The sequence below is a fragment of the Misgurnus anguillicaudatus genome, chromosome 7 (assembly GCF_027580225.2).
Source record: "Misgurnus anguillicaudatus chromosome 7, ASM2758022v2, whole genome shotgun sequence".
In the NCBI taxonomy this organism is placed as follows: domain Eukaryota; kingdom Metazoa; phylum Chordata; class Actinopteri; order Cypriniformes; family Cobitidae; genus Misgurnus; species Misgurnus anguillicaudatus.
This window is the reverse complement of record NC_073343.2, coordinates 35,244,909-35,316,997: the sequence shown is the minus strand read 5'-3', so window position 1 is coordinate 35,316,997 and position 72,089 is coordinate 35,244,909. Positions and strand designations below refer to the sequence as shown.

The 72,089-nt window shown below is 36.6% G+C and overlaps 1 protein-coding gene across 2 annotated transcripts; it reads right to left on the bottom strand.

Moving 5' to 3' along the window:
• Positions 1 to 17,327: 17,327 nt before the first annotated feature.
• On the bottom strand, positions 17,328 to 70,699 carry esrrb (estrogen-related receptor beta). 2 transcript variants are annotated; one of them, XM_055172805.2, is made up of 7 exons: positions 70,412 to 70,699; positions 53,583 to 54,004; positions 43,547 to 43,663; positions 33,531 to 33,641; positions 32,784 to 32,945; positions 22,471 to 22,740; positions 17,328 to 19,619 (listed from the first exon to the last, which is right to left on the bottom strand). In XM_055172805.2, the coding sequence occupies exons 2-7, from the start codon at positions 53,989 to 53,991 to the stop codon at positions 19,375 to 19,377; spliced, it is 1,314 nt and encodes a 437-aa protein (XP_055028780.1). In that variant the 5' UTR covers positions 53,992 to 54,004; positions 70,412 to 70,699; the 3' UTR covers positions 17,328 to 19,374. The 2 variants fall into 2 exon arrangements, with proteins under 2 accessions (XP_055028780.1, XP_055028779.1); XM_055172804.2 differs by lacking the exon at positions 70,412 to 70,699 and adding an exon at positions 67,356 to 67,725.
• Positions 70,700 to 72,089: the final 1,390 nt, after the last annotated feature.

Genomic DNA, 72,089 nt, shown 5'->3' with positions numbered 1-72,089 from the left:
AAACTCTGTGTCCTAACCAGATGAAACTGCTACTAGTTTATTTCTCAGTCTGCACTAAAACTGAAAATGCAACATCAGCATCTGTTATATATATTTTACTGTTCAGGGCTTCCTAGAACAATGCAACAGATCAAATAAAAACTAATAAATAATTTTTAAAAGCACTTTACCTTGAATCCATCTTAATCTCCAAATGCCTCTAAAAGTTTTGAAATGGTAAATATTTTAACAATAAACAAACAATATTTGTTTACAAAATAATTAGAATATTTAATAAACATTTTTATCATAAGAACTCTTCTTTAATGTAAATGTATGTAGAAAAGTTATTTTTATGTAAACAGTGATATAATTAACACCTTCATTACCATTTCTTTATGATATGACGCAGTGTTTTGTAAGGGGTTTGTGATGTGATCTTCAGATGTTTTTCATACAACACAACTGAAGTTTTATTTGAACTCACATATGAATGTAATGCTGTAATATTTTCCCCACTGATCTGATGTCAGTCATTATTATTGTAGTGAATTTGTTTGTTTAAATCATTTTTTTCAGCTGGATGTGACTAAGAGCAGATAATGTTACTGACTCTTTCCATACACAAGAGTTCATTCATGTTTATTTGTCTTGTGACATTATCAGTCAAATGATCATAATCTTTAAGTATAAGGTGTGTGGATGTCTTGCCATACAAACAGAAGAAAATACCTCATGTGCTGTTGTTTAATTGTCTGCTATGAGAAAAGATAGTAGTGGTTAGTTTAAAATGCAAAGAGTGACATTATCTGAGATTCAGGAGCATCCATCACGCTATGCTAATGGAGCAACTGTTTAAGATATCAGCCCGACTGAAGATGAACCCAAATTAACACAACACAACAGGTCAACTGATAGAAACACACACATGCACGCACACTGTAAAAAGTGATTTGTTGTCTCAACAACTGTGACATATTATGATTAGAAGCTTTTAAATAAAAACATACATATTTACAATATATTTTTTACATTTCTTAAAATACATTATTTATGCAACACAAAAAATAAACAACAAGATAAACTTAAAGGTATGCATAATGTGAATTGAAAAATGTGTGTTGTTTCAACTACAATTAAAATGAAATGAACATAACATTGTAATGAATTTCAAATGATCATAGAGTCGTGAAGTTTTTTAATATTCTTTCTTATATAATATGCATTGGTATCCTACATGAACACAAAGTTAATTGAATATAACAAGCCTTCATTAGCATTATAAGTTAAGTGAACAGATTTTCTATGATAAATAAGCACAAATAATTGTGTCAAAATAATTAATAATTGTGTTGTTCTTTTTATTTTGACTTTCCTCAAGTTGAATTTAAAGAAACAGTATGTAAGAAATTTATATCAATTAATCATAAAATGGCCCTGAAATGTCACTAGACATTAAGAAATCTTTTTCATTTCAAATACTTATATAACTGACAACAGTGGTCTGGCCAGGATCTGGTTATTTAAAAAGTAGAGTTTCAACCCCTTACCTGATGTTAATGTTGTCATGTTGTGTATTGGCCACCAGTTTTGTGATTGCAGTACCAGTTTTGGCCACAATCCTACATACTGTTCCTTTAATTAAAAAGCATTTGCAAAAATGGTGCATAATTTTTTACAGTGCAGCGTTTTATTAACAGTCTTTGAAAACTGAAAAATCTAAATCAGCTGTATACCAACCCTGTATCACGAAATGATGTACCTAGAGTCAATTTATTTTTATACAGCGCTTTTCACAATTGTTAACTGTTGCAAAGCAGCTTTACATGAGTAGATGTAGAGGAGAACACAGAAAATCAATAGATAATAGAAGAAGTAGAATATAGCGGCTACGGTTAAACTGTGCGAGCGTAGTAATAATGTAACGTATACAGTAAAGTGCTAAGTTAAGCCAAAGTTGGCTGACTCTCCCTAGGACGCAAAAAACCCCTAGGAGAAAACCCGGTGGGAAAAACTCCTAGAAGGACAAAAACCCTTGGGAGAAATTAATATATATTTATATATATAGATACGGTAGGGATAGGAGGCGGGTAAGCAGATTAAACTGGTTTAGCCGGTGGTTGTTGGTCGGGCATTGGCTGGGCATCACGTTGAAGGACAGCCAGTAGATCAGTGGTGCGATGACCTTCACAGCAACAGGAACTGGGTCTGTTTGTCTCATTGTCCTCGGGGTCGAGGACGAGACAGGGAGACAAAAACCGAGTTCTATTAGCGTAGGGGCCGTTCGCATGCAATGCAAGTGTCATACATTATAGTGGTTTAAGTCAGCTCGGTTCCAGACAGGCTAACTATTGCGGCAATAGTATATTACCCAATATGAGGTATGTGAGTGCTTTGTTCTAGACAAAATAACTACTGCGGGAAATGTACATTTACTGGACATTTTATGTGAATGCTTTTTTAAAGAAGAATGTCTTAAGTTTAGATTTAAATTGATCGACTGTGTCTGATACTCGAACATTATTTGGTAAATCATTCCAGAGCTTAGGGGCTAAGTAGGAAAAGGAGCTACCACCTTTAGACACTTTTGATATTCTAGGGATAATTAAGTGACCAGAATTTTGTGATCGCAGTTTACGTGGTGGATTGTATTCTGATAGTAGTTCTTTAATATACGAGGGTGCTAGGCCATTTAAGGCTTTGTAGGTGATTAGTAATATTTTAAATTGTATGCGATATTTAACTAGTAGCCAGTGTAAAGATGGCAGAATTGGACTAATGTAGTCACTTCATTTTGTGAGTCTTTTCCGTGTCACTGACATGTTTTTCTGCCTTTTTGTGTGAACATGTCACGCATTTCTGTTTAAAAGTCACTGTCACGAATTTGTTACTCAATTGTTTTGTCCTATTTTCAAACTGGTAGAAGAGCATCAGTGTTCAATATTTCTGTGTTTGTGTCACATCATGTCTACTAAAGGCAACATATAGATACATCCATCACCGTCTGTGATATCCCACAATTCTGTGTGGCACTTAGTGAATGACATAGTAAAAAAAGAGTCCATTACTTCATTGCGTGGATCTACTTCTGTTGTCTAATAAGAAATCAAGATTGTAGTCCTGAAATGTTTTCTTTAAAGATTTCACGATCATTAGATCAGAATTAGGGAGCTTCAGTGATCTTCATATGAAAACCCTGTGTGAGATCTCATGTTCTTCAGCGTTCATCTCTTACAACACATTGTTATGATTAAGCTGTGACTTTTATTTGAATTTGCTCATGTGAGCTTCAAGGTCCGATGTTATTATGGTTATATTAATGTGACATTAATTGCTTGAAGTTTTTCACTTCATTTACTGTGCTGTACCTCTGAGGGAGTCAGGACAGATGGTTTATCACTCCAGCGATGTTACTATAACACCATTAACAGACTATAAAACCATTCTGCCAAACTGGTGAAAATGTTCACACGGCTAATTGAAAAGTAAATGTGCAGGTAGAGCTCAGAATATCACCCTGATGTATTATGAACATATATTCACCTCTTATATCTTAGATATTCTCATGTGTAATTCATGTAGGTTAAGTGTTTGCTAAATGAGTAAATGTAATCGGTCTTGTGTTAATTGTTTAAAACTGTGGGTGCACTGTCAAAAATAAAGGTACAAAAGCTGTCACTGGGGCAGTGCCCTTTAAAAAGATCCTAATATACCATTTAGGTGCAAATATGTTTTTTTGAACTGCCAATATGTACATTTGAAGTACTAATATGCCCTAATAAGTACTGTCCCACAACTTTGTACTGTCCCACTGTGACAACTTTTGTACATTTCTTTCTGAGAGTTTGGATACTGGACCATGACAAACAAACAAACAAACAAACAAACAAACAAACCAAGACCTTATTTGAGTCTCTTATGTGCTATTTTAACTTTTTCCACTTCATTCCAACACGTAATATCTTCATATGGGTTTTAGGGCTATCATTTCTGATAGATAAATCAAGTCCTGCTTTACATTTACATAAAATGTGGGCATACGGACACAGAAAGCTCACAGGAGCGAACAAAGAAAAAACGAGGTATTGCGAGACAGACGGCATGCCATGCACACCAGTGCCATCTTGATGTTTAAGTTTCATGTTGAAATCAAAATATTCACATTTGTTGAAATATAAATGGCATTAGATGATGTAGTGTAATTCTTGACTTAAGACAAATTTGATGACCATTAGCATCATTTACCGATAAAAAACAGTTGGTTTGATGTTTAGTCTGGATGTATATGAAATCTATGTATGATTTTAATGTGTTCTGGTATAAAACATCAGCTGTTAGAATGATTGAATTGCCTACAGTAATGTCTCATCTTCTTTCATTAATATTGAGTGTTATGTGCGGGACAGAACATTAAAATGCTCAAGAGTTTAAACTGCATTGTAAAATATCATTAATTAAGCAATTAATCAACCAACCACAAATAACCCTTTTATAGCACTGAGTTATCTAGATTACTAACTAAATGACTCAGTTAATTTAGTGCAGCTTATGTCCTATAATCAGGATTCAAACTTTATTTACTGAACATGAATATTATATCGAAAATATATCAGGACAGGACACAAACTTATTATCTCTATTCACTGACTGATATGTAGAATACATGAAGCATGACATCATATGAAATATTTATTATTTCTCTATAACAGTGAAGTCATGCAGCCGGAGATCAACCAAACACACACCTAAAAACATCATCAACTACAGACAGATTTTAATTGGATAAATGTTACAACCCTCTGCGTTAGAGTAGATTAATATCATCACACTAACTAACTGACATCTAATTCACTTTTACAACATTATTTTCCGATAGTGATATATTGAAGAATTTTAAAACTTGATTAATGAATGAATATTTTTAATGATTAATATTCATCATTCATATTGACTGACATCATGTGCTCCTTCACTATGGTAAATGAAGTTTAGCTTATTAATAATGATGTATATGAAGAGTTACGAGATAAATCCATTTTTTAACATTTTTGTCAAAACATGTTTATTATTATGTTATCATGTTATTATTTTGTTTTATGGTGCTACTTAGCTGTATTTTTAGGTTATGAAGGTTTAAATAAAAAAAACCAACTGCAGTTGAATTGAAATTAATTGGAATGCACAACCAAAAAATGAGATTTCTGAACAATTAAAAAAACGTATTTATCTCGTTTTGCAACGAAACTCTTCATATGTTAAATAAGACATTTGAGGCATTCTATATTACTGTTCATCTTCTGCTAGTTTTATCATGTACAGATGCAAACAGTGTTTCATGTTGACTCGGTTCTCACTGCTACAATCTGATAAAAGTTTCTATGATGGTTCAGTAGAAATACCACAGTATAGACACAGTAATCTTTGAAGTACCTTGCTATATAAAAGTATCATAAGTGTACAGTATAGAGAGGATGACTTATTTCAACATGTGGTCTATAGATGGAGCTCTTCTCATTAAAACATATGAAGATTGTGTCAGTAACTGCAGGAGTCTGTCAGCATTTAACCGATCTCTGTTCTCTAGCAGGTCAAGTTAACTTCAGTAAATACTCATCTGTTACTGTTAACTCAACAGACATGTACGCGTTTGGCGGATATGCTTTCATCCAAAGCAACTTACGGTGCATTACAAGGTATACGTGTGTGTGTTCCCTGGATTCAAACCCACGACTCTTTGTGCTGCTAATGCAATGCTTTACCACTGAGCTATACAAGAGCAACAGACAATGATAGCGGTGCTGTTGTAAATAGTTGTCATTTCTTCTTTACTTAACAGCCTGCACTGCCCCATGTGTGTCACTGAGAAAAGTACAACTGTCTGACAACAGTCCCCCCAAGCAAAATAACTTCATTTAGTTCTTCGTGAAAATCTAATTACAATAATAAAGAAAGATCATTCAGTGTCCTGACCGACTGCTTCACTGTTTCACAGCCCTAACACACACGCACACACACACACACACACACGCACGCACGCACACACATTTTAATATTTTATTTGTGTTCACATTTTACAATAAATTTCATTGAACACAAACAATCTTAGATACAAGCATTGTAATCCAATAATCATTGCCTCTGGTCTCAGTTTATGGGTACAAATAGCAACGCCTTCTCCATATGTGCCGACTACCAATTATTGCTGAAATTGAACAAAATTTTGCAAGAGCTTTTGCTCTTGGCTTAGGGAGACCAGCAATTTGCAGACCTCTGACCACTTGTCTGTGGACATTACCTAAGCTTCCAAATATATATACCAAAAACTTACATTTGTACCCCAGCTGCGCAACAATGTCTTTAAGTGGCTGGTATTTTAAGAGCTTAGTAAGGTAGGCTTCTTCCAGACTGTAATCAAATGTACAACCTACTTCAAGAATGGTCACTTCTCTGCTGTTCTCATCAACAACAACAACATCTGGTTTTTTTGCAGTAACATTTGAAAACACATTATTTACACTATTACAGAGTTTGAACATGCAAGGTGAGACACATACATTCTTATAGATTTTTGTAGACTGTGAAACACATGGAATTATATTTTCAACCAGTAAGTCAACGATTCTGTCATGTCTGGCAACATACATTCCCTTATATGCATAACATCCATTCAAAACATGAGACAGGGATTCAATGATTAACTGGTTATCATGGTGCAAACAGTGTGAAGAGAATGAATTAGGGTACCAAAGGGAAAGATTGAGTCTAGTTGGAAGGACTTGCAATCTGGCTTTGATTGCAAAAGTCATTATGTCTTCATCAACCACAGAGTTTCTGAGTATTGAGTGAGAAACAGAATGGTCTGCAGTAAGAATACAAGCAATCTTTCCCTGTAGTTTAAGACCAATCCAGTGTTGCTGCTGTCGTTGTTGTTGTAGCCTTACAAGGTACCTTCGTGCATTGTCTGGTGATAGGTGAAATCCTGTATCCACAACAATAGCCCTTGCTGAGGTTAAACGATCGGTTATAAGATCTTCAGAAACAATTATGGTGTCTATATCAGGTTTCACCCAGTCCAGGGATACTCCAAGTTTTACACAAAGGTCATTAAGGTCAGGCCAATCTGACCAGACCCCGAAACCAGCACTGTGTGTCTCCATCTTACAATTAGATTTTCTCTTAAAACCCAGAAAGCTTGACTCTCCCTCTCCTGCCAAAGGGACTTTGCGTCTTTTCATGTCCAGAAGCAGAGAGGATCTAGCAAGCTCTCTGACAGTATTGTCATCATTGTTTAACATTTTAATAAGATGTGACAATCTTGTTGCATTGTATATCCACTCCACATTTGGAACACCAAGACCACCGTCTTGTTTAGACTGGAAAATTATGTCTCTAGTAGTATGAGTGTTCAATCCAAACCACTTTCTTACTAAAGAAACCGTTTTATCATTCAATTGACTCAGGGTCTTACTCATAAGGTGGACATTGGCAAAGAGATGTTGTATTCTAGACAGGGCAATCTGTCTAATGGCCTCCAGCTTCATGAGCAAAGGAAGTGGTGAGGCATCAATTAAGTCCATCCTGGAAATATACTCAGTAACAATGTACTCAACCTGCTCCTTCCACTCCCCTGCTATATTAAATTTATGACCCAAATAGGTGTACGTCTCATGCAGGTCATACACACGAATCGGTTCTGTGTTGATAGTAAACTCAGGTATTCGATCAGCTTTGGATTTGTACCAACGGTTTCCCCCGCTTCGTCTCTGGTAGAAAACAGCACATTTTGAATGCTTAATTTGCAGACCTGACCAGTTCGTAAATAAGTCTGTTCTGACAAGCATGTTCTTAATAACACTCTCTTCCCGAGAGGCCAATTGGATGTCATCAGCATAGGCTTGTACAGGGTTAGGGGAAAACACGTTGGGTGGAGCACAATCACACAACCACTTAATCCACCCATTAGTGGCGAGTACAAAATTCACAGCACTCCATGGGCAGCCTGTTTTTATGCCGACTTGGAGAGGTATTGGATCTGTTAGCTGTTTTCCACAGATAACCTGTATAAAGGATGAACTATATACATCCTTTACTATTTCAGTGAACACCTGAGGTAGTTGGATTTCCTCAAGAGCCTTAGTCATAACATTGTGATTTAAAGTTCCAAAAGCATCACGAAAATCCAAAAAGACAGAATAAAATTTACAAGATTCATGTTTAAAATCGTCTATTCCAGTTTTAAGACAAAATACATGTTCATTCATTCCTTGTCTATTAATATAGGCTTTCTGTTTTGGTGACAAGATGCTATTATTAACCAGCCAGGGAAGCACGCGAGACAGGACACACTTCATGAACACTTTATAGATTGTAGGTAAGAGAGAAATATCCCTCCATGTTGATGGATCCTTAGGTATATTGTCTTTTTTTGGAATACGATAAATCATTGCTCCTTTCCAGGACTCAGGCACTCTCCTATTTTCCAGGCAGACATTAAAAATGGATGTTAACGTGTTACAAATTTGTGCAGTTTTTAGGTTTTCATATGTAACTCCATCTATACCACATGCCTTGTTGTTTGGTAAACTATGCAAAACAGTCTCTACTTCAGTTGTTGAAAAGTACATTGAGTTTGGAAAGTCAGTGGGACTTACATATTGCAAACTATTATTCCAAGGTGGAGATGGAAGAGGGTCGTTGCTTGATGTTTGCCTTAAACATTTATTTTTATAGTAACTCGTTATCAATGTAGTATCACAAGGACAGGTGAGTGGCTCAATATACTCACTACTATTCAGGATGATCTGAATCGCCTTTGATTTCCTATGCTGCCACAAATAAGCAAGCTTATTTCTACTCACTCGTTTCTGACGTTTATGGGCTGTGATGGGTCCTAGCTGTGGTTGAATCACATCGCGGATAAAACGCAGTTGCGTCTCAATCCAGTCTGCGATGGTAGACGTTGTCAAGGTTTCCAACGTTTGTTGTTCAAGGGGAAACTTTTTTAAAATCCGCGTCACATATTTCAGCAGCGGAAATCCAAGTTGCTTTTCTCCACGAGTCACAGTTTGGAAAATGCCGTTCCTAAAAAACACTCCAATTAGCAGCTTTATTAAACGTATCCATTCTTTTGGATCTCCAGAGGTAGTAAAGCGTCTCTTTTCTGGTCTGGTGTTCAGCCTCGCTCTGAAGGCCCTCTCACTATCCTGGAAGTCTATCCATTGTTGTTGTGACAAGGGATGTTGATACTCAGCAAAATCCGTATCCGATGTTAACTTCTCCGGTAGATGTTCTAATACTGGAGCGGCATTTTGCTCTTTAACGCAATAAACTCTCCCACTTAGCAACGCCTCTTTAAAAGCGAGCCTCAGTGCGGCGACCAGGCACATAATCCATATAAGTTTTCCAAACAATGCTTGCATCTTCTACATTAACGATGGCAGTTACAACGGGTGTGTGCCGTGCGGTAGGATGTTTAAATAGAGAAATATATGGATTTAGATGTATAAATGTTAGCACCAAAAGCACCACCAAACAATTTCCATGTGCGACTTTTCGCGCAGCCGCACACACACACGCACGCACACACACACACACACACATTCTGGTTTCCATGTTTTGTGGGGACATTCCATAGACGTAATGCATACAAACTGTATATTCTATTCCCCTTACCTACCCCATTCTCTAACCCCAACCATCACAAAAACCCTTCTACTACTTCACATTTTCAATAAACATCATTCTGTTTGATTTATAAGCTTGTTTCCTCATGGGGACATCAAAATGTCCCCACAAGGTCACAAAAGCACTGGTATTCCTATCTTTGTGGTCCCCACAATGTGATAATTACCAGGTACACACACACACACACACACACACACACGCACGCACGCACGAACACACACACAGAGAGAAACACAATAAAGGTTTGTATTTGAGTTCATAGGCCTGTAAAGTTTCTATCAGATAGATTTTGTGATGCTTTAGGTGTCAGATGAATTCAGACATCAGTCAACAACACATTTTTACACACATTTATATTATTTAAGGGTCAATTCATCTATAAAAAGTCAATTGTTGTCATTATTTACTCTCATGTTGTTGGTCTGCACCTGTATGACTTTCGTCTGTGTAACACAAAGGACTGAATGCTTTTAATGCTAACAGACTCAGTCACTTTTGTTTTGTTGTTTAAAGAGTGATTATGATGAATAAATGATGACAACATTATGAAGTATTTCACTTTAGCTAACAATATAGAGCATCTATAGTTATTTTACTGGATTTCACACACCTGTGTAGCGTTGTGATTTTTTGCCTGCACTTTCACGGTCTCTGTTGTCTCACAACACGAGCAGAGCGTCAACCTGATGATCCCTCAACCGCAGCGACTTCATGAAAATGCATTGGATTCACTTTGTTGGTCTAATTGATATTTTTGTAAGAAATCTATGCTCCAGAAATTCTCAATTAGCCATGTGGTGACAGTGCTAATTCTCTTGAAAAGCGTCCCAAAATGCCTGCCAATACGTGAGCCTCAACAACCTCAATTCATTACAGGCATGCAGCGGCCGTAAGCAGGCGATATTGATCAGCGTGTAAATGCGAGCGAGCTTTTCTTTGTGTCTTTGTATTGTGCTGTGGCAGACTGATATGGTGAAAGACACTTTACTGCATTACACCCTTTACAGCGTAAAACACCTCACCTTTTCTTGGCTATTGTAAAAGTGAGCTGACAGATGCACCGGACTTCACAACCTTGACTGAACTCTTTGTGTTCCTCCAGATAATAAAGAGAAGAATTGCCTGATATTAATAGGACTGTTTTGTTTAAGTGAAAGCATGCTATTGAAGCATCCGTTTCTTTTAAAAATAAAGAAATAAAAATACAATTACTGTCATTGTCTCAGTGGAATCTCTGAAGAATCTTCACGCAGCTCTTTTTCAAACAACTGCTGTTCATTGTGAAACAAATCCCCAAAACATCGCTCTAAAAGACCTTCTGTTAGTTATGTTTCTTAAGTCAATTATGTTCTTAAATGCAATTAAATGTTCCAGTTTTATTTGATGTTTATGTGGTTAACAGTAATAATATAACAAGGGTATAATACAAAAAGTTTCTTTCACAAACTCAGACAACAAAGAACATATAAAAGAAAACCAATCAATGTTTGCATGCTTTTATTTCCAGTACATTCAATTTATTACAACAACCAAGTCACATCAACATCTTATCCTAATTCAATGCCAAGTTTACAAGCCAAGTACTAAGAAGAAAACTTAGATTTAGAGATTGTTATAGTATTATAAATCTACATTTATGTATATAAGTGTAAGTTCAATGTTTAAAGTTTGCATATACATAAATAAAATTAAATAGCTCAATATTTTCTGTGTTGCTCTTCACTAAAAAAATGAAATGTTGGGTTTAATAAAAAATATGATGTCAACAGGTTCCATGCAATTTGTTTAAGTTATCTCAACAAACAATAATTTAGTTCATTTTACAAAAGAAGTTTAAGCTTAAACTTAAACTAAACAAACCTTAGGAGAGTCAACAAATAAAAATTAAGTTAACTGTACATGAAAAATATAATTAATGATGACAAAAAAATTGAATAATGCCATTTTATAAACGCCAACCCTTTTAATTTGAATTTAAGTCCAATTCTTTTTTATTACAGTTTAAACATATCACAAACATATTTGAAATGCAATGTAACATTCCAAACCTTTTGTTTGTTTGGTTGTTTGTTTACTCACGTCCTATCTAATGATGCTAAACTTCTGCAAGAGGATGCCAGAACAACAATTACCCATAATACACTGCAAAATCCTCAGCCAATGAGATGCAAGTCTGTATTGGTTTTATTAATCTGTTACTTTTATGCAACTATGTTATGTTGGCTGAACACATCCTTTTTAAGTAAAGCTGATAAGACACACTTTTTTGTTGAATGAACCAGATTAAATTAAGTTCATTTTGTTAAATAGATTTTTTAAGTTATCACAACATGAATTAATTAATTAAAATTGGCAAACGTGAAAGTTCATTTTTTTGAGTGTTGGTGCTCCACCTGAGAGGAGGAGCGATGTGTTGTGTTTACAAACATTAACTATTGCTGCTTTAAATAACTGCGTGTCTCATGTATCCACATCAGAGAGAGAGAGAGAGAGAGAGAGAGAGAGCAGAAATGATATTTGAGCGTTTCAGTTGAGTAAAAATATATCAGTGAAAATCATCTAAAATGTCCGTCTGGTTGGGAGATTTTTAGTGCATACAAAAATGTTTATTAAGAAAGTGTCTTTGTGCCAATAAAATTATAACAACAGACTGACTTTTGACAGAAAAAGTGAATGAATAACGAATACATTTAATTTTAGATGATTGCATTAACATTGACATTGTGCTAAATGTTTTTACAGATGGATTTATCTTCTTTGTTCCTCTGAATCAGGTGATGTGATGGAGAAGAATATGTACGTCCTGTCCTCAGCTGCAAGGTCATTTCAGACAGATAACACTGAATACTCAAGGCTGTGATCTTCTACAGACGACCGTATTGAAACGAAAGACCGGGCCGCACGCTGCATGTGGCTTCGTTTCAGTTTTCTCTTCCTGAATGACTGATGTATCCGTATGCACTCACACAGAATGGGTTAAATTGTGGCACGTGTGGGGAAGGAGATTGGCTCTCAGGCCCGTTTATTTATTTACAGCGTGTTTTGTGCTCATCTCATAACACTGTAAATTACCGTCTGGTCAAGGTTCCTTTCTCACGCGTGCAGTGAGGACGGCTGGTGAGTGAACACATAAAGTATATGATCGAGAAGACATTTAATCCTGGAATCACATATGATCTGTCAATTTCCATATATCAAGCTTAAAGGTCAGATTTTAAATACAAAATCACTGCAATATCACTCTGTGAATTATGACTGCTAATCTAGATGATAGTGCGTTAAGAAAACTGTTTGATGTCTTATATTAGAAAAATTAATGCATCACTGTTATCACCTCTTACCTAAAGTAATTATGAGATGTATATATCGAGATTACATGCATAATTTTAAACAATATAAGACTAAGATTAGCACAATTACCTCAAAGTCATTACTTATGAAAGAGTTTTGTTTTTGGTGTAAGGATGTTGTGTCTGTGATCTGTGTGTATATCTTTTGTGTTTTGTTTTAGCTCACGGCTCTTGGTCTTTATTTGCCATGTGTCATGAGTCTTGGCCACACCCATTTGTTTCTGTAATAATAATTGAATTATTAGTTTCTGCTTATTTCCTTCCCTGTCGTCTTGTGTGTTTACTGTCTTGCTGCCAGTTCATTTCTTTCCTATAGCTTCCTACAGTAACTAGTCTAGTTTGGAGTTGGATGTCTAGGTAATCTTTCTTTTTGTTATATAATGGTGAGCATCTCACTGGGCCAGTGGACGTTTATCTGGGTCTTATTGTTTCTGCTCAGTCTCATGTTATGTGTCTATTAAAAAATAGTTTTGTTTTAAAAGCTGTTAAAGCTTAAAATGTCTGGCAATACTGTTCATTTCACATACAGATTTTTAAACAATTTTGTAGGAAAGTTTTATAAACTATAATGCACAAAATGTCCATACTGTGTATGCGTTTCTTTATAAGTTTGTGTTCATATAAATGTAAAATATTTTCTTTGAGAGAGAGAGAGAGAGAGAGAGAGAGAGTGATGTTGTATGTTCTCTTGAGACTGTCTGTCTGCTTGCCGTTATGAGAAAGATCTTCACTGTAATGGCAAACGAGTGCATTTCTTTAAAGGCCAGTGGAGATTTCTAACCTTTGGCTGGCATGAAGAAAAGGTCGACTCCATCTCATGTTACTCTGAACCATTTCCTCCAGACATACGACACATGAACCTTACATACACATCAACATCTCAACCCAGTCTGAATTCCTCTGCTTCCATGTTATCCTGATCCATCTGGACTCTTTAGGATCAGCATCCGATATCCCAATAAGCAAAAACAATTCATCTTATTGCTTCAATATCGATCTTTAACAATCAAACATTCTGCTGAGGGCAGCGGTGAGATATTTTACACTAATGTGTCCAGATTAAACAAACATCTTTTAATGAGGAGGATATATCTAATAATGTTCATGTGTATTGTAGCTATCACGTCTCAATCAGTATCCTGTTTTCTGTTTTTGATCTCTATTTGGTCTATGACACACAAACTGTATGCAATAGTGTAACACTGCCTGTAAATGTTGTTTAATTTTAGCATTCCTTGTTGTGTTCAAATATCAAAAGTCTGGACATCCTCACTATGTACTGTAAATACCACCTGTATTAGGCTGATGTCCAATGACAAATATGTTAAAAAAACCCATTACAAGCACTTTACACGAACACTCAGAAACACTGAATGGAAATCTATGAGACAGCAGCAGCAGAAGCTCACAGGACAGCAGATGGATTTTTATAAGAGGAAGTCGTTCGTTTGATTTTTGTGCCAGCAGCTCTCGTGGGATTTCTGCATTCTCTCTTTTCAGTCTTAAGTGTAATTTTAGCTCTTGCTGTATGTAAAGTGTATACTGCAGCTCTGGTCTAACACAATCACTCACAATGACACACAATGACTTACATCAGCACTGAGAGTAATACTGAGAGACCTTCAATACATACTGCGCTTATTAGTATTTTACAACAATTCTGATCATCTTTAAAGTTCAGATTTATTCATGTGCAGACTCTGTGTCACTATTGAGATACGGTGGACAGCATACAACTCTCTGCAGGACTGTCAGTCAGTGGCCATGGGCGGGGCTTTATCAGTGTGACATCACATTAACTAAAGAATCATGGAAGAATGGTTGTGTTCACACACTGCTAACACATATTTATGTCCCTGTTAATGTGGATTTTGGTAACATTTTGGTGTCCTTTAAATATAATTTCATTAAAAAAGTATTTTTCACATTCAGACAAACTGGTTATTGAGTCAAATATTTTCATTTTTTCATTTTCAACTAAACTTATCTTAAATCTTTTTTCTGAATGATGCTTTCTTAATTTAACAATTAATATATTACAATCTAACTATAATCATATAGACAATTATTTTTACAGTTAGTAACACTAATGTCAATTTTATGAAACATCTACTATAATACCATTTATTTAATAATAATAGCATGTAATCTTACATTTTCCAGTTTTATATTATTTTATTTCCATAGGAAAAGACGGTTTCATCTGATGCACGTGTGCTGACGTGATACACGTCTAGATCTGAACTTTACTTCTGGTTTTTAATGGTCTGACTATTTGCTAAACGGATCTCTTGAACAAATGCCTCGTCGAAAATAACAAATGTTTTGGTTTTCTAGGTAATCTATGTGTTGTTATTTTGCTTGTTATATAAATACGTTTAAAGAACTTTGTTGTTTTTATTCTTAGCAGAGTTTACCAGAAGTTAACTGCGGACCACGACAGCTGCTTGTTTATGTTGTTACTGCTGAAACCATCTAGTCTTTTTCTGTATACTTTTTGGTCTTTTATATAGAAATAATTCTTGATTTATAAGACCTTAATTATATCTCTTCACACAATATTCATCATTTCACATCATAAACTTTAACATGTTTTTTTTGTGTGTGTAGATTAAGAGCTTACTTTAGTGAAATAAAGAAAAAATCCAGCAATACTTCAGATTTTCTTTGTTACTTTATCTTTTTGGACATTATAAAAGAATTTGACACAGGTCTTGTTAAATGAACAATATGAGATATTATTATACAGCGTGGCCATATACACAATGAATATCTTTACAAGAAACTTAAAAGTCTTCATCATTTTGACATATGAACATCGTGGGACCAATTCTGACCCGGTCATGTTGAATTCAAAGTGTTTATAAGCAAATAAATAACTAACAAAATATACAGATAAGCATTATTTCTTTCCAAACATCGAGTGTTCAGTATGAAGAGAGATGCATAAACGAATATTTAACACAGATTTGTAGTTTCAGTAAAATGAATGTAGATAAAGCACCTGAAACATGTTAAGAAAGTGATGTGTATAAGTAACCTAGTTATCAACAGTACTAGTAGAGATTGTGTTACAAACCTAACCCTATTACATCCGAACGTCACGCTTACAGCAGACTGAGTATTGAAGTCTTTACGGTCTCGTACTTGGCGAGGGAGAAATGAAGTATTTGACATGCGATGTAAAGGAGCGCTACTCTGGCATGATTTTGGTCAGAATTGATCCCTAAAGTTAATCCACATGGTTGCACTGCATATAAAAGTGAATCCCTGTATCATATTATGGTTCTGCTCCAAACACGACCACTGTGATGGGTTCAAGTTTAATGGGAAGAAGTCTGACCCTCTTCCATTAGGAAGTCATTGAATGAGCAGAATAATATAAAAGTGACCTCCATCACACAGACACACACATCACATTAAGTGTGTAAGTCACCTCACCCATCCACTCCATCTCCTACTGCTGGACAACTGAATGAACAACATCATCTCATGCAAAACAAATGAAATGAAAAGACATTACTGTGATTATCAAAGCAAATGCTGCAATACGTTCAAAGTCAGACGTACGATATGGGACGCCTCGGTATCTCAAGAAACCAAACTATAATGACAGCATTTGTTTTGCGGATTAAAAACACATCAACAGATCATTTATTACACCATGTTTTACATGCCTGTCTCCGTTATTGTGTAATGTAGAAACATATTATTGCATTTGTTTGGCTTAAAGGTGAGTCCAGCATGAAACATCATTCACGTGTATGACAAAAGACAGGAACATTTCTGCACAAGCTGGATATCTGACTATACATCTATTGCACATTTCCATGGAGAAGGTTGGGATTTTAGACTTTTCAGGGTGAATGGAAAACAACAAAACTGGATACAGATGGAATGTGGTGGTTCTCACAGCCAGGACCTTCAGTGGAGATTTAGGGCCTTTTGACACCTGGTCACTTTTTTTCTGGTTGATAGCTATCTGAGGCTACGTTTATATGGAAACGATCTGAAGAGAAAACGCAAAAGTGGCGTTTCATTATCACTTTATGGTGACGCAAAAGTGTGTGATATTCGATGTATTATGCACTCCAGGTGGCTAGGTGGCGATGTGAAGCACTGCTACCCAGTCTCACAAGGTTTCGCGATATAGTCACATTTTTTTTTATTCTTTTTTCATGATAGTATCACAAACTTTCGCGTTTTTTTTGCGACCGTACAACGAATTCCTGTCCTCGTGTGACCACCACGCATTGGTTACTCAACTGCCCCTTGCCACTTTTAAACCATTGTCGGGTTAGATTTAGTGGTTAGATTTGGTGCTTGCATTAGAATGTCACTTTATATATTGGTTTATACTACTTTTTCTGATTTATATTTTATATGTCGCCTGGCGTTAGGGCTAGAGTTGGGTTTGGGTAGGGATTAATTTTTTTGTAAATCTAACCCTAAACCGCTGCAAAAATGGTAAGAAAATAGGAAAAAGCAGTTGAGTAACCAATACCCGACAACCACACGAAAACAGGAACTCGCCATACGATCGCAAAAAAATGCAGAAATACGTGATAATATCACGAAAAAAGAATTAAAAAATAATGTGACTATATAACAAAACTTCGCGAGACTGGGCTGAGCACTGACACACAACAACACCAAGTCCACATGCCTGCGTACAACCTTCTTCCTTGTTCTCCCAGGTCTCGTCCAGGTTTGCCTCCGACAAACTGGCGCATCAACAATTTGATAGAGGTAATTAATGCACCTTCTCTGATTAACTAGCTGTGAATATTTCGTACAACTGTTGGAAAGCAGACTTTTGCGTTTTTACCCTTTAGACAGGAGAGCGTTTTTAAGATTTCCACTCTGGAGGATGGTTTCACTTTTTTGCATTTTTAAGCCCCAAAAATGCCCTCACCGTGTAAACGGAAGGCACATCCGATAAAATATTTTTACGTTTTCACCCTTGAGCATTCTCGTGTAAACAGGGCCTGATTTATTAAAACCGTTCCATTTACATTCGGCCACATAAATGCATCTTGGTTATCGGATATCAATCTGCCATATGTTGCTTCCTCAACCATATGTATTTACACTTGTCCAGTTTCGTCTGAAATGCATCCTGAACAATCGGATTTAAATCCATCTGAGAAACGTTTCGGGGCATTTACACTTGGTCTTTTTACGATCTGATAGCTATCCGATCAGAGAATACACATGAAGTGAGCAGGTGTAAAAAGGCTCTAAGATGGACATCTACTGTACTTCAGAGGCCATTTCAGTAGGAGGTGCAGTAATGCTATTGTGTCAAAAACCTTTCCCGATCTAAAAATAAAGCTGGTGATAAAGACCTGCACCTGTCATCCACCTTCATTTGGGTACATGGCTATAAAAGTCCTGGCAGCTTCTGAAAGGTTCCGAGCGGATGATGGGCGACTCGTTTCCTCTCCGTACGGCTCGGCTCTGCCCGTGTGGCTTAATGAGCCTAAAATAGAGCGTTTGACATACGTGCGGTCTGATCGACTGTCGTCACTTATTGTAAATCCTTTGAAACCTAACGCCACTTTACCCAACAGGACCTCCCTCAACTCTCACCTTTGCCAAATTGAGTCACCCGGGCTGAGGCCCACGAGCCAAAATTAGACCACAACAATAACAAGTGCATTAAAAGTAGAGTGCAACACGGGCAGTGGCGCTCCTCTCGCCCATCTGCAGATAAACAAATGAGTTTGATTTATTGCTGATTTTATAAAGACTTTGACCGAAGTCCTGACTATAGACGATCGGATGAACACGTTACAGATGTTGTCCAGGATGATGCCGCGGTCCGGGATCAGCGTTCGGAAGAGGTATATTCAAACACGTCAACAAGTTCACATTCAGGGAAGAACCGGGCGAGACAAATGCCTGCAATCCGGCCAGCGTTTCACCGATCCTGGTGAATATTTACAAGTCCCGGTGATGTCTGAAGAGTTTAACTACTGTATGATGTGAGGTTCTACAGAGGATTGAATTGTTAAAAAAGTGGAACAAAAATGAGCATCTAAGTGAGACTATCCACGTCTTCCATCATATATAATCACATATCATGACCAAAAAAAGCATTACTGTACAAGAACATAGCTTTTGTTATAGATATTTAAATTCTTTTTTCATTTATAATTATACTTTGAACCAATTTACTCATTTAATTTTCATTTTCAGGTCTTTAAAAACGTCTGGCATCTCAGCGAGACGAGCGGAAAGTCTTCATCCTTGTGTGTCCGTCAGAGGACCGATCTGTCCTCCGCAGTCGGAGCGTCTCTGCCACACCTCATTCGCTGATGCTTCGATGATGTCACCTGACAACAGTGCGGCCGGCCAATCAGACCTTGGCCTCCAGCATCTCCAGGAAGAGTTTGTGCATGGGCACCTTGCCCTGCATTTTAATGCTGTAGAAGTGCTGAATGGCCTTGGTGGCCGTCTGTCGCAGGAGAGGCAGCGTCATGAGAAGCTTTCCAGCGCGTCGAGGATCCTCTGCGTGTTGACAGCTCTCGTAATCCTGCAGGGCTTCGTGAAGAGCGTCCTGGAGCTTCTGAACGGACTCGACGTCCTCTATGTGCATCGAGTCTGTCGGAAGGACAAAACAAGACACTTTGTACTGAGGACAAAACAGTGATAACTTCATCTGAATTATACAAAGATGCTTTTCTCAAACCATTTGTAATCCTCTAATTCTGTCATTCAGAAAGTTGATTTGAACTGGAAAATGTTTCGTTGTCTATAGAGTATGTAACTTACAATAACAGAATAAGAACATAAGTGAATGATGTCATAATAAAGAAGTGTTGTGTGTTCCTTGGTGTCACCATTTTCTGTTGTGACACAGCAAAATCAGCAAATGTACACTGCTGGTGTTTATATGAGTAACACCAGACCTGATGGTCCCCATATATACACCAGCAGTGTTCATTTAACACTGCTGATTTTGCTGTGCAGTGACTAAAATAAGTCTTTTACCACAGTAAAGTCGCTTTTACTTATGTAACTTATGTTACTAAACCTGTTATTCTCCAAATTGTGTTCTTGCAGCCCAGTCTCACGAAGTTTCGTTATGTAGTCACGTGATTTTCTGATTCTTTTTTAGTGATATTATCACAAATTTCCGCGTTTTTTCGTGATCGTATAACAAATTCCTGTTTTACGTGTGATTGTCACGTATTGGTTGATCAACATTTTTTTCCTATTTTCTAACCCTAACGTCAGGCGACATATAAAAAATAAATCAGAAAAAATAGTATAAACCAATGTACATTCTAATGCAAGCACAAAATCTAACCCTAAACCGAAGCGACAATGGATTAAAAATAGAAAAAAACAGTTGAGTAACAAGTACGTAATAATCACACAAATTCGTTATACAATCACGAAAAAACATGGAAATTTGTGATAATTTCACGAAAAAAGAATCAAAAAATTACGTGACTATATCACGAAACCTTGAGACTGGGTAGCGAAAATCACAGCGATCAGCTGACTTCAGATAACCATGACGTTTTGGTACAGACAAGCTATGAAAGAATGAGTTTTGAAAAAGGCTTTCATACAGTATAGAAACCTATAATTGGCTAAATTTGACCAAGAGTGAAATATTATTTTTATGTCATGACATCAAAGTGATGCTGTAACTGAAAGTCTCATGAATCACTCCACAAACTTATCAAATTAAATCAATTACATTTCCATCAAGATGTGCTATTTATTGATCTATGTAGATGTGTAATAAGAGCTTCTAATGATCCTGTCAGGAGTATTTCTTCATGACTGACTGTACAACATCCTTATTTACATCATATACAAAAACATGTTTTATTGTAGTAACTTTATTTGGTGTATAGATTACCAGGGTTTTACTGCAGTAAAAATGGTTTAACTAGGCCCTATAGGATGTTTTTTGTTTTCAACTGTAAACATAGTTAATTTTTCATGGTTGTATTATTCAATATTTATTATTTGATTATTACACTATTGTTTGATGTTGTATGTATTTTACATTGTACTACACAATATGTTTAATGGCAGTCCTCCTGACTAGTCATGAATTAAACAGACGTGCACGCGCGCGTGTGGTGAAGACAGATTTTTGGTGTAATCCATCAGAAACACACAGGCTGTCGATGTCATTGATAAAGCGCTCATTATAAAATCAATAGCGATGAATTCTCACTGCTGTCACACAGAGGCGCTCCCACGAGACACATCAAACTGACGCGACGCGCCTGACGCGCGACAAACGCCTCCATCAGCACTTTCATTTCACAACCGGACAGAAAGAGAGAGAGAGAGAGAGAGATTCTGAATGAGACGTGAGCGGGTGGCGCAAGCATCATTGATCCGGATGTCGATACAGACGCGGGCGTGCGCGCGCTCTTATACTCTTAACACATTTGATTGACAGCTCTGCTACTGCTAATGAAACGCTACATTTATCTCGTGTGCTGTCGCTGTAGCGATCAATGAACATTATTCATGATTTAAAAATGATTTAATACTTTTAAGTTACTGTGTTTATATGGACTTATTTATAGATTCTTATATAGGCTACTTTATATTTTTAACATATTTTGTGTGCATAAGTTTACAGTAATGTTCTTGTGCTTTGGTAATGTAAAGATTTTTTCATCATCCTAATATACCATGCTCTACCACTGAGCTATACATGAGTGTTATACTTTCAATTTTTTCTAGTTTTTTAGTACAAATATCTAAAAATTCTTAAATTAAGATGCATGCAAAATAACCTAAAAATAAGTTTAAAAAAATACAATTTAAGTGTATTTGTGCATAAAACAAAAAAAATCTGCCAATTGGTTAAGTGTCTTTTTTTCTTAGATACTTAATTCAAGAAAACTTTTCTCACCCTGTTGGCAATTTTTTTTGCTTGTTTCAAGCACAAATTCACTTAAATTGTATATTGTTTGTCTATAAACTAGACTTATTTTCTTTTTTCATTTTGTTAATCAAGAACATGCTTCTTAATTTAAGATTTTTTTGATATTTGTACTGAAAAAAGACAAAAATACAAAGAAAATAAATTCATTTTTTTTGCAATGCACCTCTCCACGCACCAACAGGCACGTGTATGTTGTGATAAAATCAACTTATACACAGTCACTTACTATCATAAAAACGGATAAATAATGAACACATGACAGAAAGCACAAGTATTCGCTAATGACAATTTATACTGAAATAAATCTCAGTATTGTTTAAGATGGTAGATAAACAATAGATGATAAAAAGAGGATGATCATCATTAAAATGTGATGTCTTAATAAAAATAAACAAAATGTTGTTTAGGATAAACTGATTTCATGAGTTTTTGTTGTGTACACAGATACAGACAGAAATACTTGAGACAGATGTGTCTGCTGTTGTTCTGCTTAAATTGACCGACACATTATAAAGTGGAGGTATATACCTGAGTTGGCGAGCGCGATGGCCTTCAGCGTGACAAACTCCTCTTTCTCCACCTTCAGTTTCTTATACTTGCGCACGAGCTGCAGGATTGACACGTAGAGATCCAGCAGACCGGTGAGACGCGAGTGTTCCTCATCCATCACATAATCCTCAGCGTACACCAGCTCATCCTCGTACGGCATCGAGCGGAAGACGATGCTCAGGATCAGGATCTCCATCCACGCGCTCTGCAGTAAACTCATCTGATCTCCAAGAGACAAACTGGAGAAACCTGAGCAAAGAACCAGACATTCAGTTTCATAGTGAGCTCATCTGAATGTAATCGGAGAAAACTAACATTTCAAAAATATTAAATATAGAATTTATCAACTTTGTCATAAAATAAAACAAAAATCTAATGTTTACACAAATAAAACAACACATTTTGTGTGTATAACATTTGCTCACATTCATTTTATTATTAAATGATTTTAACATAGAAGATCATAATAGTTTATAAAGCAAAATCTTAAAAATCAAAAAACATTCCTCTAACTACAATAAAGCGCAGTACAGTGTACAGATTTTACTGTGATATTACTGTATTTTTATCAAAGTAAATACCACGGTACAGCACTGTTTTTTAAACAGGGTAACACGTCACGCATGTGCTCAGTATTCATCTTCTGACAGCTGTCGATAAACTCTCCACGACTGCCTCTCCTCATCTGTTTGCCACCATTTGCACATCATACGAGACGTCATCAACGCACCGCCATGATTAAAATCATTGCTTTACAAGTCCAGTAAAGCAGCGCTATCTGTCCCACTCGCCATTAAAGAGCTGATAGATTACAGTATTGATCAGCTCACCCCACACCACACCTGACCCCAAACTTTCCCCTCTTCATATGAAAGGCCTCATTGATGAGCAGGCGATGTCTATCAGCCGACGGGTGACACTTTGGAGTGTTTGTGGGACGAGAGACAGAAAGAGTGAAAGGAAAATAAGAAAGCAGGAAAAAGGGGAAGCTGAGTGTTTAATTTCTCTTATCAGGCGGGCGAACAGCGTCCGGGCGTACTGGAGGATACATTAATTAACAGATTGTGATCAGGACCACAGGGCACCTGACAATGTGAAAGGAGATCAATAAGGGCCGGAATGGAGGTGACGGGATGAACAGGTGCAGCTGGAGAACAGGACTGAGCCGCATACTTACACACACATCACTTCATTTTCAACACAACAGAAATTATATAACTGTAAAAAATATATTTACAGACCTGAGCAGTGAAAAGATTCATATGCACACTGTATTAGCACATGAATATGGTTTAAATTATTTCATTTGGTATTAAAGGCGGTGTAGAAAGTAAACTGTGTTTACCTATGCATAGATGAATAATAAAAGATCTGTAGATGGTAATGAAATATCATGAGCCTCAAACACGATTGTTTCCTCCTTCTTATGTAAACCTCTTGCGTGCAAAAAAAATGTTGGAAAACAGACCAATCTTAACATAACACCAACTGTGACGTTACAGTCGAGATGAATGCCCCAACTTTAAATTAATTACAATGTTGTTACGATGCTAAAAACAAAGTTGTCACTGTTGAGTTAGCGTTATATGCTAGTTAATGCTATATGCTAGCGTTTAGGTTGAAGTTCTACTATTGACGTTACAGTTACTTTTGCAGGTCCATACTGAAAAAAACACAAACTAACCACTCAGAAACGTCCATAACAATCTCAAAACAATTGATAATTCCTCAAAATCTTCATCTGATACAGACTCAAACATAAGATCTGTTTACACACACACAGAGCTACTGAAGGAGAAACAGCTAATCAGAGCAGAGTTCAACATTATTATTCATGACCTTTCCAAATAAGGTAATAATAGACCATTTCATTCTAAAGACAAATCCTAGGGTTGTAAATGGACATGAAAAACTGACTCTGGATCATTTGTGCACTTAATAAAGACACAAACCTTCTATCAGAGAACAATTTAACAGATTATTACAATGCTTTCTTTGGCACGTTTAATAATACTAATTCCTCTGCCAAGCAGTAAAGCTCATTAGTAAAGCAATGAACCGTAGCATTCATATATAATGTATGGCTATATTGTAAACTTTTCTGAAAATCATTCTCCATATGTCACTTACACAACACTTTCTGTTTTACACTTTAGAAATGAAACTTTAAAAACCAACCAGCAAGTAACAAATATCTTGGTTCTCTCTCAGAAGAAAAACAACTGTGATCTAAGCACTAGTAAAAAATGTCATCAGATTTGAGCTTGTTTTTATGCAGTCTAATAAAGTTCATTGCTGGAAACATATTGTGTGAGAAAGATGAGCTCAGCCATCTCTCTCTCTCTCTCTGTTATATTTCAAAACCCCTAAATCAAAGACGGCAATTCTCAAAATAGACAACAGTCAAACCTTTCCAAAAAGGCTTTTTATGACAGAAGTTTACCAACAAAATAGCCATAAAACATCACACACTTTATCTGCATGCATTTACAGTACATGCTTATGAACATTTATTTCTGACACTTTATGGCCTCCTTACTTGACAGTCTGTAGTTTGAGTCAAATGTCAATCAACAATCACTGTGATGGGAAATAAATCTGATGTGACAGAAGAAACAGACTTTATTCTCAAACCCTGACGATTGGTGCGGCTTTTAAGACGGCTGTAATGAGCTTGTCATCTGTCATATTATACACAAGAGGTACCTGACACAAAACCCTAAAGAGACAATGCAACATCTACTGAGGGAAACAACTGAAAAACTCTCACATATACAGCAAACAAACACACAAGTAACAGTTTTATCTCCTTTTATAAAACAAAGAGTTCAGACTCGAAATTCTGATGGGAAGCTAAAATAAAATGTCCCTGGATGATGATCGCTTAATAGTCGCGTTATATACATAATAAAAGTGTATTTTTATTTACTTAACTTCTGTCCACAACAAGTGTGTAGCATTTAATTATTTAATTACTGTTCAACATTCTTTTTTTTTCTTCTAGGGGGTTATTCAACCTGGGGAGGCAGCCATCTTTGGCTTAACTAAGCACCCTCTTCTATACGTTACATTAGTAATACCCTTGCTTATAATGTTGATTCATAGCCGCAACAAATTTAGCTGCTTAAGCTATCGTGCATTATGTTATGCTATCTGTCGATTTTCTGTGCTTTTCACTGCTTCTTTTAATGTAAAGCTGCTTTGAAACAATTACCAATTGTGAAAAGCGTTATGTAAAAAAAATTGAATTGAATTGAATTAATTTACATCTTTAAACAAATAAACACTTATCCTACTGAAAAATCCAACAAAGACCAGCATAAGCTGGTAGCTGGTTTTAGCTGGTTTAAGGTGGCAGTAACTGGTCTAAGTTGGTCCTTCCAGCCTGACAAGCTAAGTCCATTTAGACCACCTTAAAAAGTAACCAAAACACAGCTAGACCAGCTTGCTACATCAGCAATACCAGTTAAAGCCAAGCTGGGAGACCAGCTAAAACCAGCTTATGCTAGTCTTAGCTGGATTTTTCAGTAGGGTAATGTGACTTTTCCAGCAAATCTCACACTAACAGAAATATATAACAGTACACATCTCCTCAAGAAATCAAATGCCGTTTTATTTAATCAGCTTCAAACACAGCTGAAACAATCCCAGAATTCATTCTGCTGAATTTATACAATTTTATCCATTGACATGATATGCTTAAAGGATTATTCCACTTTCATAAAAAGAAATCCCAAAAATGTACTTACTCCCATGTCATTCAAGACGTTTATGTCTTTGTTCAGTTGAGAAGAAATTAAGTTTTTTTGAGGAAAACATTCCAGGATTTTTCTCCATATAGTGGACTTTAGTGGACCTCAACATCTTACAGTTTCAATTAAGTTTCAAAGGACTCTAAACGATCCCAACCAAGGCATAAGGTTTTTATTTAGTGAAACCATCGTCATTTTCGACAATAAAAATTAAAATATGCAATTTTAAACCACAACTTCTTTATGATGTTGTATGTGGAATGATACTAATTAATGTTTTTGTGTCAGTTTATTGTTTAAAATGGTCCGCGAGGGTGAGTTTCACATATGTAACGCGTGACCTTTCCACGTGATTACGCAACATGTAAGGTCACGCTGGTGCATCACACGGCTAGTTCAAGACAAAAAGTTGTGGTTTAAAAATGCATATTTTTTTAATTGATTTTTTGACAAAAATGGTGATGGTTTTGCTAGATAAGACCCTTATGCCTCGTATGGGATTGTTTAGAGCCGTTTGAAGCTGTGTTAAACTGCATTTTAACGGTAAACTGTTGTGGTCCAATAAAGTCCATTAAATTAAGAAAAATCCTGGAATGTTTTCCTGAAAAAACTTAAGTGCTTCTTTACTAAACAAATAAAGACATAAACATTTTGGATGACATGGGGGTTAGGGTTAAATTATCAGGATTTTATTTTTATGAAAGTGGAGTAATCCTTTAACTAACCTCTTATAGCTTTATCAAGAACTGGGATCATTTGTAAGTTAAGTCTTGTGATTGTTATTTGTGTGATGGTGTAGATCTCAGGTCATGGATCTCACAGCAGAGCGCTTGGTTCTGAAGCAACCTTGAAATGAAGATCTATCTGTACTTTATTGCTGATATGAGTCCAGCACAGAGCTGAAGATCATTTAGTCAATGAAGTGTGAACAATATGACATGAAGTAATGTTAAATACTGTAATCCCCTGTCTGAATCTGCTTATCCTGACCTCCTGACCGGAGCGCATCACTGCCTACTCCTCTCGTGAGACACCGCTGGGCGTTACATGAGCTGTTTAACTCAATGACAAGCCAGAAGTGAAGTTTAATCAGTCACGTAATTACACATCATTTAATTCCACCGCTAAACACATCTTTCAGTTAACGAGTAGTCGTGTAGTATTGATGGAACTGACCCTGGAAAACAGCATCCTTCAGGAATAACTCGCTCGCTTTTTATTCAGGAGTTTTTGACGGTGAATATTACTGGGATGATGTCAACAAACTCAAACCTAAAGCAAATCGACATGAATGTGATAATAAATGAATGAAGGAGCGTCATGTGTTTCTAAAGCTCATGATACACAACCTATGTGAGATCTTCTGAATCTGCATGCTTTGATCATCTTATTGAAGTCTCTATTAAAGCAGAGCTGGAGGAGTCAGAAACAGTGAAAGTGATGTGTACTTTATCACTTACATACAGTACAGTGAGCTGTAAGTATATTTCTTCATGGACTAGTAAACTACTGTAGTAAATATAACTAGTCCTGACACAAAACACTAAGCATGAAGATTTTTGTCCCATCGGTCGCCCGCTGCCCTGCCGATGCCCTTGAGAATCTCACGCATGAGTAGCACATGAATTGCTCCATCCATCATGATGTGTGACCCACCATCAGTGCTTCAATTCAATATACTGATGCCTGTTGCTTAGTGTCTATAGTTAATAAAGTCTGCTGATGAATTGAAGTTTATCAGCGACAGTACTCTCACACATGCTATTACACCATACAGCGATTTCAGCCTGACACAGAGACATATCCATCATCAGGATTCCAGCAAATGTCACATGACACCTGATGTGTGTAGTTTATCTTTATAACCAACTGCAAAACTACAAGCACTAATCAAAAACACTGATTCACAAAACACTAACTAAAGTGACATGTTCCCTATCCAGGGAAGTGATTTGATTTCTTAAAAATAATCTGCCTCTTATCTCAATGAACAGCATCACTTGAGAGATCATTCATGTTCATAACACAATAGTTTAAGTTTAAGAGTTTAAAAAGCGTAAATGCTTCAATTATGTAAAACATTGTAAACACCAGATCTACTAACTGATTGCCTCTGTGTTTTTTTTTTTAAGTTTATAAGCTTAAAGACTGTTGGTTTTAATAGCTAATTTCTTTGAATAACAATAAATAAATAAGTAATTCACTTAGATCAGGAAAATATTTACTTTTTTTGTGTATTTATTACAACTGAAAATTGAAGTTTTGACAACTTTGAATAGTTCAGAGTACTTTTGTGGAAACTGATTACATAAAAAGATTTAAGTAAACCAACTCAGAATTTAAAGTATTAATATTTACAAATTAAAATTAACCCAAACTTAAAAGTTTATATTTCATATTTATGTACACTATACTTAAAACTACTGTTTTACCTCAAGTAGTGTTTATTTTGTGCTCACAGAAATAGTCAATCTGATTGTAATGTATGTAAGTGTGAAGAGACTGAACTCAGCGCTGGCATTGTTTATATAATATAATAAAACCACATCAAATATCACTTCATTTCAAACAATCCTCTCGTAATGCAGGCTTATGCAAAGCATGCTGGGAACTGGAAATCCTCCTCAACCAATCGTGTTGATTTAACTTTAAACTGAAGTAAATTTGTATTGCCAGAATCTTTCTTAGCTTAACTGGCAGATTGAACCAGTCATCACAACAACCAAAAGTTTGTAATTATTTTCGGTGTTTGTTCAAATGAGGCTGTTGTATTGAAATAACTCTGGTTGAAAGTTATAAATACAATGTTTGAGTTAAGTTCTTTGACTCATTTTATTTGAGTTTGTGTAACTCAAAGCAGCAAAATTTTTAAACACACAATTTTTTTTAAGTTGAATAAACTTTTCCCACTGGTTTAAGTACAGTTCACTCATTTTAAATGAGTATATAGTAGTGTTCGGGTTAGAGTCAACACATTAAAACATTTCGCTGTTTGTTTGAGCAGAATGACACACAAACTTCCACCTCAACCAGTGGTGCTTATAAAGCTGAGCTCAGAGAACTGAACAATTGTGTTGCAAATGAATCTTGTACGCCTATTGGCACAGACATACATCTCAAAGTTAAAGTAGACTTTTCTAAGTCTGTAAAAGTGTTTTGTTTATTAGCACAGCAGTGTAAGTGAGCGAGCAGGGGAACTCCAGCACTTAGACACAATGAAATGTGATCTGACCAACAACAAGAAGCCTGTGCATATATGTCAAAGGTTTATCACACATAAAAAACCAATCTGTCAACATGTGGCCCACATCAGAGAAAGCGAGAGAGAGAGATAAAGAGAGAGAGAGAGAGAGAGAGAGAGATAAAGAGAGAGAGAGAGAGAGAGAGAGGGGGGGGGGGTATTTAACGCTGGGATTATTAATCAATTAATCAACAGAACAGCCCATATGAGAAGACTGAACACTGCCAACTGAGCTCAGAGTCTGTGCACGCTGTTCTAATGTGATGTTAAACTCACACAGATATATGACTGGACTGAAGAGCACAGACTTCAGATATAATACATGATGTTCCTGAACTTACAGTGAAAGACTCATTGGTTCTGATTATTACAGACTAAAAATATTTTTTATAAAATAAATATTATCATCACCCTTCACGTGTCAATCAGAGAAAGCTGTTACTATTCTTCCTTACAACACTACACACATTTTTAATGTCTGGAATAACATACACTGATGAATCATAAACAATAAGACAATTAACATATAATCAGTGATGCCACAGTTACTTTAAAAAAGTAATCTGATTACTTATTACTCCTTTAAAAAGTAACTAAGTTACTTTACAGATTACTTGATTTTAAAAGTAACTAAGTTAGATTACAAGTTACTTTGTTAGTTACATTCCAGTAGCTGCCAACACCCCCACTGCCTCAACATTAAAAATGACAACCGGTTTTGCCAACACTCACTTTATTGGAAGTGCATTTTTAACAGTAACGTCAACAATGTATCTCCTGACATTTTAAGTTGAACTGTTGTGTTTTAAAAAACTAAATGATATATATATATATATATATATGAGTCTTTCTTGACTTCACTTAACATAAATAGGGGTGAGCAGGGGCCATTTTCAGAAAAACTTAATTTTAAAAGTTAATGTTTTAGACAGAGATATATTTTTGTTGTGGTCAATAACTCACAAGTGTGGTCTATCCAAACCAGCTGGAATTTTGAACAAATGTAAAACGACTTCTGTATAATTTCACTTTAAACAAGAGTAGTGAATTGTTACTTTTGACCTTGACAGCAGGGACGAAAGTAACACACAGGTGGGTCAAAAGTAACACAACAAAACATGATAGATTTTTGTGTTACACTTGTTTTTATTAAATATATATTACTATGACCTCTTTAATATGTAACTGCAAACTTATTTTGTCATTTATCTTTGTAAAAAATAATTAAATTACATTTTTATTTTAAATTTCAGTTTTATCAAATGTTTCAAAAGCAACCAACAGTACAAACTTAAATTGCTGAGACAAAAAAAAAATTCAATAGTTTGAACACTATGAAAATAAAATTAAATCAAATTAGAATAATATAAAATTTTTACCATATTATACACAGTATTAGCAGCGGGACAAAACTAACAAGTGTTACTTTTGACCCGACAGGATCTACTTACTCTATAAACTCGACTTACTTTTATTTTGAAAAACTGAGAAGTCTTTAGGATGTTATATACTAAATACCTTGTAGATTTATCAGTATTGTAACACATGAAAAAGAAAAAAAGACCGCTTTTGGAATGTACTTATCATGGTTGAAAACACAGTTCTGGATCTACACGTGGAAATCGGTGAGTAAATAACGCGATATTTGTCAACTCTTTCAGAGGTTATGTGCTAATATGCTGTCATAGTGAGATTTAGATGTTATCAGGACTCGGAGAAAATCGCTTTGTTACTTTCGTTCTTCAACTCTCCCACACTTACTGGTTTTGCACTGAAGTCCAGCTTTTGTTGTTTGGGTAGTGGATGAACTCCTGCTCACTGCTTTGCATCACCGGGTGGGACTTGCTCTTAGTTTGACTGTCTGCGCCGTGCCGCGACTCCAAATGTTTTTTTTTTTTAAATTGACGTAGTGTTTTTGTAGCTGCATCTCTCTTCTCTCTCCATTGTACGTTGTTTACGTTTGTGTCGCTTACACGTGACCTGAATTGTCCTCGTGCTGAAAACGTGACTTGTCGCACACCTGACTTCACTTCCCAAGACGCAAGAAGAAATATACAAGAAAATATATATTTTACTAAGGAAATTTTCAAAAATAGTAACGCACAGTGACTTGGATAAGTAACTTTAATCTGATTACTGGTTTGGAAATATTAACGCGTTAGATTACTCGTTACTAAAAAAAGTGGTAAAATTAGAGTAACGCGTTACTAAGTAACGCGTTACCGGCATCACTGCATATAATATAACGTCTTTGACATCACCACAATCTTCTTCTCAATGTGCATAAAACTGTAATAAAATACTCTAATACAGTATAACATCAACATCAGCTCACTCCTGTATGTGCTGTTTACAGACAGACAAACTATTACATGTACACTATTGTCATATACAGTGTGTTTAAATAAAGATCCTTACTGTACATGTTCCTGTATAGCTCAATGCATTAGCAGCACGGGTTTGAACACACACTGATAAAACATCTATACCTTGTAATGCACTGCGATTTGGATAAAAGCATCGGCTAAATGTGTAAAGTTGAAATGATTTCTCCATAACTGCATGTTTCTTCTGTCTGCACTGTCTGTGTTTTCTCTAAAGTTGCTTTTGCTATAATGCAAAATTGTGAAAAGTGCCTTGAAAATAAGATGAGATTTAAACTGAATGTGTCACTATTTATCATTGACCATTAAAGTTCTTAACAGTGTTTGAGAATAAAATAAGACATGAAAACCTGTGTGTGTGTGTGTGTGTGTGTGTGTATTATATAATTGTGTGCATATGTGTGCTTATATGTGTGTGTATGTGTATGAGTGTTTTGGGTCACTAGTGATGCAGAGATCTGTAAGCTCTTAATGCCTTCTGTGCTGATGCAGCACTGCTGTGTGTGTGTGTGTGTGTGTGTGTGTGTGTGTGTGTGTGTGTGTGTGTGTGTGTGTGTGCGCGCGCGTGTGTGTGCGTGTGATTAAGAGGGTCAATGTTCTCCTAATCTCCTAACTAGATAACATTTTACCCATCTAATGATTACTATCAACCCTAAAAACACAGCACAGTCACACAGATGCCCTGAGACAAGATGTACACACTAAACCACCAGCACAAATTATAATGTGTGTATATGTTTATATATGTTTGTGTATAATGAGTCTCTAAAAACCTTTTGAGAAAGGTAGCATTTTATATCATTTTATTTCTTTATAAATATTAATTCAAGCTCTGTAGATGATGTTTTCATTGACTCAAAACAAATCAAACTTATGAGATATTTAAGCTCACGGTCATGAATGTCATGGACTGACCTGGGATGTGTTTGGCCCATCCGATGATGACCACCAGCTCGCGATCAGCCAGGTCACAGAGCGTCGTCAGGGCTTTAATGTCACTCTCAGGCATCGTTGGGTCCGGCATGGCATAAATCTTCTCCGGTTCTGCCACCAGCAGATGGGACACGATCTTCGTCACTGAAGATGAGAAGAGTCACAGATTGAGTTGAAACAATAATCACATTCATTACTCCTCAACAATCTGTTGACATTTCTCTTATTATTTAAATCAGTATAAATTATTTATTATGCATGACAGAATATAAAAGTGTTTGTTCATTTAAATTGTGTTGAAATTAAATGCCCACGTTAGCATCACAAAATAACTAAATATAATTATATCAACGTTTTAATTCAATAAAAATTTGAGTAAACACTTTCATCAGATGATAAAGTACAGTACAGTAAGTTTTCATCTAGACAAATCATCTATGTTAGATGTAGTTTTACAGAAAATCTTTATTTATAGTGAGCTAAATGTTATACTATAAACATGGAAAGTTCTTCATAAATTTTCATTTTTAAACGTTTTTTAAATATAAAAATGTTGTGTTTGGAAATTAATAAAATTAACATAAATATAAAAAAATGAAAATATAAAACTGCAGACATGAAAGGAATGTTTGCATGGATGTAGAAATGTAAACGTATGTGTGTGTGTTTGAATGTGTTTCTGTGTGTTTGTTTGTTTGTTTGTGTGTGTGTTTGTTTGTGTATTCTCACAGGGTTTTTTGGCTGGTGGTGGGATTGTGAGCCCCAGGTACGCTGAGTTTTCTGCATCCATTCGTCGTTTGTATTTCTGTCTGCCTCCTCGTACTCGATCAAGACGAACACCTGAACGAATACAAATACATATTATACACACAAACAGAACAATACACACACTACAATACTCAAACAATAATGTGTTTTATTTATTTAAAAGTGTTTAGACTTGATTTGATACTTTGTGCAAATCTGCAAATCTATGGTGATGCATTTACTGCATAATTTTTCTTTTGTGCTACAGTATACACACATGCATGCATGCATATAGTGTAAATTAACAATTTCTCCTTTAAGAAAATGTACACGTAGTAAAGTGCCAACAGCACAAAGATGTGTAGTGAGTGAGTGTTCATGTGCAGTATCAGTATCAGTGTGATGTTTGTTGTTGTTTGGCCGTTGCAGTTTCATCTCTCAGTGTGTGATGAAGGTGTCAGGACTCCATATGTGAAGAGTGTGACTGTACACCGCTGTGATACTACACACCTGACCTGACACACATCTAAACAGATGAATATTTAACACAATCAACTCACACACACCCATCTTCACATTAATTCACTTTTCTGTCCAGTTGGAGAGCGTTAACATCAGAAATAACACACTGGTTATGACACACATCTACAGTTAGTCGTTAGTGATGCATTTACAATGCACGCCCTTTAAATGCATTACAGCACTTTATCAATGTCTTCATATTATAATAAGAGCCAACATGGGGTATTACATTTTCATTTATTTGTTATGTAAAATAAAATATGAAAATGACAAGAAAAATGTGACAAACATGAAGGTTTAGTACAGGACATGTATGAAGTATTTGGAAATGCACACAATGATGAATCCTACAGATGTGTTATAAGCAGCTCTAGTGTAGTTGTATTAAACGTGTATCAGTCCGAGATAACATTCACTCAATAAACCTGCGCTGCCTTTATACAACAACATCTGTTATTTATGAGCCAATTATATGATAAGAATGCTTGTACATTACTACATCAATCCTCTTATAATGTTTGTCATGTTTATTCATTCACAGTCAATGTAAATATGAGTTTGCCAGAGAGAAAATGATTTGTGTTTCATTTAAATGATTTCAGACAGACGGTGGGCTGGATATACCCAGAGACGAACGCTTCAAATCACAAACTCTAAACAATGACCATCATAGACACATACTCAAGTTATTTCATCATTCCACAGATCAACTAACCAGTTTAACTTCTCAACTAGTTAAATGACGTCATCACTATCACAGAGACCATGTGCCACTACGACAAATTACAAGCATATAATTCTGCTTACCTGTACTGTAAAAAGATTGAAATTACAACAGAGAGAAGAAGAAAAGAAGAAGAGAGGAAAAAATGTTCATCTATAACCCACAGATAAAAGAGAACGGTCATGTATACTCAACCGCAACAAAAACTTTTCTGTAAAGTACAACTTATAAAACTGCAAACTGCATTTCATTTAACTTATAAAGTCTATGTTATTAAATATGAGAGCACAAAGCACAACAAAGAGAAGCGACAACAAACTGCATTATCTTTTTTAGAAGCCGAATCAGGAGATTTCTTCTTCTTATACAAATTATTTGATTCCCTAGAAACAGGAATCTGATTAGGATTGTCTTTCAATTTCCTGACACTGACAACCCACTAACCTAATTACCCGCGGGTCCCTGTGGTCCTTCTCTTCCTCACAAACTCCAGGAGATCATTTGATGGTTGCTAAGTCGCAGTAAAATCTCATTTCTCTCCAACTACACTTTGAATATTTTTTATTGATAATCAGAGACAGTGAAGAGAAAGAGAGAAAGAGAGAGAGAGAGAGAGAGAGAGAGAGAGAGAGAGAGAGAGAGAGAGAGAGAGAGAGAGAGAAAACGATTCTGAATTACGTTAAAAATCACATTCACTAAATGCATCTTAAATACAAGTTATCTACATTGGCCCAGATTGTCTGAATGAACAATGCTATCATTACAGCAATGTAAACAAGCTCCGTCCTAAATAAACACTGTAGTCTCATTCTTTCTTAAGGGATTTTCACACTGCACTTAACCTCAGGTTATCTTTGTTTTAAACCTTGCTGTTAACCCTGATTAAGGAGCGTTTCATACTTGTAATTTAGAAGCGGGTTATCCCTGTATTTAACCGAGGGTTATGAGTCCCTGCTCCGAAGCAGAGTTAACCCCGCACTGTCAAACGCATGCAGTGTGAAATGAAGCGGGGTTAGTATGTTATGACTCGATGATTAGCAACCAGAAACTGAAAAAATATGAACGTAGTGTCGGTGACGTCGCCCATAGGTTTGTGAAGAGCTTTTTTAAAGCTAATAGTAGGCGAAGCCTGCCGATGCCATCTTGGCATTGTGTCAACGTACATCACTGGTGAATAACCTGAAAATGGGTAAAGAGGCGGGACGTTGCTGAAACCACACCCACCTAACTTCAATCCAGTAACAGAAGTAGCAGTTCACCCGTCACTCAAGTGGCCACGCAATTATGCAAAACATTAAGTTACAAGGAATAATTGACGACAGGCTGTTGAATTATTCAAAAATAATGCACACCCAAGGTGATAATGCATCACGACCCGAAGCGGAGTTACACCACGGGTGTGCATTATTTTCAAATAATTCAAAGGACCGGAGTCAGTTATTCCTCTTATACCACAATTTCCAGAGACATTGCTCTGGTGGTTATATTAAAACATTTGACAAGTTAGGTGTGCATTTTACAGAAAAATAATTAACACCCATTGTACATTTATCAACCAAATTGGAATAAAGCATTCAACAGACCCGTGGTATAAGGCTTAATATAATTTAAATGGATGACACCGCAAATATGCTAACAAAAACATTAACCTGGGGTTTAGGAATGCACAGTGTCTGATTATGAATACCCAGGGTTATCTCTTAACCCCTGGTTAAGTATCATAAGGATTCACCTGGGGTTAGGATAGCTGTGGTTAACTCTTTCAAGTGTGAAAAGTCCTTTACTGGATTATTTTGATATTCTGGCATTAATCTGAAATATAACCCTAAAAACTTCATAATGTTCCTACTAAAAAAATCTGTATAAACCAGTCAATGTGTTCTGCTGGTCTGAGCTGGTTCACCCGTTTCCTATCAGAGCCGGCACCAGACCATAACTAACAGGGGGGCACTCGGCTTCCAACAGGGGGGCACGCAATAGCAACAATATCTTGCAAAAACAACTGTCAGCTCATTTCCCGTATAAAGTGCAAAAGACCACAAACTATGCGCAAAACTATTGAACTTCGACCGCGGCGTGAGCGCAACAACAAACCTGCCTCGCGAGGTGCAAGCCATTGAAATGAATGCGTTTCATAGCGCAGCACACACCGCGTCCTAGCTTTAAAAAAGCCGCTTTACCATAATCACGTCGCTTTACCATAATCACGTCGTAATGCTGTTAACGGTCTATAGCCACACTTCACATTTAAGCTTACGTAATTTAAAACAATGCTAACTTACCTTTAAAATAGCTGAAGACGGCGTGTAAGAACATTAAACTTCCTTAAAACAGTGTCCTGTAGATTTGTAAATTCCACCTCGACCTCTAATTTCTGAGTTTGAGCCAGTCTGTGTTTGCATGAAGATGAAGCAGGCGGTGCTGGTTCGTTCTAAATGTTCTAATATTCATATTTTACACGATCCATAAAATACCGCGAAAAAACACGTTGCTAGTATCAAGTCACAAATATGCTAAAGACGTAAGACGGGTGAGATGCGGCAATACATCCAATCAGAGAAAGTGGTCTATTTTAATTAAAGAAAACATATATCAACTATATTTTCCTCATTTGATTACATTACAAGTCATGAAACATTCAAGGGCGGTTTCACGAACAGGAATTAGACTAGTCCTAGACTTAAACACTTAAAAGAGCTCTCCAAACTGAAAACAACTTGCACTTACAAATCTTAAAATACATCAGTGCCCCTTGTTTTACCTCAAAATGCACACAGGTAATGTTTTTAGTAAGGCATGTTTGTAAAAACTAGTTATATTCCATAATTAAACTAAGGCCTAGTCCTGGATTAAGCTAATCCTGGTCCGGGAAACCGCCCCTCAATGTTTAATTTATTTTAATTTTTCTTGATATATATTAAAGTAATAAAAAACACAACAACCTGTTCGGGGGGGGGGCACTGCCCGCGAATGCCCCCCCTTGACGCCGGCCCTGTTTCCTATCATCCTGACCAGTAGAAGACCAGTACACGATGAAGATGAAGGTAATATGTTCACAATCTGTTGCGTTCAGATTTTACTGAAGCTCTCATTCACTGTGGGATTTGGGCTTAAGAAACACCAGATGATTTGATCCATGTCACATGCCATTGTCAAGCATCAGAGAGTCAGTGTGAGGATTCAGAGCTACATAGGTGTCAGTTTTAATTAGAGCAGTAACTACCATAATTAAACAGATGCTGACAGGAATTAAAGCTTGGCACTATCTAATCTCTCTCACACCCGGGGTCAGGACGAGAGAAGAAGAGCCAACCAAAGACAGATTCCTTTAGTATAACTTTACATCACTGCTAAACCACATGGAGCACTTTGACAATCCAATAAATTCTCAAAAATAAAAAGCAAGTCCTGCCCCAACATTTTTTTACCTATATATCATGTTAAACATGGAAAGACTCTCTGCCAAAACACCAATAAACTGAGAACCAGGTTTTTTTGGAGATGGTTTAGATTTCAAGGGCGGCTTATACAAGACAAGTGTCTGAATGTGAAACATCTTTAAAGAAACCCAACAGTGGTCAACAAACTCAAAAGCGAGCGTTTCTGACAGCGGTTCACAACCATTAGATCTCCAATGTCATTTGTTCAAAGCGAGCCCGGCGGTGCGGGCGAAAGAGAGCTTAGGTCCAGCGCGGACGGCATTTAAACGTGGATTAGCCCTCGGACCCGTGACCGCATGGGGGTCAACTGAGTTCGCTCTCCTTTATCTCTCTCAAAACAATAATCTCCTCTCGAGCAGCGCGCTCTTGTCGGTAGTTCATTTGTGGGTCGCTGGACTTGGCAGGGATCTTTATTTTTGGTGCTCTCACCTGTTATGAGTGCCTGTCATCTGGGTGAGGGGAAAGTGTCAGCGTGGCTGGAATGGTTGGCAGTGCCTAAGGGGGCTTAAGCCGACCCGTTTTTAGCTAGGAAATTCACAGGGCCACGGTGAACTCGGCCTTTCGCGGCTGCCGATGACCCCTTCTGAAACGCTCTCCCGTCGGCGTTATTTCAAAGAGTCTCCGTTTGGCAGCTCTCGGGTGCGTGGCATTTTTCCTCACGAGCGGTGACGAGGGAACCCGGGGTACAGGGATGGCGAGGGGTCCGCAAAGCAAACACCTAACCCAAAAACACCTGCCAGGGCTTCTTCAAGCGTGGCCAGACCCTATATGACACTCTCTGAAAGATGTGCCAACAGCAGAGAAAAATCTCACGGCACAATTCTGCCAAACGCTTTCGTGACAACGTACTATAATACTGTCTACCTTTATTTTACTCATTTCTAATAAATGTTCATGGTCCTATTAATTTGCATTTTTTAAATCTTTGTCTTCATAATCACAAGCTTGTCAAAGTCAATTTCAATTGAACTGGGTGTGTGAAAAGTCACTTTAGCATGTAAACTGTGATCGGTCAGTCGCTCTGTGTCCCCGTAGAGATGATTTACAATGTGTCATCTTCATACAGAAGTGATCTCGCTGTCCTTTCTGCTGGAAAACACATGTTCACACCCGCTGTAATCCTCTCACCTGTTCAGCCCGGACCTCCAGAGAAACAGTCGACAGAAACACAGATCACAAACACACTGTCGTCTATCTTAAAGGAAAAATCACATCCTCATATCTAAACCTGTGACTTCTTTATAAATTAAAACACATAATGATATGACTAATAAAAGTGGATGATGTTAGACTTTAAAAAGGACAAAAATGCAAAACAAAAAAAATCATAAAAGTGTCTGAAAAGCTGTAGAATATATACACACCACATAATAAAGTTATACTATATTGCACAACTTTAAAAAAGTTTGAATCAGTTTTTCGTCAAGATTAAATGTACTATAAGCTTTTTGATGTCTGTAACCGTAACATTTTTCTAGATAAAGTAATAGCACAGATGTTGCTTTTGATATATTATTTAATCGGGTATATTATTGTTTTATTAGACAAAAACAAATTCTACAAATGTATAAGCAATTTAATATGCTTATTAAAAGGCCTATGTCTTCAGTGTATAAATTAAATACACTGATTTTTATAAAGTAAATCAGTTCTTCAGTCATGAGCAGAAAGTGATTTTATTGAGAGATGAATTAGGTTACTGTAGCTTTAAGACGTGAGAGAGATCTTTGCTCTATACTCGTGCTGCATGACAGGTGGTGTCTCTGTCTGTGCTTTTGTTGTATGCCTCGCAGACAAGAGCAGCTGCAAGTAAAATGAAAGTTTAAACTGTCAAGACTTTTAAATGCATAAAAATAACTAACTTTCAGCATGAAGATGCAATGTCGGCGATATATATATACAGTATATGTTATATACGCTGTTCAATGGGGATGTGAAGATGCAACGTGCTGCATGTTAGGACTTAAGCCCGATTTATAGTCGTAGCTACGGCGTAGGCTATCCGTAGCCTGTGCGTAGCTCTGCATAGCCTTACGTGCACCTCGCAAAAATTTTAACAGCGCGTCAGTTCTACGCGGACTGCAAGCACTGTGATTGGTCCACTAGAACCCCTCCCGTCAGGTAAAAAAACAGCATCATAGGTATTTCCGTTTGCGACGGTGAAAACAAAGATGAGCCAAGTTGAGTAGTGATTCAACTCAAACTGAAACAAAAGTCACTGTTTATTTACTTCCATCATTGCTGGTCTTCTCAAATCATACACAAAAAGTTGCTGTTTCTTCTTCGTTTGTGGGTTAACTTGCCAAGCTTCTTCTTCTCTGACGGTCGCGCTGCTACTGTGGTTACACGGGTGGGCGCGGTTTGCACGTGTGTTTGCACGTCGACATGGAGGACGACACAAAAGTATAAACGAAAACCGACGCGGAATCTACGCCGTTGCAGCTACGCCGTAGGACCTACGCACGACTATAACGAGCCCTTTAATCGCGCCCTTATAGAAAATGCACAGATCTCTGTTAAGGCAAAGAGAGAAATCCACATTTGCAGGTCAAACATGAGCAAGGGTTGTAAAATGCTCATACTGCGTAAAAATGGTCTCAAATTGAACCCACATTTAGGAGCCATATGATGACAAAAAATCGGTTCCTGAAATCTGCAAATTTAGCGAGTACCGATCGAGTCATTTCAAGCGATCAATCAAAGCATCTCTATTTTTAATATTTTATTGCTTTTTATCCTGTTTGGTGCTTGACAGCATAAAACACATCCTTTGATTTCTGAAGATGATCAGCTCTATATATTTTACATACAGGATAAGATCACTATCAGACAAATAATGCACCATGTTGTGGCTTGCATTTAATGAGAACTGAACGATGTCCAAGAGATGAAAGATACGATCACAGATGTAAAAGTATAATGCGAGTATAAACGACAGGAATGGTTGGATTACGTCAGTGTAATCTCTCAACAGTATCTGTTCCTTTCTTCCCAGCTCTGATTCACTTCCATTGATCACAGGAGAAAACCTGAAGTCCCTGACATTTGAATCTTTTTATCGATCACTTCCTGTTGTGAGGGAATGAAGCAGATCCAGAATCCTGCAGGACATCACACGACACAAACATACTGACATCATCTCTACAATCCTGTCACACACTGAAATCATTCGGTTTCTCAAAAAGTAATAATTGCCAAAGTTTAATTTGAAATATTAAAATAGCAAATAATGATGAAATAAGAAATTATTCTTCTGTCTTTCAAGCTTAAAGTCTTTTTCTGCCACAAATAGGTGATAAACTCACGTGTGTATTTCTGAACTTTGATCAGGAATAAAAACTTCAGGATTCGGGATTAACGTCAAATTGATCAGATAAACAAAGTTTATTAAACACTTAATAATGGATCTTTATTTCTCAGGTTTATGGTCTGTGATGAGAATAGAAAGTTCTTGTTTGCTCTTTCCTGTAAAGGTCTAATCAGGTTTGGCTGGAGTGGATCATGTGACCTTTACTCTGCTCTCTCATTGGCTCTGATGAAGTGTCACGTGAACAGATGTGACCCCCGTGTGTCATTTTCTTGTCTCCTTGAAAAACCTGATTGATTTGGCGCTCACGTAGAGTTAGCAAGCAGACAGACGGCGACCTTGCATTGAGGAGGGACACAAAACGGGCAACGGGATGTCTTGTCACGCCGGCAATATTCATTTTAGAAATGTATGAACTCTTTGAGGGTGTTGGATGCGCTGGTTAATATCAAACAGAAGATCTTAGGAATAAAGTAATTTGACATGACGATGTTAGAGTACTGTTATATTATATACTGTATATTATTATATTATAATCGTAGAAGATTTACAATATCAATTTTAATAATAAAATTAATTATAGCTATAGTTGCTATGATACTTTTGTTTTGATTATCAGTCATTGTACGATGCACCATTTAGTTGGTGCTGTATTTGTCCCGCCCCTTCTCCACTATGATTGGACAACTAAGTAAAAATGTTTTAAAAGCGAGGTGTTTCCATGTGAAAATTGCGTCAGAAAAGACGCTTCAGTGGACACAGGGCATAAACCAAGATTCAGCTGTTTAACAGCTTCTTATTTTACTGTATGAGCTCTAGTTTGAGGGTGAATATCATTCACATCTTTCAGATTGTTATCATGTAAGTTTGTGTAATGAACAAATGTAGTAAGAATGAAGATCTGAGACACGCTGATGTCACTGCAATTCAATCCATTGCTTAAGCCGGGCACAGGTGATTCATTTATGACAATCTCCCACTATTTTCTGGGCTCTTATTCCTCCAGATAATATATTTGCATTAATTTTTCATCAGCTAGTAACGTGATTCATTCTCTCTGAGCTGAGAGATTCTGTTACAGAGTCAAGAGCTTTGAGATGTACAGATGTATTGTACTGTAGGTCAACTACAAACCAGTACTATTCACATTCACACATGATCTTACTACTACATAAAAGATCTCATGTTATTCCCCGTTTATATTAAAATACTACAGAACGACCATATAAACATAGCATATAAATATAGAAACAGAAAGAAAGAAATAACAAAAACAAAGAAATTAAGAAAAGGAAAGAAAGAAGGAAAAAGAAAGAAAAAGAATAAGAAAAAATAATGAAAAAAGAAAGAGAAAAAAGAACGAATAAAAGAAAGAAGGAAAAAGAAAGAAAAAGAAAAAAGAAAGAAAGAATGGATTTGTCAGTGTGTTTAATAGTTGCTGATTTCCCAAATGGCAGGATGTTGAAAAAGCATCACAGGAAGAGAGGCGAGATGTTCGGAAAACCTTTATGGGATCAATAGTGTACGTCGGAGAGAGCTGAGCTTTGGGAGCGAGAGCTGTGGGACAGAAGCCTTTCCAGTTGGAATACTGTTACACTTCTATTAGTCAGACGCACGGATCGACCTATTCAGCATATTTCTGTCTCTCTGCCCAACAGACGCAATTATTTACAGCCGGGAGGATCGCGGGGTCCTGCCAACATCCACGGGTCAGCCAGAGACATTTATGAGTCCAACATCACTCTTGTGTCTTTATCTGGCACCATTACACACCATACTGGAGATCAACTCTACAGATCAATGGATTCATCTCTACACACACACACACACGCAGACAACTGATGAAGAACTGTACAAACCTGATGTAATGCCAAATCCCAAAACATATTTTATGTCAGTATGTGAACTCAGATTCTCTCTGTGTTAAGATGATGTGATTTCAGGGATGATATAGACGACACAGTCAGTGTTCACAGGTGTGTTTACTGTATGATGATCATCTCACCTTCCTTTAACATGCCCACTTTAAGACACTTCATGAAGCGACACGCTTGACAGGATTTGCGTCTTCGTTTGGTGATCTCACACTCGTTGGTGGCCGGACAGCTGTACTCAATATTACCTGATGAGAGAAAGAAGATTTTACATTAGGGGAGAGTAGGGGCGAAAGTAGAATTTTTCTGAAAAACGTCATATTAAATAAAAGCTGATATATTTTTGTTGTGGTCAATAACTCACAAGTGTGATCTATCAATACAAGGTGCAGTTTTAAACAAATGTAAGACGACGTCAGTATAATTTCACTTTGAACATAAGTAGCACATTGTTACTCTTGACCCTGACAAAAGTAACACAACAGAACAAGGTTGATTTTTGTGTTACACTTGGTTTTAGTAAATATACATGACCTTGTTAATATGTAACTGCAATCATATTTTGTTGTTTATCTTTGCAAAAAAATATTGAAATTACATTTTCATTTTAAATTTCATCAAATGTCTCAAAAGCAACCTAACAGTACAAACTTAAATTGTTTAGAATAAAACATTTCAACAATATGAACACTATAAAATGAAATGTAATCAAAATTAGATCATATAAATATAACTAATAAAATAATATAAATGTTCAACATAATGCAACAGTATTAGCAGCTGGACAAAAGTGTTACCCGACAGGAACTCCTGACATTTAAACTTAATTTACTTTTATTTTGAAAAACTCTGAGAAGTCAAACTTCAGGATGTGTTAGGTCACTAAATAACCTGTAGATAGATCAGTACTGTAACACATGAAACCAGAAACACAACGCGTTATTAGAAAAAAGTGACCGCTTTAGGAATTGACTTATCATGGTTGAAAATAGCTTTCTGGACCTACACGCGCAAAATGGTAACAAAATGATGCGATATATTGTCAGCTCTGTCAAAGATTGTGTGCTAAAGATGCTGTCATGGTTGGAAATGCAGATGTAGTCAGAGCTCAGAGTAAATCACTTTGTTACTTTCATCCCGGTTCTCATCTGCTTTGCTAAAATAAAAATAGCTAAATGAAAACCAAATCTCCGTTCTTCAGATAGACATTTACAGCACAGCACTAAATCCAAGTTATCAAAGCAATGCTCTATAAATCATTTTTTTAATAAAATCAGTTTGATCAATTGTTTTTAATTATAAGAAACTACAAAACAGGACAAGCAATAAACTGAGAAGAGACATCGATGATGCCACTCTTTGAATACTGTTGTTCGCATCGCACCTTGTAAAATTAGATTCACAAATTGGGAGCGTGTTCGCACCGGATCGGCTGACCCGGCGGAGGACTCGCTGCTTTACATAACACACCGACAGAAGCACTCATACATTCAGTATTTACATTGAGAATATTCAGCTACTGATACATTATTCAAGCAGAGCGCTTCAGCTTCATCGCTGATTTATAAAAGCGGCGTTTCACCGCATTGTGAGAGTAACAAAAGACCGAGTACTTGATATACTCCTTCATTCTACTTGTGTCCATGTACATTTAACTGCAGTGAGGGATTTCAATTAGGACATGTATGGATAATGGCAGGAGCAATGCGTAAATGCAGAATGACAGCGGACAGACGGCGCTCATAGTGTGTGGTCTGAATGTCTATATGATCGCTGAATTTATTCAGGCTTTTCTGAGGACAGGAGAGCAGGATCATATACACTACCATATATCCAAGCAAGCAATTTCACGTTTAAAAGACGTCTAATAGTCACCCAGATGTCTATAGGCTAAAACAAGACAAAAATTGGACTGTCAGTTAAAATTTTTTATATATCTATAACTATAAATAAATAAATAAATGAATGAAAGCAACCAGCATGTAATCAATGTTGACTTGGCTTACATGATGAAATATCAGACATCTCACAAGTTATTTTGGCAAAAACAACATTTAACCAAAAGCTTATTTTGGCTAGATGTGGGTTACTCATAACCGGACTATATCAGGTCTATAGTTAACCTAAACGGTGAAATGACGGCTTTTGCTTAATGGGATTTATCAACATTGTTCAACTGCTTTCAAACAGCAATGACCTATATGACAAAGTTACCCCAAACACGAAGCATCGCGTTCCTCGCTCTAGATTACTCACGCATTTAACTTCATGTCATGCTAATTTTTTGCTCGAGTTTAATATTTTCAACTTGCGCGAAGATGTGGTTGAAGTGAATAGCGTTTGTTTTCGTGGCCCGCGAAAGTTGCATTGACTTTGTATGTAATCTACTCATGCAAATTGTTGAATTCACATTTGGTGTGTACGCCCTATTATATCTCAAATGTAACACTGGATAATCAGATTAATTCAGGTGTATTTGTTAATTTTAATGGTCTGCTTTAAAAATGCTGTAAAGCTGCTGTTTATAGTTATTAACTCAGTTTTATTCATTAATTCTTTCTAGATTGAATGTATTCAGTGTAATGTATTTGTTTAGCGTTGTCACACACTGAAATGATCCCATGAATTTGTGCAAGACAGATACAGCTGTGATAAAAAGATTATGTTTAGAAAATATTTATAATGATACTGCCCCTTTTATGTAGCTTCTATGCACTTTCTCATATGTCCTCTTTTCACACAGACATCACAGAAAATACACGGAAAATGTGTCCAGGATTTGTCCGGGATCATTCGATTTTTGGTTCATTCACACTGCAAATGATTTTCCAGAATCTGTGCGTGCATTCACACACATACCGTAAAGATCCCTTAATGACACGTGACGTATTTAAAAATGTCAAACATTTACGGGATGTGTTTGTGTTCACACAGAAGACCAAAGTGCAGTTTGCTAACTTTGACAGGATAAATTTGATTTATGATATGAATTTCGCAAAGATACATTGTATAAAATACATAATATATCAAATAATATATAAAATATCTTCATCACCACTGTTGTAAACTATACACTCTTAAAACAGTTGTGTTAAAACAACACAAAACAACATGTCTAGTTAGGAACAACACATTTAACTAGACAAATCAAATTTTGTGTTGTTTTAACACATCTTCTGTTGTCCCTTGTATTTATTTAAAAAATTAATTTTGCGTTAAATAGCATAACACAAAACAATGTGTTAAAACGCACACATCCTTTCATAGTGTGTAGAAAGATACATTTTTGCTGTCAGTTTAATGTGTTTATAATCATGTAAATGAGTAAATATACACATGGGTTATTTTCAGCATCTGGTCAAAAAGAAACAAATCCAGCCATTGGTTTGAAATATATTCAGCAAACGCTTCCATCCCCCCATTCCCAACTTATGCAATTATGTTAACATTATTTCACAGATCCAGTGGAGGGTCCCAAGATATATTCAATAATTAGAAATTCTGCCTTTTATCTGGGTTATACAAATCAGTATGCAAATGTAGTCGATCTCTTTGGGTCGGGGTAAATAAAGGTGTGAAAATGGATGTGATAAAGTCTGATTGCTTGCCTTCCTGTTTTCCCATTTGTTGTCATGAGGAACTAAACATCTTTAATCAAACATGTTTCCTATGTGTTTCCAGATAACAGAGACTCATTCACATTCATGCCTCACTCTTTTCATTCATATTCATATATTTATATACACACTGAACTGTCCTATTCTGGGATGTCTAATGTTTGGTCATGTCAGGATACTACACTGTTGATACTATACGACGTGTATCTGGGCCGTCTGATTGGCTGACGCTCAGTGTTAACCTGATTTTACAGGAAGAGATTGAAGAGTCTGATTGACATGTTAAGCCACCAATCACAAGGTGTTTCTTTCTAAAATGTGCTTCATGTAGTCAGATGAACATCTATATAAACTGATGTACTGTACTGTAGATGTAACAGAAGTTAGTGTGGATGTGATGATGATGATGAAGGAGTGATGGACAGGTCTATGTACAGTCAATGTGAATCCGTCTGTGTGACTAACACATAAGTGAAGTCAAGCACATAGATTCACCGAGAGTAAGATCACTCCTAAGTGCTGTGGTTTACCGAAGCATGAGCTAAATATGAAGTCGTCCGGCACGGCATGTCAGAGGTACTGAAGCTATACTGAGTACTTTAAAGAGCACCTACAGTATGGTCCGATGCATGATTTTACATTTCCTTTGGTGTGTAAGTGTGTATAAGTACACGTTTACGATATGCAATGCAAAAGGTATAAACCCCAAAGTAAACGATGACGCGAGTTATCATCTCCAACGTAAATCTCTTTTCTTGGACTACAACAAACACATGGATTGTATGCAACATTTTAGTTCCTGGGAATGGTGTCTTTCAAACATGGTAAAAAGCTTCACATTTCCGGCTGACATCAGAGGTATTCAGGCCAATCACAACGTACAGATTAGCTGGCCAATCAGGGACACAGAGCTTTTCATATCAATGAGTTTCAAAAAAACAAGAGAGTGAAATCTAGAGCTACAAAAATGTACGGTATGTGAAAAATAATGTGTTTTTAACCATAACCATGCAAACACATTACAAATACACAAAATAACATTGCTTTTTTAGCAATGAAATAGGTGCACTTTAACAAATAACATGGTACATCTTTGTGCTTTTCTTTCAGTACAGTAGCCAAAGGAAAAAGATTTGATTTTAAAATTCAGTATGTTTTTATTCTGGGTGTAAAAATACATCGATATGGATCGATACATCAATTAAAATTCTAACAATATGATGCATCAATGCCACACATAAAAAATCTATATGAGGTACCTTAACTTTGACTTTTCTCCATGTCCTCATTCTTTGATGTAAAATGTCCATCGACACATTTCCACCAAAGCGCACATCTTCGTTTTTTTTATCTGATAGTGTTTTTTTAACTACCTCAGTGATTGTCACTATCGCACATTTTGGCACAAAATACTGAAAGACTTTGAATGTTGCCATCATATGGTTTTATGTTACATTTTTATTTAAATAAAGTGTATTTTTGTTTGTTTGTTGTAAATGTTGCAATTGAGACAGAGATTGTGCCATTTTCAAAGAGTTTATATTTTGGTTGCATTTGTAAGTTATTAAAAATTTAACAGCTTAACTAGGCACATGATAGAAATATATCTATAAATGAATCAAATTGTAATTGCATCGAAGAAGTGTTTGATGTATCTGCAAATATTGCATCGCTGGCGGAGAAATACGATATTGCATCGTATCATAATGAACCGTCTGATTTCCAACGCTAGTTTTTAGGTCACATGTAAATTTGCAAATAAAAGCAACACTTACTGTAGAAATGATTAAATATAAAAATCAATCAGGCAATCACTCTGTGTATGATTTTAGTTTGTGTTCTTATAAAAGTAAATGTTTTTAATAAAATTGTTGGGATTACAGAAGATGCATGAGGATTTTTCCCGCTGTAATTTCTTTGATGGTTTTTCAGGACTGCTGCCAGGCCATGGTTCAGGGAGAGACTCGGGTCAAGTAAGTAAATTACGGTACAATGGAAGGTCTTCCTCATCGAAATCTAAAGGGACTTTTACAGGTTTACTGTCAGGCTGTATTACTTCATATCAGAACGAGAGGCCGGAGGTTTCTATCGCTTCACAGCTGTGTTGAAAATGACCAGCGGATGAAGCTCGAAGGGACCACGGAGGATCACGGAGGTCCGGATCACAGATGACATTCATTAAAACCACATCTGACTTATACAACATCTATATGTGTTGCTTTTTCGCCGGAGTAAATGGTGAACTAAGATATTTGGTAAAGGGTCAAAATAAAGAGATGACTTTGAACGGATGCTAAAAATAAGAGAGTTGTTCTTTGTGTCGAATGTAAAATATGGGTCTTAACCCTCTGAGGTCTAAGGGGTTTTTAGGACCCTGGGGAAGTTTTGACATGAACTGACATTTGTGCTTTTTTCAGTTGCTTAAAAACATATTAATGGCAAAAGTCTCATAACACTGTGTTCAGCACAAACTGGGCTACAATATTATATAATCAACATGTATGTACATGTTTGTATTTTTGAGAGAAAAATGTTTATGCGTGGTTTTTGAAAAAGCTAAATTTTTAAGTCACTGATATAAGTCCACAAAACTAATTCTAAACATGTTTTCCCAAGACTTTTCAAAATATGATCTAGTAGTCTAGAGTTTTTTCTTCAAAATGATGTGAAAATCAGTCGGCCTACTCATTCACATAAAACAATATATTGATTAAAAATGAACACACAGGATTAGTGCTTGGTAGGCCAGCAAGAGGTTTACTTTTGTGCAGTAAAAAGCTCAAAAGAAGAACTGCCTATCGTTGTATGGACTCTTATTTGTGTTTTTGTAATCATTATAGTATAAAAACAACAAGGGACAAGCGTGATAAACTTATCAATGTTTGTTTACATCCGCCGCCATTACCTCACGTGTTGATCATGAAAGCAGTGAATGTGTGCACACGCGAGTGATCCTGTGTTTAATAAACTTGCTGTGCGGAGATGCGCTTAGATGCAACTAAATAAGGATTGTACTGTTTGCAATCGCGTATTTTATAAGAATACCAAAAACCGCGTCGAATTTCCTGACTCGCGTGTTTGTGTATGTGCGTTCCAATCGGGTGATATGTTTGGCGGAATAACAAAGATAACAGTCGGGTCTGTAGATACTGACACACATACGCTAGTAAATAAGGATTCAGATGTCGTGTTTGGTGCATTCGGATGAAACAACAAGGAATAGAGCGACTGGATTGTATATTGGGTATCCATTGACTGCAGGAGGCACGAGTTATACATATGGATGTTTCTGCTCGTTCACTTCAATGGCGCGGGGGTGTGGCGATCTCATCTCATTACAGATAAACAGGTAACAAGAGAGAGACGGTACTTCTCCTCCTTCTCATACAGTTTACACCGAATGACAATATCTGTTTTCGATCTCACTTACATCATTTAAAAGCTGACATTCCAAGCATTATATAGACATTTATCTTTTGTTTCTATGACAAGTATTCGTAAAGTTACAGGTAATTTTTCTGACGCATTTCAGAAAGGACTTCACTGAGCGAGAGAGAACAAAACGCGCATCATGTTTATTTTCCTAATTTTGCGAAATGCACAACATTCTGTTTTTATTGGGAGTGGACAGAAAAAAATAGACACTTTAACGTTTTAAATGATGTATAAATCATATCTGTATGTCCAAAATCAGCAGAGTAATTTAAGTCTCTTTGCGGAGTGATTGAAAAATAAAGAGTTTGCGGCGCCCGCAGTCGACCCCAGAGTGTTAAAGGTGAACTTGTAGACTGTTCAACAGCTAGTTTTAAGCTTCTCTTTTACCATGAAAGACATATAAAACTAAAATCCTGTTTAAATTAAACTATTAAAGCATCAATTTGATGTGTTTTTTTCTAAATGTAGTCAAATCAGACTGTTTTTTTATCTGATCTCTCATAGCTCATTTCTTTATCTTCTCTCAAAAGCTCATTGTCTGTCTGTTGTCATTATCCCGCTCGCTCTCTCTCTCTCTCTCTTTTATGTTTTCGGCTAAATTCTTCCCTCGTTCGTCCGGAGACTCGCGACTGCTTATTATGCCATTAGTCCCTCTCTTTGAAAAGAAAAGAGGGTCCCTGTTTAATCTAAAAAAGTCCTCATTTTTTTCCCTCATTTCATCCCTTCTTCCTTGCCTCGGTCGAAATTACCCGGCGACGCGTGCCTGCGTTTCTAATTGTGGCGGTGGTCCCCGGAGACAAGCCCCTCCCCCTGGCCTAATGAAAAGGCTCGGCCTTAATTACTCCAGCTGAACGCTGATTGTTATTGACAAAACTCCTGTGGCTCGGACAAACGCTTCGAGATTAGCTCCATTACAGGCAGCGCTCCAAGAGGAAGAGCCGAGCGATAGAGGGAGAAATTACCATCTGACAATACAAAGTGACGAGGAGGGAACGGAGTCTACCATGATCTTTCTTTCTTTCTTTCGTGTAACTCTTCTACTATTAATCGTTCAGACCGTCGTTCTGTTCAAGAGCGCTGGCTTGATCAAGCGTCTTTTATCTTGTGTGTTGTTGTGCGTCTGTTGTGTTTTAAAGCTGAACTATGTCCTGTGACTCACTGCTGTTTGTTTGTCAACAACATCAAAGCAGAAATAATGGGTTTGTTACTCTGTCATCATTGATGAAACAATGTAAACGGCATTACTCTCTTCACTCAATCTCAACTGTCATAACTTACACTCATATTCATGTCTATAAATATTATTTAAAGGTGCCAAAGAATGCATTGTAATAATTGTTTTCTGATATCTACATAGAAGGTCTGTGGCTTTATTAAGTGCAAAAATGAGTCAGTTTTTCATGTCCATTTACAACCCTAGGATTTGCCTTTAGAATGAAATTGTCTATTATTATCTTATTTGAAAGGGTCATGAATAATAATGTTGATCTCTGATCTGATTGGCTGTTTCTCCTTCAGTAGCTCTGTGTGTGTGTAAACAGATCTTATGTTTGAGTCTGTATCAGATTTCGAGTAATAATCAATAGTTTGGAGATTGTTAATGGACGTTTTTTGAGTGGCAAGTTTGTGTTTTTTTTCAGTATGGACCTGCAAAACATAACTGTAACGTCAACTTCAGCCTAAACGCTAGCATATAGCATTAACTAACATATAACACTAACTCGGCAGTCACAACTTTGTTTTTAGCATTGCAACAACATTGTAATTAATTTAAAGTTGGGGTGTACTGCTAGACTGTAACGTCACAGTTGGTGTTATGTTGAGATTGGTTTGTTTTCCAGAGGTCTTTTGCATGCAGGAGGTTTTCATAAGAAGGAGAAAACAATTGTGTTTGAGGCTCATGATACACAACTTTTATTATTCATCTATGCCTATAAATACGGTTTTACTTTCTACGGCACCTTTAATTCATGCAAGTATTTTTATTTGCTAGATCCATTCAATAATAATAAACAGATTTTAACTTAAATGACATGCACATACACTTGCTCCTAAGTCTGAATTTTACGTATAATAATTTACAGAGCTATCAATAAAACTAGGGATGCGCTGAGATTCGATTACTTATATCTACTGATACCAATAAGATGCAAACCATTCATGCAAAGCATTCTGGAAACCAGAAATCCTAATTAACCTTTCCCAGAATGCTTTGCATGATTTTGGTTTATTTTGTAAAGATAAAGACTTGTTAATGTTGATTTAACTTTAAACAAACTGTTGCCAGTAAATAAGATAAATCTACAGTAAGTTACTGGTAAACAGCTGACAGTAATACTGTAATATATTGCATCCAAAACTCAAAAGCCCTTTCTCAATCTGGCAAGCTCTAATCTGATTGGCTGATCATACACTTTACTTTAGGAAGCAAGGATCCATCTGGACCCGGTTGATAGACTGAGTGCTTTTGAGGAAGAACTTAATGTTATTCAGTTGAGTTTGAGACATATTGCATATTTTTCGTTGTTTTGAGATATATTTGTGAAATACTCATTACTTATTTTCTTTGGATAGATACACATTCTGATCACGTCTGTTTATATTTACCTCTGTTTTTATGTTGTTTTTTAAAAGAAATCCAAACTGGTTTGTTTTTGTAACAGAATCTATTTCTGGTAAATAAATTGAACAAAGTCGTCTGGTGCACATTGCTATAAAGTTGTTATAATGTCTTTAATAAAAAGCTTTGTCTATTCCAGCATCAAACTCTTTCTGTACAGTAGTGAAAATACCACAATGATATAATAACAGCTATTCAAGGCTTCTGGTCAGTGTGGTCATCTTATCGTATAGCTCTCATACAGGCCGATCAAAAGGATTGATTACCTTCATGTCACTGCTGGCGCCACACTATAACTCACCAAGCTGATGATGTCAATATTCACATCCTCTATTCAGTCTATCATGCCAAATATGGACTAGAGATTTATTTTATAACACCAAACACTTGCCCGAACTTACTGCTTTAGTTGGTTATGGGTGTTTTAAATCTCTAAACATAACTTTTAGCCATAGAAAATGATTCTTGCTGTGTCTAAACCGATGTACTAAATACCTTGTATTGTTCTTTTGAAGAAAGCCTTGCAGGCCTCACAAGAGGCCACACCATAGTGATACCCCGACGCGATGTCTCCACACACCAGGCACAGACGTTTAGGGATAGAGTTGAGCATGTACTCGCATTTAATGGACCCGGGGTCATCAAGCAGAGTGCTGGAACAGTCCTCGTATCGTTTTCGGCAGGCGCTTCCCGCCCCGCCCAGCGCTCCGCCCGCCGTGAACATGGGCGGCGAGTCGAGGCCGTTCGAGTGGCTGTTAATGGTGCTGCCGTAGCCTCCGCTGGCGTCAGAATGAGCTCCTGGACTGGGATGACTGGCTGTATCGACCAGAGACGATGGACTGGACGGTTCTGTCTTTATATAAGAGCCGCAGCTGGAGGGCATGTGCCGCTCTTCAACGGCCATCCTGTTGAGCAGCCTGTAAAACATACAGAGAGAAAGAGAGAGACTGAAGATCAAACACAAGTACTCAACTGATGTTAGTGGATTTTTTGATGTGAATGTGTATGAAACTTAAAAATGAAACATTTTACCCCTTTAGCTGCGGTTTCTCAGAGAATTGTTTCTGCAGTGCAGACATTATATATTTTACAGTTTTTCCACATTTCTGTGTTCAGGATTATTTGGGCGGGGCTAAAACTGGAGCCACCGAGCATAACCCCGCCCCTAATACAATCACAAGGACCCATTCAGGTTGTAGCAGTATTTTAAAATTGAGAGATACAGCAGCTTTCCCACAAGTGGGTGTGGCTTCAGTCCCAACAGAGGACACGCCCCCAGCATGAGAGCAGAGAATCCTGCCTTTATATCTAAATTTTGATAACTTATTTTATTTACTTGGCATTTTTTAATCATTCAAATTTGTCTGGGTGATTACTAACACATTTTCCTGTGATGTGACAAACCGAGAACACATTTAATATGAAACTTTACGCAGACTTTAAATGAAAGTTGGTGATTTAAAGTACATCGCTAATCTCCAAAAACAACCAAAAGCATCACTGTAGTCCATACAACTCGAGCTATAGTCCAAAGTTTAAGTAGTTTTGTTACTGATGATTATGTAGCTCTTAAATCTCAAATCCCTGATTCAAGTTCATCTTTATTGCCAACTACTGTGGGTTGCATGTACAAGAAATTTGTCTTAATGTGCTGGTGCAATGACAGTAACAAGCACAATACAATAAATAAGGAATTTTTACAACGATTTGACACATATTGAAAAGAAAAAGGGTAAAAGGTCCTTAACATGCATAGAAAGAGAGTTGGATAAAGAGATTATAGGACATTTCATCAGTTCACACATCAGCCAACCTGAAATGAAAGCAGAGACACTTTACACCAGTAATCTAACAACACCCATCGCTGGAGGGCCCAGTGAGTCCCAGTTTACAGATTTATACAACACAGCTAAAATTCAATATGACATCACACTCATCTACAGCTAAAAGACCACCATCACCCACTCCTCCACTCACTTTTGTAGCATATGGGGTTATACTGTGAAGATAATGCATGCATACACTTTATAAATGTACTACTGTATATAGAAAATCCACCTATAATATGTGAACATAAAATGATTTGGCACTGATGTCTTTGAAATATTCTTATTACATAGTGACAGTCATTATAGAAATATTTACATATGTCTCTATACGTGAAGTGATGTCCCTATGAATCAATACATTCAGCCTCCCCTGATATCAGCACCACCCTTCACAAAGACTCAGCTGCGACTGAAGCGGGGACGAGTGAGGAGCGAACAGCACATTTATGTCACCACTGCATTTAAATCTTTGGCACAGCGCTCAGGCATCTTTGCATATCCAAGAAAGAAGCGGACTGAGTGCTTTTATAAGAAAATGATTTCTTATATAGTGAATATACTGGACTGTAGTCACACCTAAATATTTACACACACTGCAATATTTAAAATGAGTGAATAGTTAAAAGTATGACTTAAAAACATTTAAGAAGAAATTAATAAGATGAATTCAGATTTTATGTCAGTTTTTGGACAGACAGACAGATGCACAGAGAGTCTGCAGATTTCCTTCAGACAACCTCTCTCTCTCTCTCTCTCTCTTTGACTGATTTAATTGTAAGTGTGGTTAACCCAGGGTTCAAGTCCAGGGGTCGAAGGTCAACTTTATTTTCCTCACCCTGTAGGCCTGTGCCCGCTGAGATTGGGTCAACGTGTCAAATTAAATCTTTTTGCAGTATTTCCTTCCTCTTGTGTCATATATATTCAACACTGCACCGTGTGCCACAACCTCTGGAAATTCATATAAAGGTTAACTGATAAAATAAATAATGAAAACCTGCCCATCTTAAAAAAAAAACACTGACCCTACGAAATAAAGCCTTGAGAAGATCCATCGTGAGATCAGTCAGATATTATCAGACACATATAGGGGGGCTTTTACATATGCAAGTAAAAACACAAGCCCTGTATACTTTCATTATTCACCTGCCATTGACAGATGAGCTAGTACAGTATATGCTTTAGTTTTTGCATACATGATGATAAACACTGTCGTACATTATATATATTGTGCTCAATTCAATTATTGTCTGAGTGAACTCTGCTGCATCTGATTAAACGCATATGCACCTTTTTATTTATTAAAAGCTATATATTAAAAACATAAGCATTCAGGGCAATTCCATTTAGCCTCCGTTTCTAAACTTTAAGAGGAGCTTAACCCCCGAGTCAAAGGTCATAGTGAAGGTGACACTTAGAATAATTGCATAAATGTCTGAAGGGTCTCTGTGTTCATATATAAAACATGTGCTCAGCAAAATCACAATGAAACATTTCACTGCTGTCTGATCCTTACTGTTCATGTGACAACACATACACGCTTAAAAATAAAGGTGATTCACAATCCCATAGACTAACAACCATTTTAGGCTAAACCTTTAACATCTGAAGAACCTTTCTGATAAACGCTTCATTGTAGTGATAAAAGGATTTGTCATAAACATGAGTAGGCATTAGGGCTGCTCGATTATGAGCAAAATCACGCTTATTTTGGTTAAACTCATTTTTCTCTCATAACTGCAATTATTTTGTTAAAACTTATAATCACATTGTTATTATTATTATTATTATTTTACTCATAATCACGATTATTTTGGTTAAACTCATAATCACAATTATAATTTTTTTACTCATAGTCGCGGTTATTTTGATAAAACTCATAATCACGGTTGGTTGGTTTATTTATTTATTTACTCAAAACCACGATTATTTTAGTAAAACTCATAATCTTTTTTTATCACGATTATTTGTGTAAATAATCACAATTATTGAACACGATTACTCTGTGATTTTGAAAACAAGCATCTATATTTAACCTTTTTATTAAGGAAGTATTTCAATAGGCTACATGTGTAAAAGCTGTGTGTGGTGCCTTCAAAGTACCTTGCAAACACATTGGTCCAGCACCACACATTTTACATTTTAATCACACAATACTTGCTTTACCTTGATTATCTTGTTTTTTAATTGTTTGAAACAAAATGTAAAATAGAAATGAAAAAAAAAAAACAGATAAATTACACAGATAGTAGGCATTGAAATCTTATAGCTTTACAGATTTCACTAAACCTTTCTGATTCCTTATTGATTATTTTCTTTACAAAACAACAGACAAAAATAATGTTTTATTTATACTTAAACTTGCTTACTAAAACAGTTCAGAAGGTGCATTAACTCTCACAAACCTTATAGTACATCAAACCAATTTCAACTGATACTCATAGATTTGAGATTGAGATAAATGTGAACTAAAGATCATAAGTTAATCATTTACTCATCGTCAGGGTCCACAATATATATCTGACAGCCATAAATGTTTATATTAAAGAAACGGAAGTAACAATGGTCTTCTTTTCTGTATGGTGATGCATATACGAGTAAAACGGCTTCTGGAACGAGAAAAAATGTAGGGTGGGATTTGATTTCATCCATTGAGAACTGATTGGGCCGTGTTGATAATCGACACAATTTTTCCCCGGGCAGAAACAAGTCTCCGATAGCCCCGCCCTCTCGCCGTTCCTCGTGACAGGAAAAAAGTTTGTTTTCACGAGGGAAGGAGGTTAACGTTTTTGATTAAAAATTATGAGGGCACATGAATTAAAATAATAATGAAGTGCGCAGATAAATAATTAATAACACTACAATATTTCATAAAAAAGTTTTTCATTTTAATGGCGACTTTAATATATGTTTGGTCACTGCACTGAATGTGTAATAGTTTTAATGAAATGCTTTTAGGTGGTGTGTGGTCTCCTGTCGCTGTGTCAGACGGGGGCAAGAACCCTTCTCTCGTCCCGCTGATCTCTCTCACCGCCTGCTTTTGTTCACGGTGCCCCCATTGAAATTCATCCTGAGTGGTGCCCACAAAGCATCATGTTCGGTTTGGCTGTAATCTGATTGCAGTCGCTCATACTAACAGAATTTCAGATGCTGTAATATGATTGCAGCTCTAGACTGAGTTATCCTGAACCGTCGGCCTTCTCTTCAGTCTCTGATATTTAACAAACTGCTGTTATTGGCCCGGGCAGGTACATCCATGCAACAGTTTGTTTACTCTCTCAAATATTATAAATACTCTACTAGCATAGCAACATTGAGTTGAGTCTCTTTCTATATTTCTGTAAGGATGTTCCCTAATAAGATTGCTTGGTAGGGTAGGTATCAGAGACAGCAGACTTTGAAGGTGAGGTGTCTTTTTGCAGCACCAAAACAAGACTTTACAACCAAAAATGACTATTTTAAAACCTGATTATGACTTGTCTTTCCTTGTTTAGACAGAAAACAGAAATTGTTATTTAAAGGTGTAATACAAAAACTACACTGGTTTATGGCTGCAAAGCCAAACTGCAACCCTTCACATTAATAAGATGCCATGGCACAGAAGAACCATTTTTGGCTGAATGGTTCCATAAACAACATTAAACATCTGAAGAGCTTCTGTTGTTTGTAGTGAATAAAGGTTCTTTAGATTAAAGGATTTCTCCACCTTGATAAAACAATCCTGATAATTTACTCACCCCCATGTCACCCAAGATATTTATATCTTTCTTCGCTAAGTTGAGAAGAAATTAAGCTTTTAGGATTTTTCTCCATATAGTGGACTTTATTGGACCTCAACAGTTTCAACACCGTTTCAAAGGACTCTAAACGATCCCTACAGAAACTGAGTCTTATTTTTTTACAAAAAAAGTACTTTTTAACCACAACTTCTTATCTTGCACTAGCTGTGTAATGTGTCAGCATGACCCCACGCACTACGCCATCACGTCCAAAGGTCACGTGTTATGTGAAACGCACACTTGGACCATTTTAAACAATAAACTTAAACTGACATAAAGACGTATCATTCCACATACAAAAACCTCTGAACACTCCTCTTTCTCCACACTTGTAAACACTGAAGTGATAGTTGTTCATGCATGACATTTCAACATGATCACGTAATTCGCAAGGTCACGCTTGTGCACCGCACCTCCAATGCAAGACGAGAAGTCATGGCCAAAAGTCCTTTTTTTAGGTGAAAATTACGATGGTTTCACTAGACACGACCCTTATGTCTTGGTTGGGATTGTTTAGAGCCCTTGAAGCTGCATTGTCCTAGAATGTTTTCAGCAAAAAAAAAATTTTTTTGGTTTTTTTGACTGAACAAACAAAAAAAATTAATTTCTTGGGTGACATGAGGATGAGTAAATTATCAGGATTTTTTATGAAATTGAAATATTCCTTTAATGAGTGAATGGTTCTACCAAAAATGGTCCTTCTGTGGTATCGCCGTTACGAATCTTGCCTTTATTTTCAAGAGTGAATACCATTTAACAAACGCATTATGTAGCTATTTTAAAATGTGCATCTTCCAAATAAAAATTTAGAGTCTGGATTAAATTGTGTATCTTACATTGCGCATTTATTGTTTGTAACTCAGATCCTGATGCTCTTTTAACACTAAAATCAAGTCTGTCATTAATTACAGATTTTTTTCTTTGTTTGGCATTCAATTCAGGTTTTAAATTCTGAAAACATTTTGTTGAATTTCCTGCAATGCATGTAAATTGTGAGAAATATAAAAACTATAAGTAACTCATCCTGTGATATAAGATGTATGTTAGAGACAGGGTCAGAATCAGATGACCCGGTGGGTTGGAGGGGAGAGATGGTGGAGAGCAGCTGATGGTCTGATAAAGGAACAGACAGCAGAGAAGGAACTCAATTAACTGCTGACATGCTCTTGTGTTCCTCGACTCTCACGGGTCACAGTCGGGCGGCCTGTTAGAGAGCCCAGCGGTTCGGTCACACCGTGTCAGTCCTGTACGTCAAGTTCATAAAAAAACACCGCTTTATTCTAACAGCACTGCATGCTTTGCTCTGTTCAGCATTTCCTGATAAATCATTATTTTAAAAAAAATGAATGTGCATTATTTTCCATTCGTAGTATTTGTTGCTGGGGTTTATTAATGAGTAGTTTGTATGTTGCACACCACAGTGTTTTAGAGTAAAGCACTATTTCACCAATGCAAATGAAATGAGGTTCACTTAGAAAGAAGACAGGCTTCAGGCGAGTGTCCACATGGAAACGCCTGTCCAAAAAGGGCCTCGGGTTAACAGCTATCATGGGAATATGGGGCGACGGGCGACCCCGGAGGCTGTTTTATGTGTGTGAAGCCAGGAATCAGGGGTAAGTAGCACTCGCTCACCCTCCCGGGAGCCCTTTTAATCTCCACACCACAGTTCAGTCCTCATTTATTAGCGTTGAGATAAACAGAGAGCAGAGGAGAGGTGAAGACGCGCACTATGTTAAAAAGTGAAGGATGAATTTGACGTGGATTTATGATGTAGGTGGAATTCAGCCAATAAGAGATGAACTGAGAGAGCGTATGAGAGAAAAAGATGACAGACCGGACCCAATGCCCTGTTATCACACAATAAAGTCTTCATTACTTCACTATTGTTTTTTTTTTTCACTTTGTTATTTCAAATTCATAACGTTGAGATTATCTTCCTGAAGTGTGTTTATGAATGTATAGCTTTTAAGATTTTCACTATTTAAAACATCTGCATTCACTAGTTAATCTTTTTTAATCAAAATTTATAAGCACAATTATTATATGAGAGCTAGTAAAATTATATTTTAAATAGTGTCAGGTGTATTTCATATCCAGTCACAATGGGGCGGTTTCCTGGACAGGGATTAGCTTAATCCAGGACTAGGCCTTAGTTTAATGAGGAAATATAACTAGTTTTAACAAACATGCCTTACTAAAAACATTACATGTGTGCATTTTGAGGTAAAACAAAGGGCACTGATGTATTTTAAGATATGTAAGTGCAAGTTGTTTTCAGTTTGGACAGCTCTTAAAAATGTATTAGTCTAGGACTAGTCTAATCCCTGTCCGGGAAACTGCCCCAAAATGTTTTAGAAAGATTGTGATTTCATCAGAAATACAGGACTAGTGTAAATCTGTGTCAGTAATCTTTAACATTGAGCTGCTTTTACTCTTAGTGATGAGACGCTGTGAGAAACTTTCTCAGATGAAGAAAGAAAAATGAGGAAAGAAAAGCAGGTGAAAGAGACAGATCAATATTCGACGTGGAGCGAAGGCACTCGCTGGTAACTGCAGGGAGGGGGACTGAACCGACTCTGTCCCGCGATTAAACTCCTGACTGAGGATTAAATTTAGCCCGTCTGCCCTGCATCATCACCGCAGGCTTTATAAAACTATGAGATCAGTCACGACAACAACAGCAACCCTTAGCACACCACGTCCTGCTGCAGGTCCAGAAACAGATCGCATCTATCGATCCACAGCGCGCCCTTCCTGAGTTCAGGATGTAGGGGGGAGGAGGAGGACGAGGACACTAACCGTCCTGAACAGAGCTATGGGTCCTCACATATAAACAATCTTATAGAAAACTCTTATAATTCACTCAACAATGACACCATTTAACAACTACAGCAACTGTTATAGCATTCAAGCTGCTATATAAACTATATGTCTGCTACTTCTTGTTACTAATTTGTACTGAAAATAATGATTCTTTCAAAATGCTTGACTATATTTAACCTCGGTTTCACAGATAAGGCTTAAGGCTAGTGCTAGACTAAAACACGCATGTCTCAATTGAAAAAATGACAATGCCATTGATTTATCTGTGATACACTCCATTAAGATATTTTTTAAGACATGTTACAAAAAATATTTATATGTCTTATTTTAACTAAAGCTTTAGCTAAGCCTTGTCTGTGAAACCGGCCTAAACCTTTTAAAGTATGGTTTCTCAACACTGTATGTGATGATAATCCAAGCGTCTGGTTATGAAAGAGTTAATATGTAAAAGTGTGTAAGCCCAGCGGTGACGCTCCCTCTTGAATTGAACAGTTCATCATATGAAAAAGTAGTTCATTGCTCGTGTGGAACACACTTGGGATGCTTTTTTTTAAATCGTTCCCCTTCTTTCCCACTTTACACTAGAAATAATGCATATTCTTCATTTTTCCACTAAATAATTAGCTGCCAAATCAAATATGTTCCTAATGTAAGACAGAGAGTCTAATGAGTATGTGATGTTGTGTAGTTAAAATATACAGGACATTTATAATGTCTATTACTACTTTACAAATCAATGTGCAATACAGTACTTTTCTAAACCATTCACAATGTGCAATGCTGAACTAAACAATCGGTGTGCAATACTTTCCAAAATCATGATGTGCAATACTGAACTAAACAATTCAGTATGCAATACTTCATTAAATCATAATGTGCAATGCTGGACAAGAAATTTTTATATGCAAAACTTTACAAAATCATGATGTGCAATGCTGGACTAAACAATTCAGTATGCAATACTTCATAAAATCATAATGTGCAATGCTGGACAAGAAATTTTTATATGCAAAACTTTACAAAATCATGATGTGCATTGTGCAATACAGTACATGTGAATGTCTGTCAATGTGTAATATGTCTTATATTGCTGAATTTTTGTTAAGTGTTTGTAGTGTGCCTTAGGTTTGCACCCAATTTCGATGTTCTGTGTACAATAATAATAAAGATTTTATTCTATGTGTATACATAACAATCTTTATAATATTCTTCAAATTGTTACAGTAAACACAGAAACTTCATGACATCATTATAATGTGTGTACAGTAGACAGTGTGTGTGTGCGTGTGTTAATCTTCCTCATTATAATAAAAACAGAAACCACACCTCCTATTGTCAAACATATAAACATATCGAAGCAAAAACAGACCTGCAGACTCAGGCTATACTTCTTGAAATAACCTCAACCGGACAACAAAATAAATGTGATTACTATTATAGTATAATTATATTAGATTATAACCAGCACTCATCTCAGTTAAACTGCTGTGATTTAAACAAGACATGCTTTTCATTACATGATAGTTAGAATTATTGAATCCTTTTTAATTATATGCACCAATATAAAATTTAATTAAATAAAATATTTATTTACTAAACTATTTTGATGTCACTCTTTGACATGTGGCTTTTAAAATTAATTATTGAAATGAACAGTTTAAATGTTTCACATAAATGTCCGAAATATTTTAAAGGTGAATTGTTTTATTTTGAATGTGTTCAAATAATATCCAGTTTAATATGCAGAGTCATTCATGTGACTATTTTGTTGGTTTGATCATTTTGGTCACCCTGACACAGTAACACTGGCTCAACCAATAGTATCACAGCACGTCATTCTGTCTGACCAATAGCAAACAAGCAGTGTGTCCTGAAAAACTGAATGATTTTTTTTCGGTTGTGTTTGGTGATGCAGAAATGAAACACTTCATCTTTAGGAAAGTTTCTGTAGTAGAAGATGTATATGTGTCTTTTAAACATGCAGATGAATCAATAAAGTGACACGTTTACTACATCTAACTACAAACCAAGTTAATGTTAACAGCCAAAATAATGACCAGGTTTACAATCCCCCCCCCAGCGTCTGCGAACAGTGTGTCATAGTGTTTACCTGTAAACAAAGTAAACTAAAAACAAACGCCATCATTTCTCCTCCCAAATCCCACCCAGTTCCTGGCATTGTCCTGTTATTCCACACAGTGAAGATAATGAACATGCCGAGGATGAAGCACACACAGTTGGGCTGTCAGTTGGAATCAGAGCAGCAATGGTGACAGACCGTTTCAATATTGATTTCATAAATAAACAGAGCTAACCATCGATCCTAATGTTATTTTGCATTTCAATTACTGCTCAGAAACATAACCTTCAAACGACTGCCCGCTCAATACCAATACCATTCTCTGATAAACGCCGGCGTGTCGCCCCGCCGACATTCTGCCTGACGTTATTTCTTCCCCTTTCTCTAAAGTGTAAATTAGCAGACTTAGCATTTCCCCCCCACGACATTTGATTATCGAGCAAATCAGGATCCTTTACTCGCTGTTTGTCACACATGCAAATAAAGAGCGAACGGCAAGCTAACGGTGCAAGATGCATGCTTGCATTGAACTGCATATGCAGCATTACGTGAGACTTTTCTTTTGGATGGCATGAATGTAAAGTTTAGCCCAGTTTAAGTTTGTTTTCTATAAGTTGATCAAATCATCGGGGGTCTCGCCTTAACCACACCTTCACCGGCCCCTCATGCGGTCTGCATCAAAGGGGTGCACGCTAACACAGCTCCGTTTATTTTTAAACCTGCTGTCATGGTGCAGCGCGGGGGCCAAGGTTACCTCAGTGAGAATTGCGGGACGGATGGGCGACATTGGGCGGTTTAGTCGCTGCCGCGGGGTGTGAGATGGCTGAAAGTGACCCTACGGTCAAGACACACTGAGACTCACGCACACTCTGCTAAAAAATAAATCTATTTTATTTCTGACTTATTTTCAGACTAACACGTCTTTAATAATTTCTCTAGATATGAAGTTGTTTAAATGCAGATGAATTGATGTCAAACAATGACCACACACACACACACACAGAGGAGCCATGGTGTTTGTAATAAACACACATCTGGAAAGCATTGTGACAAGCACTGCACTAAACACGTTCAAAACAGCCCAGTTTGTCCCGCAGGTGAAAGCATTTACACTGTAAGACACTGTGCTGTATTTATTGCTCATTGAAAAGAAGCTCCGGATGGCCCGGCGGTCTCCAGGTTAATTGTTTGCTTTAAAAAATGTGCAGCATTCTGAAAGAGAATCGAAAACTTCTGGGCACGAAGGTCAGCCGGCTGGCGACGGTCATCGAAAGGCTACCGTTGAGAACCGAAACCCTCTTCAGAGCTCATGAATATGTGGGCTGACCACAGCCATGGATCTGTGTGAGTAATGTTTTCTGAAACCAAATTACTGTAAGCTGATCCCATCTGGATAGTGTCAGAGGCGGCCGCTTTGGTTACCCGCGATAGAATCTCTTCACAGACAGCAAAAATCTGATTAAGCCCGCAGCACTGAGACACTTTCTCAAAGAGCGCCGAGCTTTTAACTTAAGATACACTAATGCAATTCCCATAGCTGCTCTTTTCTCAAGCTAATACGATAAAACGGAAGGAGGAAAACGGCGGCAAAGAAATGCCAAAGATACGGGCCGCACGCGCTCCGTACGCCAACTCGGTAATGAAGTCAAACAATTTGGAAATGTAATTTGTCCGTGGGTGCTTATAGAGGTTTTCTGCATAAAAACACAATCGACCTGTCATCTCCATAAAGACGAAAACTGTGAGCGAGAACTATAAATGGAGCCGGGAGAAGACGGAATACTGTACGTCTAGTCAATCTTTGCTTCCGGTCATATTGAATGTCCCAGTGAGGAGGAGGAGGAGGGAACGTGACCCACTGTATCACCGCATTTCTCAATGCCTTTACACACACACATTAATGCACATCAGACGCACAAACTTCAGCAGAATATCACATAAACGTGCTGCTGGTAAACATTTACTGTTGCCGTAAGTCTGAGCAGCGGAGCATCTGAGGTCATGATAGACACACACAGTCCCATCAGCCATATTACAAACCAGCCCGAAAAAAAACCCACTGCTGTTCATCACATACTAGACTTGATTCTCATCATTTTACAAATTACTTCATAAAATCCACACACCTAAATCACTTCCATTCATATATTTTGAGAAAATAAAAGACAAAACAAAAAAAAGCTGCCTCCACAAAAACTCCTCCAAATACTTTCATAATAACTAAGTGAGGTTAAATATTTTGCTCTTTAATTTTACTATAAACAGGAGAAGTGCACATAGGAAATTTGCATGCAAAATATTGTTTTTAATTGTTTTAAATATAATTAAGAACAGATTTACAGTTAAAGACTAACAGATATGCACAATAAAACTGACAGTATATCATATATTATAGCAACCGCTATTTAAATAACAGATATATAAATCAGAAGATCTGTCAGTTTAGATTTCCTGTATTATTTAAAGTCAACATAAACAACAACAGGCCATTAAACTGCAAACTGCATTTATATCTATAAAGAGTGAAGCTTTAGAGTTAAGTAACAGTTTAAAAATAAAATCACCAATTCAGATCAAATCTAATAATTTAATAATAATAATAATAATTTCTTACTCTACATAGAAACATGAACAACCGTGTAATATTTTGAGCAGTAATTTTACAGGACACTGAGACTGTGAACATACATGCATGCCGGTGTCAGAGGAGCTGAGCCGTATTGAACCCGTCTAATCCTGTTTAACATAAAACTACAAAACACATTATAATGTCTATATGTTTAAATCAAACATTTACTACAAACCACAAACACACACACACACACTGTGTGTCCCACAGAAGTAACTGATGATGGTATTTTAGTGCATTTCAGGACATCTCTGCAGATATTACTGGTGTAACATTACACATTAGTTACAGTATAGTTAAGGAAATAATCCATATTATAAATCCATCAATGGAGCAATCACACATCATATCAGTCCATAACTCTGCCACACCAAATGTTTCCTAACTATTTACCTAAATGAACTTTTAATGTTTAAGATTTACTGTTTGAAATTAAAGCAAGTGTTCAGACAAAAACAACAAACAAAACCACCTTAATAAATGACTATCTCTGATCAATTTTATAATTGCAATTATAATTGCAATAAAACGTTTACAATTTATTTTTTATTTTAATGCAAACGTCATCATTACACAATGAATTGTAGAATCATTGAAATTAGAAGAAAAACTTCTGTAAACTTAAAATTTTTTCATTTATGGTAATGTGTGCTGAGATCTCATTTGGGACTAAGAGTGTGTCATACACGGCCCCGGGACCCCCGTCCCCTTCAGATGAGGGTCACTTCAGTCTCCAAAAGACGTTCATGTTTAATAAACAAACTCTTTTGTCCCGCATGAAGCCAGAAACCTTAAGAACTTGTTTCAAAACACACAAACACGCTTACACAGACAACACTGTAAACGGCTCTATCGAGGAGCGTTCAGCTGACAGGACGCGTGCTTCATGCAGAATAGCGCAAACAAAAATTGTGCTTTAAATCTCATTCTGATGAACTTGCAACAATAAAAACACGAAACTTGTGCTGAAAAGTTCAAGCGAATCCATGCAGCAGAAAATGCATCTCATTTCTAAACTAGCAGGAAAAGTTTAGCACAGCACAACGAAAGCATATTTTATATCTTAATAGGTTTGAAAGAAAAGAAATAAAGACAATAGGTTAGGATGTGAAAAGAGAAAGGTGCACCTACTGGTTATGATAGCTGAGAGGATCAGGGATGCAAAGTTCGGAAATGTCCATCAGCCCAGTTTTAGCATTCCAGGAGAAAGAGAAGGAAAGAGGAACGCCAGGCACCCGCCTCTCCCCCAAAAACCACAAGCGCGCACCTTCAGAAAAGTTGCGGCGAAAGCCCCTCCGACAGCTCAGGTACACATGTGTGCGTGCATGTGTGTGTGTGCACGTGTTTGACAGTGGGGGGAAAGAGAGAGAGAGAGGGGGAGAGAGAGAGGAGGAGAGAGAGAGGGCGGCAGGACAAGCGTGCTACCAGCAGCGCAGAGGCAGAAATGAGTGTTTGCATGCTCAGTGTCGGGCTCTTTAAGACTGGAGGACTTGATGAATATGGAACAGCTGCTGTTGGCTGCTGCCTCGGATGGGTGTGGTTTAGGCACACAGAGGGGGTGGGGCTATGCTGGAGAGGGGGAGGGGATGTGAGTGGGGGCGGGGCTGACACAAGATAAGCTGAAATACTCCCACAGACGATCGCACACTTTGCCACACACACATAGACTCACACACACACACACACACAACAGCTGGTTTTAAAACAGACTAAAGAAATCTTATTTTATAAAAAAAAATATATATATATATAATAAAGATATTTTTTGAAGAAATCTTGGTATTATTATTTTTTTTTAATTTAATCAGGATTTTTTTTAACCCTAACAGCCTGAAACAAATATGCTCAGTTATTTATTGTGTGAAATATCTTTCTAATTGTTTTCTTTGTTAACATTTTTCTCTAAGCATCTTATAATAATTCCAGTCCATCTTTAAATTTTATTAAATTTAGTTACTGTCAGCAAACAGTTTTTGGTAATTTTACGCATGTTAAATTTAATTTTTTATGATGTTAGATATCTTCAATTAAATACATTTATTGTGTGTGTTGATTGAAATGAATAATCTTTCTTTTAATGTGCAGAAATGTAAAAAAGGAAAATGTGAATTTTACAAATCAGACCTGATGTTATGGTTAAGGTATAGTTAAACCCTTTTCCCCTAAAATAAAGATTTACTTTAAAATTTTGTAGTGGACTAAAAAGCGTCCAGTGTGAACATTTGACAGGAAGAGCTGAAGTGTTTCAAGTGGTAAGTCCATCAGGGTGTAAAGCAGCAGAAAATGGACGTCTGTGTGTGAACAGTGTTGATCAAGCCATGAAGAATGCAGGGAATGCAGATATTGTTTCACACTCGCAGTGTTACTGTATTGCATTTTATAAGCGTGTAACAATCTGAGCAGACTCACAAAACTGCAAGCATGACAAGTGTGGCCGTATTGAACAGAAACACACAATGAGAAGCTTGTGGGCCGTTTAAAAATAAATCTTCTTATATAATGTACACTTTGAGATTTTAAGACTGTTTGTTGTGTTGGTGGACAAATGACAGAACAGACCAGAAGCTCCTGGACTTCTACACGGTCCTGACGGATGGAAACCCCACCCTGCTCTATTCAACGGCTCACGTTTCCATAATCAATACTAAAAAATCCCACAATCCCTATTGATCATCACAGGATTCACTCGGGTGTTACTGTAGCCCTCAAATATAAACCTTACATATAAGATCTCATCATATATCAACATTTGATCAACTTTAAATCTTTTTTAATTCCTTAAACAGAAATAATGTCTGAAACGATGACATGGACATCAGCAGCATTAACTTCTCTGTAACCAAAATAAATATTCTCATTTGTCTGACATGCAGCTTAATATATAGATGCCTGTAAATGTACAGACAAATAATAAAAACAACTGTCTGAAAAAATACAAAGGAGTTTTTTCTCCACTATATCATTATGTGGTTGATATGGAATAGACATTTGATATCTCTGGAATTGAGGAACATACTATAATTTAATGAAAAACACTGAATTAAAGGTCATTCATCCACAAGTTTAATCCATAGCGTTTGTGTACAATCCCTTTGGAATTCTTATTAAAGTCTGGTCTTATGTTACAGAGGATTTGATATCAAACGCTGATATTGTGCACGTGTTAAATGATGAGATGTTTCAAGATTTAATTTAGACGGCATTATAGACACATCTAATATCTCAGGAGACCCATGAGAAGAGTTGAAATAATGATTCAACATATACAGATACACAATCTACCTCTGCTTATTCTTATTCAAGATTTCCAGTATAATAACAAAACAGTAATGTGCTCTTTACATCTACATAAAGTGTATGTTTATTTACAGTATTTTTTATATATTCTTGCATAATCTCAACTATTTTATTTGAAGTGTTAAACAATTTTAAAGCTTTTTATTTCAAACTTACACATTTTTCTTTCTCAAAGATTTCTGAATTGATCACTAACTTCCCATTATAAAACAAGACAGAGAAAGAATATATATGCATCATGAATTGATTTAATTTACTTATATTGAATATTTTTTTAATAAAGATGATCTCACAGTAGGGCTGTCAAAAGATTAATTGCAATTCATCGTATACAAAATACAGGTTTGTTTTTGCATAATGTGTGTGTGTGTGTGTGTGTGTGTGTGTGTGTGTGTGTGTGTTTTGTGTATTTATTGTGTATATATTATAAATACACATACAGGCCTTAAAAAATTATATAGCTATTTACAATGTAATGTTTCTTAAATACATAACATGCATGCATGTGTGTGTATTTATATATACAAAAAAATTACACACAGTGCACATACATATATTATGCAAAAACAAACGTTTATTTTGTATGCGATTAATCGCGATTAATCTCAAAGTGTTTTCTGCTTTTAAACTTAAATTAGGTACACAGGTTGATTTGACAGGTTTGTGTGTTAAACTGACGATGTGTGTTTGCTTTGAGTTTGATTCGCTGTGTAATATGCTCAGTTATGTTATAAACAAACTTCAACAAATTAACTAACCAACATGACAGAGTGATAAAGCAAGATGTGAATGATAAAAGTTTCACACAACACAGTAATTTAGTGACAGTCAGATGAGAAGAGAGCAGAGAAGAGAAGAAGTGAAGCGAATATTTGAGAAATGATGTGTACCTGCAGACACAGACACGTGCAGTTCATCCTCAGGTGCGCGTCCATCTCCATCTGAACGCGCGCGTTTCACATAGACTGAAGGTGCGCGCGCGACTCCTCCTACTGTGCGGTGTGGACCTCCTCGGCTCGAGCACGGAGAAACTTTGTGTTTTAAAGCAGAACTCCTCTCATCTCTACGTCAGGGCGTCATCTCTCGTGCATATAACCTGCTGGATTAGTCAAGCGTCAACTGTTAAACAGTAAGAATGTTTCTGTGGTAAACACGTGATGGGTAAATGTGTAGTAAAGTTTACTCGATCTGCTCCACACACTGACAGCGGCTAAGCGCGTGACCCACTTCACTAACCTGTTAACTCATGTTAGCTTTCTAAAATACTCATATTGAAACGCTACATCTTTAATTCATCTTTTCATTTAAGACAACAGGCCACAACAACAGGTAAATCATAATTTCCAGGACTTTTCCAGAACTAAATATTTTGAAACAGTAACTGTGTGATAGCCTAACATACTGTACAGTAATAGGGACAGTTATTCAAAAAGTTGATGGTCCAGATTTGGTAATCCCATGTGTTGCTACTGAGGATCAGGTAAACTATCTCTGTCCTGATTTTTTTATTTATTTATTTATTTTTTAGTAAAATTGAATTGGATCCACAGATTAGCAAATCTGGATTACTAGTGTTGTAAATGGAATCACATGTCAGTGTTGACTATTATGTAAAAAACAGCAGGTAGTTTGGTCAGTACTAAGTGTTTTACTTGGAGAGACAATAAAATAACACAACTTTCCCTTAATTTTTGATTTTTTAATTCAACATTCAGTCTTCTGGCCCACAAACAAACAAACAAATATAGATTATACACAAACACATGCATTTTAAGTCATAAAGAGGCTTAATGTCCGGTAGTTAAGATTTGTAGAGATGCTGGTTGTTAAAACTACTTTGATTTTTGATGATTGTGATTAATATACATGTTATGTATATTATTATTATTATTAATATACATGTAATATAATGTACAGCACCAAATGACAGCAAACAAAAAAGGATACATTTATAAATGTTACATGATAGAAATGTTGTATTTCAAAAGTTTTATGATATTTTAGTTTCTGAAATCCACCCTTCTGCTGCGATCAAACAGATCACAATCTTACTAAAAAGTATTGAACAACACAAATTATTGATTTTATCCAGATCAAAATCTAGATTGTATTTTGTGATCCAATCCACTTTTGAACAACTGGCCAATAGTGACTGATGAGGATGAGAGACTGAACACAAGAATGTTATAGACTACTCAAATCAGCCTACAGCAACACGATGATGTAAAGTTGTAGCTGCTTATATGAGGATAAAACAAACAAAAGTAAAACAGCTGTTAAACTTACTCAAAGACTTTAGAAATGTGTTGTGTTTATGTATCAAGAAAAAAATAACGAGTTCCTAACATAGGTTGTCCAGTGACCAGAAAGACATTTGACTTTCATTAATCTTATTAATAAGACATCTAAAGGCCCTGAGAGTGTAAATCCGACAGATTCCACTAGAGGGAGCACTGATTCACCAGAACTTAAACACCAATGAATAAATAACCAACCACTAACCCCTAATCATTAAAACCAAAACATTACTTCAAGAAATATCATTTGCAAGTGTATTAAATTTAATGG

Excerpts from the sequence above, each read along its gene's own strand:
- esrrb (XM_055172804.2), bottom strand. The coding sequence starts at position 67,405 with ATGGACATTTCCGAACTTTGCATCCCTGATCCTCTCAGCTATCATAAC. Across the intron at positions 54,005-67,355 it reads CCTCTCAGCTATCATAACCA|GCTGCTCAACAGGATGGCCG; the intron begins GTAGGTGCACCT and ends TATGTTTTACAG. Across the intron at positions 43,664-53,582 it reads CTTCAAAAGAACAATACAAG|GTAATATTGAGTACAGCTGT; the intron begins GTATTTAGTACA and ends TTCTCTCATCAG.